At 40.5% G+C, this 72089-nt stretch overlaps 3 protein-coding genes and 1 pseudogene across 8 annotated transcripts in view; 2 read left to right on the forward strand and 2 right to left on the reverse strand.

Moving 5' to 3' along the window:
• RANGAP1 (Ran GTPase activating protein 1) overlaps window positions 1-4192 on the reverse strand; it is a 14500-nt gene extending 10308 nt beyond the window's left edge. For both annotated transcript variants that reach the window (XM_053469325.1, XM_053469324.1), the window contains exons 1-3: window positions 3722-4192; window positions 2395-2520; window positions 1402-1529 (exon numbers count right to left, since the gene is read on the reverse strand). In XM_053469325.1, coding sequence (XP_053325300.1) covers window positions 1402-1529; window positions 2395-2506 — 240 coding nt within the window. In that variant the 5' untranslated portion in view covers window positions 2507-2520; window positions 3722-4192. The remainder of the gene's footprint in view (window positions 1-1401; window positions 1530-2394; window positions 2521-3721) is intronic.
• Window positions 4193-7283: 3091 nt separating this feature from the next.
• On the forward strand, window positions 7284-35453 carry ZC3H7B (zinc finger CCCH-type containing 7B). 3 transcript variants are annotated; one of them, XM_053469157.1, is made up of 23 exons: window positions 7284-7430; window positions 13204-13264; window positions 13356-13395; window positions 13943-14140; window positions 14437-14595; window positions 14674-14754; window positions 15102-15155; window positions 15819-15861; window positions 16657-16823; window positions 17953-18238; window positions 19999-20048; window positions 20667-20811; window positions 21701-21862; window positions 24141-24340; window positions 24856-24956; window positions 25907-26088; window positions 26830-26897; window positions 27981-28087; window positions 28614-28719; window positions 31162-31270; window positions 32526-32662; window positions 33531-33694; window positions 33982-35453. In XM_053469157.1, the coding sequence occupies exons 2-22, from the start codon at window positions 13212-13214 to the stop codon at window positions 33651-33653; spliced, it is 2571 nt and encodes an 856-aa protein (XP_053325132.1). In that variant the 5' UTR covers window positions 7284-7430; window positions 13204-13211; the 3' UTR covers window positions 33654-33694; window positions 33982-35453. The 3 variants fall into 3 exon arrangements, with proteins under 3 accessions (XP_053325132.1, XP_053325131.1, XP_053325130.1); XM_053469156.1 differs by having other exon boundaries at window positions 34001-35453; XM_053469155.1 differs by having other exon boundaries at window positions 33531-33673; window positions 33980-35453.
• LOC128501033 (uncharacterized) lies at window positions 25524-25703 on the reverse strand (annotated as a pseudogene).
• A 9311-nt stretch (window positions 35454-44764) lies between the features above and the next one.
• On the forward strand, window positions 44765-56359 carry TEF (TEF transcription factor, PAR bZIP family member). Of its 3 annotated transcripts, none has more exons than XM_053468805.1 (5): window positions 44765-44922; window positions 50816-51127; window positions 51427-51677; window positions 52060-52271; window positions 53630-56359. In XM_053468805.1, exons 1-5 carry the CDS (start codon window positions 44832-44834, stop codon window positions 53649-53651), a joined length of 888 nt encoding a protein of 295 aa, XP_053324780.1. In that variant the 5' UTR covers window positions 44765-44831; the 3' UTR covers window positions 53652-56359. The 3 variants fall into 3 exon arrangements, with proteins under 3 accessions (XP_053324780.1, XP_053324781.1, XP_053324779.1); XM_053468804.1 differs by lacking the exon at window positions 44765-44922 and adding an exon at window positions 48893-49089; XM_053468806.1 differs by lacking the exon at window positions 53630-56359 and having other exon boundaries at window positions 52060-52275.
• The last annotated feature ends 15730 nt before the right edge of the window (window positions 56360-72089 follow it).

Consider the following 72089-nt stretch of genomic DNA (forward strand, 5'->3'; position numbering starts at 1 on the left):
CCGGTAGCTGCGGCTGTGACCGCTCTCCGGAGCGGTCACAGCCCATCAAAAGGTTAGTGTTTGGTGTCGCTGGATGCCTCCTGATCGAGGCATTCCAGCGACACCATTTAAGTTTAGGAGGCGATCGTCGATCGCCTCCTAAACGCTTTTAAAACGGGCGTCCGCCGCCATACAAAGTATGGCGGATGTTGACGCCCCGTGGAGGGGCCAGAGATGGCCCCTTCGTGCCGATCGCGGCGTTGCTGAATGCCTCGAGGTCGAGGCATTCAGCAACGCTTTTTGGGTGCAGAAAGCGATAGTAGATCGCTTTCTGCACCCGTTTAAAGACGTGCCGGTCCTGGCACGTCAATTGTCGTAAAGCACATGCTTTTCCGTGCCGTGCCAGGACCGGCAATTGTCATTAAGGGGTTAAGTACTGCGGCTACTTTTCCTAGAAGTGGGCGCTCCCAGCCATAACGACTCCAAAGGCACAATGCACTATTCTTGACCAGGTAAAAAAGAACCGTAGAGTAACAGCTGAAGGAAACATTGGAACTGGCTGCGATCTCTGATCACGTGTCTACCATTTGCAAAAAAATTGAACAGGCATTAGAGTCCACAGCAAAACACCAGAAAAAGCCACTGCTCCCCTCCTCCGTTCTTCCCGTTGTACGCAACTTTCAAAAGCTCTCTGAAAACCCACCTTTGTCAAGAAGCGTTCAACCTTTCCTCATCCTAATCAAGCCCTCTAAACGATCAACAACCTCAACCGTTCAGATGATCCGGACCCTTACCAGCTCATACCCATCCAAGCAGTCCTCTTTTACTTCCCCCTCAACCACCGATTATACCCTAAGCTGGCAAGAGCCTGGGCCCTCTTCTCCTATTGTACCAGTTTGCTTTCGTGTACTGATTGCAACAGCGCTACGGAATCTGTTCTTCACACCAGAGATCCTAACAATATGGCCGAGGTTAAGCAGTTCTGGAAGGAAGAATGGTCTAAATTTCCTCCTGAACACTGTGCAGATCTTATCCGCAGCTACTGGAAGCGTACGTTTGAGGTTATTGTTGCCAAAAGTGGTTCAACCAGTTATTAAATTCAAGGAATGACTTACTTTTTCCACCAGCACCGTGAATGTTTAATAGGTGTGTTCAATTAAGGCGTGAAAGATTATTGTTTGTGTGTTATTGGCTTAAGCACATTGTGTTTCTCTCCACAAATGACTTAGATGAAGATCAGATCACATTTTAAAACAATGCAGAAAAAGGGGTTCACTTACTTTTTTTGCATTGTTTATGCACACAAAATAGGTCTCATAATGCTTTACCTTCGCCTTTTCTCTAAGGTAACAAAATAGTTAACACGACACACTTAAGGGTGTGACAATTCAACTACCAAATGTCAGGGTTACCCTAAATCACCTTTAGATCTGGTTTCTTTTCAAGAGCCTTGGCTATCGCTTTTGCCGCCTCCACACCAAAAGTGTTTCCTTCCAGTCGCAAAGCCTCCAGCCCTTCGAACGCATCGATCTCTCTGATCACCTCCTCTGCTACAAGTTTAAGGCAGAAAAATAAATCAGTAAATTCCAATGAAGAAGAGAAGGGTTTATTCACTAGGTTGAGAGTTTGCCATAGAGTTGCACTTCACTAATTACTATGAAGGGCAAGTACTAGCCAAGTTCCTCCACCCCGAATGGCTGAGATGGCCCTATAAAATACCTAATTGAACATGTAAAGATAGTAATCTATAGATTACACAGGGACAGCCAAGCTCTTCCTGCAACAGAATCTCACTGGGGTTAAATAATGTATAATAAAGCCAATGTGCTGAAGCACCACTCTCCTTTTAGTGAACGGACACGAAAGCGTCGTGGCTTCTCTGTGATTTACAAACACTTACGTACAAACGGGACGGAACTTATCTAACCAAAGCTAAAAATATTACTGGAATATATTTTTAAAGAAACCCAAATGCATTCCCTAGCATTCAAGGAATGTAACAAGACCAGCCAGGTTAATATTTTTTCCTGATCCCTGCATGGAGAATGCAATTGGAGCGCCCCATAAAGCCCATGCACTAGAGCCAGCAGGCCTGTCTTCTACGAGGAAGGCAGAAGAAAGTAAAGTAAATGAGCAAAGTTATCATGTGAAACATCTTTAGTTTACCTATAAGATGGACATTACATGCTTCAGTGATGTTGGTTGGGAGAGGGGTCTAGGGGTCTAGTTCTTAACTCAAAAAGCACAGATGTATTTTCCTGCAGCATTTTTTTGGCCACTGCACTAAAAAATGTTATTGGACAGACATAATAAACTGCTGCGTGGTTTTGCAAACACCAAATACCATTCAACCACAAACATTCTCATCAATTGTACAGCTAATTCTTTTCGCAACAAAGCAAATAAAGTTCTTACCATCTTCAGCTGTGTTTAGTTTCAGAGTCTTTCCTTTAAAGCTCAGCTCTCCTCCTCCCACCTGTGTCTTTGCCAGGGAATCGGCAAGCTGAGAGATGTCTTCAGATGCCATCGCTGCTGGTTACTCTGCTAAAATGATGGCAGATGTACAGATCAGTACCTGCACAACAGGTTATATCATCCTGGCACATAAAGGTATTACAAACAATTTCAACAGCGATGTTGAACTTTCTGCCCCTTTGTTCCAGACCTAAATTACTACATTACTATGTACATAAGGCAATACAATATGACAATATGAAATGCAAAGTCACTTAAAGGGACAATACAATGTCTGACACCCCCACAGAAGAATGCATATTATAGTTTTCAGTACTTAAATATCCGTTCTTCCACAATGTTTAAAAAAAAAAAAAAAAACTAGCTGCCTTCCTCCTCCATAGTCAGATGATTCCTGACACTGCTTGGCCGCTCGTCACTCAGCGTCAGGAAAGCGCTCAGCTGAAGCAAATAGAGGACTTTCCAGAGATGCGCACGGGGTTTAGACAGACCAGCGCTCAGTGCGTGCATTAAAGCGCACATGATGCCTGGACTGTCCCCTTGTGACTAATGCTAAAGGTCAATATGACAGGACTTCTAGAGCGTGCCCTGCGGTTTTTGTTTACTATTACATACGTTTTATTGTGGCTATACATAGGAGGCATTTAGAGGCAGCAGACATATTACACTAAAACCCGCTCCGTTGTTAATGCGAACACCGGAACGTAATGGAGCACTTACCTAATGGCTACAAATATAAATGCACAAGCACTGATTGGAAGTCCACTTTATATTATACTGAGATCAGAATTACAATGATAACATAAGCAGTGATTACATAAACGTGTGTATAAAATGGGGGGGGCGCATATAACATACCTATCCCAGAATAATCCTGGTTAGTCATTTATGATATAAAATAGAAGAATAACCTTAGTCAAAAGGACGGGACGTTAACATAAAACCCCTCGATGTGCACCAAATCCATACGTAAATCTAACCTACTCCCCTTTAACAATATTCTCTATGGGCTTAAGTGTGAGCGTGACTTTATTAATGTTAGCACGCACCACTGTACACACACTCAATGAGGAAATGGCTGGGAACGCCTGAAAAACGGAGTTTACACTGAACAAAAATGAATAGTCGTGCTTTCACACAAGGCCTCAAACAAAAACTGCTTCGATAATAAGGAAGTGACAGCGCGAATTCATCCTCCCGCCAAAACTACTGTTTTAGGTAAATTAGACTAATACACCCTATCTACAATATCGTTTAGAAGCAGTACCTGTGATTATGGAGGCTGTATTAATTATGATACACCTTCGGTAATCCCCAGGCCTGTCACCGAACACGCTGCTGATGGCGAACCGATCTTTTTTTTTTTTTTTTTGAACCGGCAGATTACATCGAACAAGCGCGCCATGCACTGCCTTCTGGGACTTGTAGTTCAACGAGCAAGATAGCGAAAGCATCTTTGTGCCATAGCCTCCGAATAATGGACTACAACCCCCTTAATGCTTAGCGGGAAAAGAGGCAAGCTCGGCTCAGTAGTAGCGAACATTTTATTTAAATGGCGTTTCGCCATTTTGACTTCGTAGCGAAAGAGAGGGAAGTTATGATACAGATTATATGATTATTAAATACCTTCCTGGAATAAGGATAAATATCGAACGATATCATTACAGCACGTCACCTGTTACTGATTTACACAACTTCATTACACAATGTGTAGTATATTTGGCCATACAATGTAAATGGAAGCCGGAAGTATTAAAAACTAATTCAACTTTTAAAAATGAATTATTATTGCAGCATTTTATCACAATGCAGAGTATGTGTATATATATAGCATCACATAGGTAGTCAAGCAGCTTTCAACAAATTTACAGTTCCTCTTGAATGTGATACGTTTCTTAATATGCCATAGTACATAGTTAAGAGATGCAGTTTCATTTCCATAAAGAGACAAATTATAAAAAGGCGACAAAAAAAGGAAGGAAAATATGTAGCAAAACTATTGGACCAAATAAGGGGGAGGAACTAAAGAAAGATGATGAGACAAGAGCATCCTGGGCTACTTAAGGCAACAGTTGAAGAAGAAATCTCGCATTCCTTAAATGTATCCTCCACATACAGCTCTTCCATAACGGGACAGGGCTCAGATACTGATAGCGGGATAAGGTCTGACATTTTTACTCTGTATTGACCAGTCTAAGCATAAAAGAGAGTATGTGGAATGAAACCGAATCTGCAGAACTGTCTCCAAGGAGAAGAATAAGACTAACCAGGGCGGTTATCCAGTGTATTAAACCCACTTCACCATTCTAGTATCTGAAAATTCCTGTTTTATTTGTTTTATCCTCCCCACTTCCCTATGACTGATAAAGGGTCCATCTAGACCAGCGGTTCTCAACCTGGGGGTCGAACGCCTAAGACCATCGGAAAACACATGTTTCACAATATATAATTACATAATTTTATGGTTGGGGGTCACCACAACATGAGGATCTGTATTAAAGGGTCGCAGCATTAGGAAGGTTGATAACCACTGATCTAGACCTCAGGAAAGACATCAGCAATAATCGTAGAGAAGCAATTGTTGCAGCCCATCAATCTCTAAAGGGTCATAAGATCATTTTGCAACATTTTAAAGTCCATCATTCTACAGTGAGAAAGATTATTCAAAAGTGGAAACTATTCAAAACAATTGCAATCATCGAAGGGGCAAATGAATTCCCAAGTTTATCAAGGTAGTCATGTACCTCCTTGCAGTTAATATCAGGGTGGCTGTCTGCCACCTGAAGCTCAGTAGAAGTTGTGTAATGCAGCAGGACAATGAACTTAAACATCAAAGTAAATCTACAGAATGGTTCAAAAAAAGAAAATCTGAGTGGCCCAGTCAGTGCCCAGACCTTAACCCACAAGAGATGGTGTGGAATGACTTCAAGAAAGCCGTTTACGCCAGACATTCCAATATGGCCGAGGTAAAGCAGTTCTGTAAGGAAGAATGATCTAAAATTCCTCCCGAATATTATGTAAATCTAATCCACAGCACCCGGAAGCGCTTGTTTGAGGTTATTGCTGTCAAAGGAGGTTTAATCGGTTATTAAATCCGAGGGTTTACTTTTTCCACAAGCACTGTGGATGTTAAATGGGTGCGTTCAATAAAGACATAAAAGATTATCGTTGTTTGTGTGTTAAGCACATCGTGTTTCTCTATACTTGTGACTTAGATGTAGATCAAACCACATTTTATTAACAATTAATGCAGAAAAACATGTAACTACAAAAGGTTCACTTTTCTTTATTCAAACAAAGTCAAGTCGACGTTTCATCAGGACTGAAACGTCGACTTGACTTTGTTTGAATAAAGAAAAGTTGTTAACTTGAAGACCTGGAGTGCTGACCATCCTTTAAGAGTGCTTGTATGGAAACTGCTGGTTACTAGCACCAGGCTTGGAATATTTGGAATGGTGTGCAATGGACTTTGTGAGTAAATATATATATATATATATATATATATCATGCCCCCCAACTGTCCTGATTTGGACGGTCCCGATTTTTGGACTCTGTCCCGCTTTGCAGGGACAGAGCAAGGGTGAGACGAGAACGGTACCCACCTCGGGTGCAGCTGCAAGGGGACGCACAGCCGCCCGATCAGCAGCTGCAGCCTGCAGGACTAGTTGGGAGATCACAATCTCCCTCTAGTCAGCTCAACATTAGGGAGCGCGAGCTCTGTGACTTCAGACCTCGCTTTACTGCTCCCCAATCACTAAGCGCCGGCAAATAATAACGATCACCGGCATATAACGTCGTACCCCCGTGCTCTGCATCCATACCCGGCGTGTAGTGATGAGGGAGCAGTAAAGCAAGGTCTGATGTCACAGACCTTGCGCTCCCACCACAGGATGTAGGATTTAGGATGGAGGAAGAAGGGTGTAGGAAGAGGTAAGATATGGGGAGAAAGGGGTGTAAGGGCAGTGTATGCATGTGTGTTTTTAAGCTTGTGTGTGTGTATGTGCAGGTATGTTTAAGAGCAGTATAGGTATTTGGTGTGTAAGAGCAATGTATGTGTATATGTGTGTGTAAAGGCAGGTGTGTCTAAGGGCACAAATGTTCACCACAACGCACAAATGTTCACCAACTGCCAAAGAGGAGGATGCAGGTCGCCTGCAGCGCTGCGGGGATCTGGATCTTAGTGTTATTATCCAACCTCTATTTGAGGTCGGATTATAAGATGAGGGGTATTTTTCAGAGCAAAACCCTCATCTTATATTCGATAAAATCGATTCAAATAATATATAATGAAATTCGTTGGCAACATTTTCATTATTGATTATTATCGATTAGTTGTTGCAGCCCTAGTTTATGGGCAGGTGTGTGTAAAGGCAGTGTGTAAGGGTCCTGTCGGAGACTAACATCTCTGCTGCTGTTGACTACTCTACCAGTGATGCTCAGCCAGCATTATGGTGGACACCTGGCTGGCTGAGAATCATGGGAATTGTAGTTCACAGCATCTGCAGCTTTACTATTGACTGCACTTCCCATGATGCTCAGCCAGCATCATGGAAGCAGTATGTCTGGCTGAGCCTCATGTGAACTGTAGTTAAGAGCAGATGATGTGACAGGTGTTAGTTGTGAATTACAACTCCCACGATGCCTAGTCATGGTGGACACCTGGCTGGCTGAGCATCATGGGAATTGTAATTTACATCTAACCTCTGCAGCTTTATCTACTGTTAACTGTACTTCCCAGTAGTGTTTTAGGACCCATACAGTTTAGTCGGCAATGGAGGAGGAGCCTTTTCGCTGCCTTTCCTGGTCTAAGACCTGGAAACGAAAGTAGAAAAAAAAAATACAGACACATGGGAGGAAGCTGCATCCGAGTGGAGGCTAATGCATAGCCACAAAGGGCTTCTTATCCCAAGCATATCCCAGCTCCCGCCACTCTCTCCTATGTGTCCTGCTCCCTCCAAGACTGTGAGTGCAGAGGGGTACGTACCGTAGGCCAGAGGTTAGTACAGGGAGAGAAGTATAGGGCAAAGCCTTTGTAGGGAAGGGGATGTCCCGGTAACGTGAAGTCTCATGCATTGGCTGCTTTCAGTCAGAGAAACGATAACGTTAACACCCTCCTGTCTCTTAAACTATTTCTATATAATATATTTAACCCCAGCACAATTACTTGGCAATGTAAGCAGCAGAGTTGCTTTGTCATTCAGCCTCTTGGGCAGCTTTGAGATTTACTGTCTTTTCTAGTCACAAAAAAGTTAACTGTGAGGCCGGTGCGAGTTTTGTGGAGAGTACCGGTTGCCGGTTTGGTGTGTGTGGCTGCCGGTGGCAGTGTGGTGTACGTGGTGCTGTCCAGTAGCGGTTCATACGTGCCTTGTTCCAGCTCTTGCTGGGCCGCTGTGCGTGTTGCCGGATGCCCGGGGATGTACAGGCCGTACAGCGGGACCGCTGTCGCCTCACAGCTGGGGAAGCTCGCTCTGCCGGTAATCTGGCGTGGGCTGGTTATATCAGTCAGGTATTTTGAATAAATGACTGTAAGTAATATTATGAATGTTTCTTCTTATGCGAAGCTTACATTAGGTCTGTCAGTTGGCACCTGTTGATATCCTGGGCTTACTCGTTAACAATCCTTGAATGAGGGTCCTATATTTTGGGCATTGAGCTGGTAGTGGCTAGTGACAGCCTTGAGCATGGGCTGAGGTGTGGCACACGATTAGGTATCAGAAAGTTCTTTTACTTTCTGTGCTGTTCTGTGTCTTTTCATTTAATCCTCTAGCCTTCTGAGCAGTGTATTTTTGTGTATTGTTCTGGCCCTGGGCTATTACAATGTATGGTGTTTTACGGGACAGCCTTTTGGAAGTTACTAACCCCATAACTTTAGAAAACGGCATGTCCCACTTTGCCACCTTTGCCCCCAAGAAGCTTATGAGTACCATATTCCACCCATGCCCCATTGCCCCTCCAACATACACTCTAGCACATGTATGTAAAGCCACTTACACAAATTTACACATGCTAACACACACGCACTCATACTCAATAACACATATGTACACACACCACTCACACAAACACCTCTATCCTCGCTCTACAGCCCCAAAAGTGACTATAGTGTGCATAAAAACAGCAAAACGTGTTTGTAAATAAAACACAATATTGTTCTAAATGCCTTAACTATCTTAGAGAACACAAAGTCACATAAAAAGTCTTGATAAAGCCCTACCCATAGCCATACTCCCTGTAACATCTGTGTCACTCGGGGGGATATGATTTCATTTATAGTAGTTTAAGTTTGAGAAAAGACTTGTGCCCGTCAAGCTCAACCCTTATCCTATTCCTTGTTTACCGCTGTTGATCCAAAAGAAGGCAAAAAAAACCCTTATGTCAGCAATTATGAGTTGTGCATTTATTGGGGGGAAAAATCCTTCATGACTCCAAATGGCAATCAGATTCCTCCTTGGATAAACAAGAACTAAATAAATATTAATTCCTATACTATCATACATAGCCCTCTATGTTCTGCTTCATTAAAAAAAGTACCCAGGCCCATTTTAAAGGCATCTAATGTTTTTGCTAGCACCACCTCTTCAGGCAGTGAATTCCATACTTTTATTGTCCTTACTGTAAAAAGTCTCCTCCGCTGTCGTAGATTAAATCTTCTTTCTTCAAGTCTTAGCAGGTGACCTCTTTGTAATGTTCTGTTAATGAACAGGCCTTTAGAGAGCCCTTTGTATGGGCCCTGTACAGATTTTTATACATATTTATATAACATTATCATATCGCCATAAGACGCCGTTTTATCTAATGTGTACAAATGTAACTTTTCTAGCCTTTCTTCATAACTAAAACTTTCCATTCCTCTTATTAGTTTTGTGGCCCTTCTCTGAACTTTCTGTAGTTCCATAATGTCTTTTTTTAAGAAAAGGCGCCCAGAATTGAAATGCATATTCAAGGTGGGGTCTTACCATGGACCTGTAAAGAGGCAGAATATCTTCCTCCCATGAGTCAATACTCCTTTTAATACATGCCAATATTGTTTTTGCCTTTGCAGCTGCTCGCTGGCTCTGTGCACTACTGCACAGTGTATTGTCTACAATTACTCCCAAATCTTTTTCGTTTGTAGATTTCTCCAAGGAAACACCATTTAACACCATTGCATTCATATTATTATGCCCAAAATGCATAATTTTTCATTTGTCTACATTGAATCTCACTTGCCATTTATCAGTAAAATGATAGAAACATTTAAATACTTAAAGGGAGTCAACATGATAAAGGAGGGGAGTGCATTTAACAGAAGAAATACTATCACAACAAGAGGACATAGTATTAAACTAGAGGGGCAAGGGTTTAAAAGTAACATCAGGAAATATTAATTTACTGAAAGGATAGTGAGTGTATGGAATAGCCTTCCAGCAGAAGTGGAACTTTGATTATATGTATTTATATAGCGCCAACAATCTATGCAGCCCTTCTTAGAATACAAATATTCTTCAAGGGGTATGACAAGACTAGAATGTGACAGCCTAAGACAATCCAATACATTAGGTGGAGAGAGCCCTGCTCGGAAACTTACAATCTTGAAGGAATTGGGTGAGGACAAACGTAAGGCACAGAGAAAGGGTGAGAGGTAGTGTGGTGGTTGGATCAGTGACAAGCAAGTTTTAGCAGCTAAGATGGTGCGGCTTCTCTGAAGAAGTGAGTTTTGAGATGTTTCTTGAATGTTGGGAGGGAGGGTGAATGCTGAAGGTTTGGTGGAAGATTCCAGAGGGATGGGGCAGCCTGAGTGTAGTCTTGTAGACGGGGAAAGGAAGAGGTTATAAGTGAGGAGGAAAGCCTTAGCCCATGGAAAGAACGAGCATTTTAAATTTAATTCTTAGTGTAATAGGGAGCCACTGGAGAATTTCACAAGAGTGAGGAAGCAGAGGAAGAGCAGCATGCAAGAAAGATAAGCGTAGCAGCAGCATTTAGGAGAGAGTCGAGACAGTGTTGCAATAGTCAGGACAGGAATAAGTGAATGACCAGAGGGTTTTTTTTTGTTCTTTGGTGAGAATGGATGGATGCAATAAATGTTTTTTTAGCTTCAAGCGGCAGGATGTAGCAAGGGACTGAATGTAAGGTATGAAGGAGAAGTTTGAGTCAAGGATGACCCCAAGGCAACCAGCCTGGTTAGTGGGACAGATAGTTGTTGTGTTAATGGTGATAGAGAATTCAGTTACTGAGCTGGAGATGGAAGCAGGGAAGATAATGTGTTGAGTTTTAGAAAGATTGTTGTGACATCCATGAAGAAATAGCAGACATGCAGTTGGTAATATGGGAGATGAGAGGCTGAATCAGGAGAAGAAGGGTAGAATTGGGTAATATCTGCATATAGATGATACTGGAGTTGATTAGTTTGCCAAGAGATGAAGTATAAAGAGAGAACAGTAGAGGGCCAAGGACTGATCCTTTGGGGACGCCAACCAAAAGTGTAAGAGGTGATGATGTCTTGCTGGTCAAACTGACAAAGAAGGAACGGTTAGACAGATATGAGGATATCCAGGAGAGAGCTGTATCTCGAATGCCTATAGAAGAAAGTGAGTCAAGAAGAAGATGGTGATCAACAGTATCAAAAGTAGCAGAGAGATCCAGGAGTATTAAAAGGGAGAAGTGACCTTTTGCTTTGGCAGAGAGCAAATCATTGGAGCTGTTTCAGTAGAGTGAAGGGGATTGAAACCAGACTGTAGAGGGTCAAGGAGAGAATTAGAGGAGAGGAAGTTAGTAAGGCGATTGTACACAATCCGTTCAAGCAACTTATAGGTAAAAGGAAGCAGAGAGATAGGGAGGTAGTTAGTCAGGGAGAAGGAATCCTAGGGAAGGATTTGTTAGAATGGATGTGATTAGCACGTGCTTGAAGTTTGTTGGTACAGTTCCATATTATAGAAAAAGATTAAATAGGTGGGTGTTGGACAAAGAGATGAGGGTAGAGACTTTGTGATATGTGATGGAATGGGGTTAAGGAGACAGGTTGTTGGGTGAGAGGACGATAGAAGAGTGGGAAGCTCTTCTTCAGTTGTGGAGGGAAAAGGCAGTTAGTTTGGGATGAGCAGGAGGAAAGATGGTGTATAAGGTGGCTGCACAGAAGAGAGGTTTTGTCTAAAAGTTTTGATCACATCTATGAAGTGGGTAGCAAGATCTTTGGCAGTGAGAGGTTTGTTGCATGGGTATGGAGGGACAGAGAAGGGAGTTGAAGGCACAAAAATGGGTTGTGAGTTAGAAGAAAGGAGCGAAATGAGAGTAGAGAAGTAGAGTTGTATAGCGAGTGACAGGGCAGAGCTGTAGGTGTGGCGTCTCAGTTGTCGGGGGTAAAATCGTTTTTTATTATCAATTATTGATAAGCTGATCTCTCTCATCCCCTTATTAACCCCCCCTCCCACCCTCCAGTCTGCAAATTAAATAAACTCCCGGCCACCCTTTGGTCTGATCCGTTCCCCGGTTTTCATCATTAACCTCACCTGTTCCCTCATTAACCCTGTCCCATATGGGCTGAACAGTTCTTAGCATCTCTCAGATTCTGTTTCCATGTTACTGCACCAGGTTGTTATATGGTTTAACCTACATTCATGAACTTTGTTTTGGCTACAGTGATGTTTTGTCAGTTTATGTACAAATGTTGGTTATTGACTCTGGAGAGCGGTTAGGCTAGGTTTCTACTTGGGTTTTTGTCCGGCGTTTTTTTCTTGATGAAAAACGCCAGGAAAACTGCCAAGAAAACTGCCACTGCATTTACCTGCGTTTTGGCGGTTTTTCTGCAGTTTTTTCTGGCGTTTTAGCCTTTCTGTGGAAATTGCTTTTTTTGACCTTAGGCAGTTTTTCCAGCCTTTACAAGTTAGAAGTTTCACCCAGCTAAAAGGGATTAGGATAAATGGCAAGTATCTGCCCTCTCCTGATGTCATTTACTTGGTAGACCCTTTTGTCTCTTTTCTGTGGTTTGTAAGGCATGCTTTATTCCGAATGTCTGCTCCTCTGGGAAGATTGGCCCCAAATGATGGTGCAAATTTTTTGCTGTTGCTTTTGGCACGCAGGATCCGGTCGCGTATGTTTGTTTGTAATGGCATGTTTGTTCCAAATGGTGTAAAATTCAATATGAACCAGTCCAGGACTTTGTTTTGTGTGAAACTGTTTGTTTTCAGCCTATTTCTCGTAGGACACACAGATACTGGGTCCATCCTCTGCATTGTAACTGTGGAAAAACCGCCATAAAAAACGCCAAGGCAATAAACCCACATGGCTTTTTCATGGCGTTTTTTCTCTCCCATAGACTTCTATTGGAGAAAAACGCCAAGATTTCCTTGCAAAAAACGCCAGAGTGTCAACATGCTGCGATTTTGAAAAACTGCCACAGAGCCCAAAAAAGCAGAAAAACGCCAAAGAGGACTGAAAAAACGCCAGACAGAAAAACGCCAAGTGGAAATGGCATTTTGCGATTTCCTATTGAAGAACAGCTAACATCTGGCTGCAGCGTTTTTTCACTAAAAAAACGCCAGGTGGCTGAATTGGCGTTTTTATGGGCGTTTTTAGCAAAAAAAAACCAAGTGGAAACCTAGCCTTACTTTGGACAATCATGGCTCATTTAAACTACCTGCAAGTTTAGGTATGGATTTAGAGGGCCATAAATGATCCAGAACATAAATGTATGATTATAGGTGTAACTTTATGCTAGAAGTAATCATACTTGGGGTATTAAATTATTACTTTTGTCTTTTTTTACACGTACAGGTGCTCTTATGGCTAGACAGAAACGGAAAGAAGACATTGAAAAGGGCTTGCAGTTCATTCAGTGAGTTTTATGTGGTCATATGGTTTCATAAAACCTTGCTTATGCCTTGATTTTTATGGATTTTTTACTCACTTTTTCTTATTTTTAACAGATCCACAATACCTTTTCATGGAAGTCAAGATGATTACGAGGTACATTTTGCAGTCTTCGTAATATATGAGAGCTTTGTTAGCAAATGTTTTTGGCCTGACTGGTGTTGGATAGATGCTACTTTGTAGGTCACTGGAAAGTTAGGGTGTCATGTCTGAGGTTTTATTGCATGTTCCCAAATTCATCATCTATTTTCCTGTGTCCAAAAGCATTATGTACATATACATATATTAAATGGTTTTTATTCCCTGCACGTGTGTGTCCAGAACAGACTGACACCGTTACGAAGAATGACTCGAATGTTTGTGTTTTTTTGTACATGACTACATCTTTCCATCACTTGAACAGTGAAATAAGTATTTAATGAAAATAATTTGTTAGAAGCATTACTTTACTCTTTTGTTGCATGATTTGTAGAATAATTCAGTAAGTTACAGTTTAATATTCTACTACTTACCCAAGCTGGGTGCAAACAGCAGGTATGCAAATAAAGATGTACGATGTGAGTGGAGTCAAATGGAGAATGGCTGCAGTCCAGAGAATTGGCATTATATTTGGTGTCCTCAATTTTTTGTTCTGGTTTTCCAGGCCTTCTTACAGCAGCTGGTCCGAAACCTATTTGCAGAAGGCAATGAACTGTATCGAGAAGGTAATATTAAGCTGGCATTGGCACAGTACACAGAAGGACTGACTGTTGCCGAATATACAGCCTCCGAGGAGCTAAACATTCCCCAGGAACTACAGTGCAAGCTGTATGTGAACCGATCCTGCTGCTATTACTCAATGGTAAGTTTGCAATCATGATTAAATACACACAAAGTTGTGTTTTACCTACATTATAGTACACTTGGTGCTACTTGTGCAGGGAAGTGTATAAACACACTTCCATGGAACCTGAGGCACCTTTTTGAATCCAATGCATATTTGTTTTATTGTTTTTAAAAGAACATTAGTATCATGCTGTTTTACATTATTTTGTCCTATAAAGAGGACAAAGGGTTCCAGCAAGTGATGGTGGGAGGTGATGCAAGCAATACTTAAGTATATGTCACTAACTTTGCCTGGCTAATATCTTTGTTTAGGGTCTGTTTGAGAAGTCACTGGAAGATAGTGAGACTGCACTGAGCTTAGACAAAGAGAGCAAGAGAGCGTTGTACCGCAAAGCCAAAGCACTCAGCGAGATCGGGAGGCAGCAGGAGGCGTATAGTTGTATCAGCCATAGTCTGCTAGCACTTGTGCAGGTATGCTGCATTTTTTTATGGTTTTTATGTCTGCTTGCTAGTCTGAGACGTAAGTAACTACTGTCATTTGATCGTCAGGACGAACGTGTGACACAGCTGGCACAAGATCTTGTGCAGAAATTAGGATTAAAACAACGAAAGGCATACAAGAGGCCGCAGGTATGAACGTTTTTAGCATTTGTGACTGATGCAAAGAGCATCCTTTTTATGTGTCTGCATGGGAAATCACAGAATTTAGACTTTTCCCTTTTTTATTTCTTTCTCTAGTACTCTCTAGTTGCTAAGAGTGATATTTAATATTTGTATTAAATGTCAAAAAGTTTGACCAAACTGCAGTACACAGCTAATTTCCAGTGGTGTGTATTGTGTTCTGGAGGCATATTTATTGGGACGTGTTTTGTCTGCTCCAGTATATGACACTAGAATTTGAGATTATATCTTTTGAAATTATTTTTTTTATGTAATTTATGCATTCTTTATTAAATGAATCGTACTCTCTCTCACAGCAAGAACTCGAAACATTTGGCTTAATCAGCAATGGTTTACCAGTTGGGGGTCAGGTAATATCTCATCTCATTTCTCTTCTCTTGGGGTGTGGTGTGCGTATATATATTTTATTCCTAACATCAATGAAATATACGTCCTTTCAAGATGATGCCGGTTTGGTGCCAGTGAAAGATAATGGACTGTAAGCAATTAATTATTTGTAGCTCGCAAGCTAACTGTTGTGGACCCCTTGTGTTTTTGAGCATGTACAATTTATTTCCTTACCATAGCTGAGGTCAACTTTTATACACTTCAAAATTATTACATATTTCTAAATAAACATTTTTATTGGACGTGCAGTCAAAATGTATCAACCTTTCTCTATCACCGGGATATTGATATCTCCGAGAGTAAATAAAATGGATTACCAAAATGCTTGCATTTATAATAATAGGCAGGGGATGTTTTCCAGCAGTAAGTCTATAGTAGTCCTATAGACAGAAACCAGAATGAGAGATTGCATGTCTTTATGTTGTGAATGGGGATGAAGTGGAGTTTATGGTACATTAAAAGCAGGGGATTAAGACAGGTAGGAAAGTGTGGTTGCTTGCAGCCTTCTTCAAGCAACACCTTTTGGCACATTAAGATTTTGGCATAATGCAGTTGTTTTGATGGTAATGGCAAACTGGCATAATGTTTGTTTTCAATTAAGTGAGTAACTTTTTTTTTTTATGTAGTCTTCCCCGAATAACCTGGAATCTGTAGATGATATTTATACAGGTAAGCTTCTAAAGTTGTATAAAAAAATTCATTTTTTGTTAATGTGTGCTCATAAAAATGTTCTTGTAATGCCACTTTTTAGGGCTTACCTGATTTACCATCACATAGTGAACGCAGTTTGTTCTACATAAGTGTAATTACAAAATGTGAGACTCATAGCCTTTTTAACATGTAATTTCCACAATAATTTATATTATGCAAAATATTGTGAACTTTTGTTTTATGCCTTTTCTTTTATTTACAATATCGTATACTGCAGTTCTTAAAACTTTTGTAAAGAAGAGTTGCAGGGATTGCCACGTTTTATTGTCCAGGATTACATTTAGGTTTATAATGGCTTCCCCCGTGTCATTTCATTTTTCACGAGTCTGAGGGTAAAAAAGAAAAAAGCTAAAAAGTGAATCATCAACACAAGAACTTTATTAACTTTCCACATGTAACAAAACACAAACATTTCATACAAATAATCACAAGAAGACTGACTTTTCCAGTCCATCTTAGTATTCTTTTTTACACCCCCATCTCCATTTTCGAGAGATATGTCACTTGACATACCTCATTTTTGTATTCTGATGCAACTAATTTTGTACTTGTTTCTGTGATTTTCATGTTCCCAAATTTGTTCTAGAACCGAGAAGTGGAGTGAACGCTTCAATTTCATGTGCATTTGATTGTATTCCATAACTGTATTGACGTAACTTTTAAATGGAGGAATTGAGTATATGTGCCGATACACAGGCGTCACCTATAAGGAATTCACATTTGATCTTTGCCATGTGTTGTTTTTCTCTGCAGATTTGTCGTTGGATTTAAAGCAATCTCCATCCTTTCTGGGGAATGACTGTAACAGTAAAGGGTTCGATTTTGCTGCATCTTCGCCTGCCGCAGATTTTCCAGCCTCTACTCTCAATGACTGTGAGGTTATCGGAGATGATGTGGACTCTCTATTGGACTCTGAACTGGTGAGGAAATCACAGTGGATACTTGTGGAACGTTGGCAGTGGAGGTCAATTGCAAGGGATTTGGTTTTTAAATGTGTACTCCAGCCATCATATATAATTATTTGTCTGTGGTAGCTGCATGGACCCTTTATATCTTCATAATGTTTTTTTGCGAATGCATTGGAGGAGCTTTCCCCATTTCTCCAGTCAGCTCCAACCCTGTCTCAGTGAGCTCTGTGGACCGGATTTGGGGCATCCAACAAATGTCGGACCGCACAGGAGGAGGTCATCTGCTTTTTTTTAATTTTTCCATCATGGATGAAAGCATATTAAAGTACTAACAGTGTTAATAGAGCAGGGGTTACCAGACTATCCCTTTTAAATGTTCTATAGCAGCAATCATGTCTTTGTAAATAAGCTTTGATGATACAAAAACACATTTTGTTAGATTAAATACGCTGTTTACAGGTTTAGCTTTTATGATGCAGTAACTTTTTAAACCAAGTTTAATTTGGGTAACCTACACCAATCTTATTATGTGGATACCCAAAGCTTTAAAAGCTTAATATTGAATGAATAATTGCACTCTTGTGTGATGCCCATCACCAGGAGGCAACCTCCTTGCGCTGCAAAACCTTAGTAAATGGATAGTAGATTAGATCCATATACACAACGGGGACTACTTTAAAAAAAGCACTTCTGGTGGTGATTGCAACCCTTTTTCTACTGCTCTAGAATTACTATATCTTCCTATTTTGAGGGATAGCTATAGGCACACTTATATATTATTTAGCTTAAACTATGTTTTGTCCCACAGTATAAGAATCGCAGTAAATGTTACTCATGTATAGGGGTGAGAAACACTGGTGCTGTGGAATATGAAGGGGCCATATAAATCAGTACATGATAATAAAAACTCATTTTACTGAAATTCTGTTAATCCACAAGATAACATACTTTTTTCTCCAATACCATATAGATTAACTGTAGATCCATGGAACCTTTAAAACCGGAAAATATACTCGACGATTCTGCGTGTGCCAGTTTAATCCACCTACTTTTGGGGACATAAAATCATAGTGCTTTGTTCTCCTTTGTCACTGAAGCACATATGTAGTCAAAGGGATAATCTCTTTAACTTCTCTTACAGTTCCAACAGCAGACTTCGGCCCTCTCCAGCCAGATACCTCAGTTAATACCAGTGTTTCCGGCTGGGACTCCCTTACTCCCCAGCCTAGGTGTTACTGTACAACCTGCTCCTTCGCCATTGCCCCCGGCTTCTTTTGATTTGTTGGACTCCAGAAAGTTGACAGCACTCCCTCTGAAGTCTGCCTACCAAACAAATCTCCTAATGATTGCAGAGCCGCGTCTAGACACATTAGACAGCTTTGAAAGGAGCAGAGAAACCCTTGATTGTCTGGATACTTTCCAAAATGGTAAGTGTTGATTACACCACATGAATCTTCATAGGGTGTACAGAGAGTGCACTGGCTACACTGAAAGACATGCATGCGACCTATAATCCTAGATCTATAATGTACCCCCTACCTTGAAGTATTTCACTCTTTTAGGAAAAAGATATTAGTAAAATGCAAAAGAATTATCCTCCACAAAAGGGGCACATGTACTGAGTAATCAGACATCAAATCAATCCGAACACCATTATGCCATTACCCTTGAAAATGCAAGCCGACAGAAATAGGTTGGGGTGTGCCACCTCACATCTTTAGTAGTCAAAGTTTGTAATCAAGAATCGAGATCACATCTTTAACCTCTTGATGACAATTAACGTGCCAGACACATAATCGGGTTAAACCGGTTTAGAATGCAATTGATGATTGCTTTCTTCTTTCAGCCAGTGTTGCTGTAATGCATTGATGTCGAGCCATTTAGCAACACCCAAAAAAATGTTAGATACCTGTATCAGCGCTCTCTGGAGCAATCGCATTCGCCCTTTGGAATATGGCGATCAACAATCTCGATCTGAGCTCAGCCGGTGTTGTTTAAATGCCTCAATGTCAAGGCAATAAGCAACGCAAAAAAAACCCTCCTGGACGGTATGTGATCTCTTTGTAAAAAGGTCTGTCTGGTCCCTCTTGAGACCGATATGCTCCCCCTGCAGGTTGATTACCGGAATGCTGCAATCAACCATACCGGTCAAAGGAGCCTAGCTTTCCATGTGAATAGTAAAATGTTAAAAATAGTAAAAAAAAAAAAAAAAAAAAAAAAAAAAAATATATATATATATATATATATATATATATATATATATATATATATATTTTTTTTTTTAGATTTTTATTTATTTGAAAATACTACAGTGATGACATCATAAGAGGAACCATCCAGTTGCAAGAAATTGTATTTAAAAAAAAAGTCCAAAAAAGTTTATTTTTATGAACAAGTCCTATAATTGGCGCTGTATGTTCCTAAAGATCCTGTATAGAAGGTGTTAAAATACCAGCATATTAAATACCCTGGGGTGTCTAGTGTTCAAAAATATATGGTTTGTGCGTAGTAAATTGAATTCGCCGTCTTCGTAGATGTCCCAAATAGGATATAGGTGCAGTATGACCGGATTTAGCTACTGGTATTTATTGAGTATTTCTTGCAAACCTACTCCGCTCTTTATAGCCCTTTTTATGTTCTAATAAGACGATACTTTGTTAAAAGTTGTTCCTTTTTGGCAGCATTGTTTTGCAGTCACTGGGGGCTATGAAGAAAAAAAAATCACATTAACTACATAATATCCATTAAGGTCAACTGTTTTTACTGATGAAGATGTTCATAAACGTAACGGTTAATATTGAGGAGGCTCTTGCAGCGACTTTACTGGTATTCTAGTCCATCACAATGAAAATCCATTCTTAGCCATCATATTTGAAAACAAGGCATCAGTTGGGTACTTATTGTTATATATAACTTGAAAATACACTTAAAAAGGACTCTTTGCAATTCATAGGATTTCCTATAATGTATATTTACATAAGCTAAGCTCTCGCCATTGAAAAAGCAGATAAGATCTATCACAAATAGATAATACGAGTGCCATTTCTTAGCTGTCCAAAGGTTTGCATTGTTAATGAATGTGGGGCTACTCAACTATCTTCACCTGCATATACATACTATACGCAATTTAGTAGCTACTTGTGGTTATTTTTTAGTAACTTGTTTATTATTATTATTGTTTGTACAGACCCCAAAGTTTTGGAATCATCATTATCGAAAGGATGCAAGAATAACAAGGCGAGTAATTTTAACACCTCAACAATCGGATATGCATGTGTGACATACGACCTATGCAGTCTGGAGATTCAGATGGTTAAACAAAAATGTAAATACAAGTGGTTCGCAAGCAGGCACTGTAACTTGAAGCAGATTGTCATGTTTCTAGTACCTTCCTGTCTTCCCAGCTCTGAATGTATCTGTGCTGAATAGAGGCGCTATCCCCCATATGCATTTCCCTTTCCCCACCCCAAGCACATTATATTATTCCTGCCAGTCATCTCCAGCACTGGCTCTGCAGTTGCTTCAGATGGGAAAGGGGGTCTAATGAGACCCCCCCAACCCCTGTGTGCATGCTTGGAAAGCTCTCAGTAGATTTCACTGGGAGGGCTTTCTAGCCTAGAACCTCATCCCAAGGAGGGAACTGGGAGCTGCAGCTTCCTCTCAATGTATTTTTTGTTTAACTAAATCTATATGAAAGCATTTCATTTGCTGTTCAAGGGTGTCCCTGGCCCACTGTAGTATCCCCCGTGGCACATGCTTTCTAAATACAAGCAACATGCAAAATAAGAGCGTTGGAAGAAATCAATGCGCATAGATTAACATTTTTGTTTACATCTCTTATTTTCCATCCTACAGCACGGCGTGACCACGTTTAATAACTTGTCTCATATGGTAGACCCTGTGGTGCACACGGGCAGTGTCTCCCCTACTGTGCCAAACAACCCGTTGGCTCAAACCTATGACTTCAAACAGGCATGTCAGCAGTGCTACGTGAAGACAGGTACTGACTGTTCAATCTTGTCTCGTTAATTTGACTGCAGACATTAAAATGGCATGATCTAGAGCTAGCTCCGCCATATGGAGCAGCAGAGTCTCTGCTGGTTTGGAGGTGGAAGTGCCACTCAAATAGGTTCTCTCTTGTGTTAGAGAGCAAGTGCACTCAGATCATGCATGCATTGATAGAGTAGTATAAGTGCTACAGCCTGCACAGAGCAATTTCTGACCGCAGGCAATGTTTTGAATGGCTTGGAGTTATCAGTACAGAAGTAGGCAAAGTGAAAGAGAGAACTAAAACTATGGGGGGCACTTAACTTACCCGGGGCGCTAGAAACCCCACCTTGGGCATCTGGTATGGGGATTGCAAGAGGAGTTGCAATTTTAAGCTTATCACCTTTACTGTGTATTATGAATGCCAACAATGTCTTCTTATAAGAAGGGATAAGCTGGACCTCTCTAATTCACAGATCAACAAAACTCCTTGATGCATAATACAGGGCCAACTGAACCCTTCTTTCAATATAATCTGTGGGGTTGGCACTTCATAAGGCATAACCTTGGCTCAGGCTTCAGTAAAAAAACTTAGAATTGCCAAAACACCATCTGCTCTCACACACCTGACACTAACGTTCTGGGTCTTTTCATTGCAATTATATAGATGTGGATAACCTTGAAACACCTTAGTAGTTGTTCAGCGCACACTGTGATGCGTCTTAGGAGTGACTGCACACTAAACAATATAAATAAGAAAAACCCCACACAAATGAAATTATCAAAACATACTCGTACATGCAGTATAGTTATAAGGAACCTTAAATAACTTAAATGGCGCGTTTTATAGGTCGCCGTATTATAGTGTATTTTTTTTTTTTTTTTTATGTCCTCTCCCTCAGGCCCCAAGGCTTTAGATTATATGCACAAGGAAAAATATGAACACAAATGTAAAAAGGACCTGCTGCTGGCCCGCATGAAGAGCTCCGAAAATAAGACCTGGCTCCGGATTCGCCCAAGGCCAATGAAAGTTAACTTTTTAGGTCCTTACATTTTGTGCAAAGGTTAGTTAAAAAGTTTGTGATGTGTTCTCTTATTGCAATGAAATGCAATTAATCTTTTCTGATTCGACCTTTGTATATTTTAAACATTTTTCTTGATAAGGTCTTTTGTATTGTATTAAAAACCATGAATGTAAACCATGTATAAAAGCTAAACAAGTTAAATGGAATTACTTCTATATGGAAACTGCTCAACATAAATTAAAGTAAAAGCGACTCAAAAATATTTCATTTTCTTTATTTTTTTAGATTATTTTTTTTTTTAAAAAACACTTCGTGACAAAGGTTGATTTTGTTTTTTGTACCCTTCGTAACAATGGCCGTTTTAACATTTCTGCGCTGCTCGTGTTTTTCAGGACAAGAAGGGCTTTCTTTAGATTGTTTTGATTGTATCATATTATTTACTATTAAGAAAAAAAGTATAAGATATGGTGAAAAATTTTGAAAAAAATAGCTTTCTAACTTTTAGTTGAAAAATCTTTTACTCATCTATAAAAGGTAATGAAAAAACCTGCTAAATAGATTCTACTATTTGTCCTGAGTTTAGAAATACCCAATGTTTTTGTTTTTTTGCTTTTTTTCTACACATGTACAGGTAGCTTTTTGCCATTTCAAAGCCTTTTTTCCAAATCTGGTAATTCTTCCCCCCTTGTGCCATTTCAGGTATCTATGAAGCCGGCCAATGCAATTTACCCCATCAAACCATGTATTTTTGAAAACTAGACACCCCAGGGTATTTCAAATGCTAGTATTTTAACTCTTTCCATGCACTAATTCTACCGCCAGTCTTTGTCAAACTTTATGGTAGTAATATTTTTGCATTTTTTTCACACACATTTTACTTCAGGTATGAATAAACAGGTTCTGGTATATGTCACTATCGCAAAACACCCCAATATGTGTTCAGCAACATCTCCTGAGTACAGCGATACCTCACATGAGTGATTTTGCCTGGCTGTTTGGTGGCAAAAGGCCACATTTGGGGCATGCGCATTTTTCAATGTTGAACTTTGGCATTTGGGGATCCACTGCCCATGCCCTATTTGGTACATCTTGGTATCAGGGTATTTTAAATGCTGGTATTTTAACTCTTTGCATGCACACATTTTACCAACAGCATTTTTTCACAGTTTGCAGTAGTATTTTTTTGTGTATATTTTTCCCCACACACATATTTTAGGTAGAAATTTACATTTCCTGGTATATGTCGCTGTCACACGACACCCCAATATGTGTTCAGCAACATCTCCTGAGTACAGTGATACCCCACATGCATGGGTTTGTCGTTTTTTGGGGGGAACTAAAAGGCCACACTTGGGACGTGTGCATTTTTCTAATCGGAAATTAGATGTGTGGCCATCCCTCCCCCCGTGTTAATTGGGACATTTTTGAACCCGGCCAATTCAATTTACCCCATCAAATTTTATTTTATAAAATATTTTATATTTTTTTATAATATAATTTTTTTTTTTTGCCTTTTTTAACTTAAAGGTCCCCCTGGTGGAATTATTTTTACATTTTACAGTTTTTTTAACTTTTTTTTTAATTTTATTTATTTTTTACTAATCACACTGTGAATAGAAAGCTGGGCTACATTGACTTGCACGGTGGGATGCAGTACCTGTATTCAACCTGCAAGTGGAGCCAGAGTTCTCTAGAGGGTCAGGAGAGCATCTAGCGAACTTTTTCAACTTTATCTTTTTTTACCGGGCGGCTGCCATCTTGCGGTTGGCAAAGTCACTCGCAGTGGCAGTTGTTACGGCTCTCCGGAGCGGTTACAGCCCGTCCTGGGGTAAGTGTTTGGTGTTGCTGAATGCCTCCTGATCGAGGCATTTCAGCAACACCATTGAAGTTTAGGAGGTTTGACTCCTAAACGCTTTTAAAACGGGCGGATGTTGACACCCCGGGGAGGGGCCAGACACGGCCCCTAGTGCTGATCGCGGTGTTGCTGAATGCCTCGAGGTCAAGGCATTAAAGGAACACCGTTTGGGTGCAGGAAGCGAACCTAGATCGCCTTCTGCACCCTTTTAAAGTCATAACGGTCCTGGCACGTCAATTGTTGTTAATCCTTCGTTTTCGGGTGACAAGCCCAGACCGTCAATTGTCATTAAGGGGTTAATTTCTTTATACACAGTTTGTGACGTCATTCCTTCCAATTGGGGAAATACTTATCACTTTCTAGATAATTCCTATATGTTTAAGCTTTTTTACTTTAATATAACGCTATATTATGTTAATTCCAAAAGTAATTTAATTGCTTGAATATTTTGTTCATGTGCAGATATTCAGAGCCGGCAGGACTGTAAATACGGGGACAGTTGCACCTTTGCCTATTACCAGGAAGAGATAGACGTGTGGAACGAGGAGAAAAAAGGAACTCTGCAGCGCAGTCAGCTTTTCCAGGGACTTGGAGGAGCAAAGTTAGGCAGTGTGGCCCGTTTGCTGCAGGAGCAGAAAGGCGCTTTCATCTTTTTGTGCCTGGTAATAAGGAATACAGATTGCCAAATGCTTTCTGCACACAGTGGCAAGTTTGTATATCAATATTAAATCTGCTTAAAAAAGGTTTAGTCGGCAGGAACACTTTATTGGTTGCTATTGTGCCCCCCAAAATCAGATATAATTCATAGTCGCCACAGCTGTAGAGAACCTGCCCAGAAAGAGTTTCAGGATTTCTCTAATCAAAAGCTGAACCTGTTGCATCGGATTGGTTCAGAAACATGAAAACAAATAGAAATCCCATTCTAAATATCTTCTAAAATTAACAGCGATTTGAAGAACGAATGGCACAAGCTATGGTTAATTTTAATACATACATTTAATGAAATATAAAATTACGACCCATCGCATTATTCATTTAATGTTACAACAGCTGGTTCTTCTGTATCATCTTGTGATAAAGTGACCTGTCAGCATCTTGTGTTGGCTACTGCTTTCTCTCACAGACTCCCCTGTTTATATAGCATTATGAACTCTGAATCTCAGCTATTTTATTTCAGGCTTGTTTTGACAGCAAACCACAAATCATCAGTAAGAGAAGTATTGAGAAACCAGATTTCTGCACAAACCCGGACACCCAGCACCGCTTCTCAGACCACAAGTAAGTATAGCACGCCTACCCCGCTGGCATCTAACATTAGTTAGTAAGAATTTTTTTTTTTTTTTTTTGGAAGCCCGAGGTGCGTGCTCCTTTGGTGCCGCATTCTGTGCACAAGGCAGCAGAAGCCAGACTACGATACCGAGTTCCCTCACGGAGAACTCGGACAAATTCCAACCCCCCCCCATGGGAGGGTCGGATCTTGAGTCTCACCCCGAAGAGTGAGACTCCTTGCTGGCCTTCTTGAAGAGAGGAAAGGGCCGGAAGGCTCCAATCCTCCTCCAGCAAAGTCCAGACTTCACTGCCTCCTAAAAAGAAAAACAGTGTCCAAAACGTGGTTACAAATACGTGTGCCGTAGAATAGTGGGGGCCAAGCCGTGAATTTCAAAACCGTGAATCAAAAGGGAGTAAATTAATAGGCACTCGTGCAAAAACGAAGGGATATATAAATTAAAGAAAAATAATTTAAGGGCAAGCCATTTCTGGCCTGCCGGATTCAAAAATAATTCTCATCCCCAAGACCTGATGGTACATGGGGGCGAGTAGTGCTGGAAGGCCGCCAGTGGAAACGTGCGCTCACCGTATGCAGTGGCGTGCAATACCACACACGGTGACTCCGGTATTTCTGCCAGGGCAATTTCACCTCGGGTTCCATTGCTTTCCCGAACCCTAAGGCCAGAGGATCAGTGTCATCCCTCCCCACCACAAGAGAGACTACACTTGATCTTAGCCAAAAGGCCGAGAAGCGATTAGTTAGTAAGAATGGTCCAGAAAAGCCTATTAATGCAGGTGTTTAGACTACAGGACCAAACCACGGCTTTTACTAGTACGAGAAAACCTGCACTGTTTTGGTTAATGCTAAACCACTTCATAGGCTGGAGAATATGTTTTGATGCAGCTAGTTACTATTTCAGTATCGGTGCTGTGCTCATAAATGCTCTTTCTATGGACAGGTGTCTGGTTCATGTGCTGAACCTGAGTACTGTAAGGTACTCCAAGATTCGGCAGCTGCAGCCGCGCTTCCAGATGGAGATGTGTAGACATGATCAGCAGAGCGGCTGTACCCAAGAAGACGCCTGCAATTTTGCACACAGCCATATTGAACTATGTGTCTGGAAGTTGCAGCGGCAATATGGTACCTTACTAACAGTTCCTCTTTCTTTTTTATTCTGAGTTTATTAATGTACAGGAGTCACAGCGTGCGGTACCCCTTCACAGCATAGAAACAGAATAACCAACGTCCCCAATTCATACAATATCTATATGTGCCAGCAAACATTGGACACAAGTCCGTTCTCATTGCTTCCCAACCAAACTTACTTGAGGACTAGGAATGGGGTACATGCCGTTTGTGCCTTTGTGATTACCTTTGATAACCAATAAGCTAGAAACACTCCAATGTTTTCCTTCATATTAAGTATAATAATCGGTGGCTTGTGAGTATGACCTGCCTCAGTTCCTTTTCATCCCATGAGATGCTAAGTCCAAGAGTGTAAAGGGTTTAGTACTGGGAGTTTTTAAAATATTTTTTCTTATGCATACAATAATTTCAGATTGTACAAGCAGCAAATGGCATTGTGTACTCCTCACGTTTGCATGTATGTCAGCACAAACCATTACTTCTTGTCTGTAGTACATTTTTACATCCATGACGCCTAAATGCATTTTAGTTTGGAAACCATTACCATGGAACAGAAAATGAATAGGGGCTGCATAAAATGTAGATATAATAAGTTAGTACCTTTTTGGAAGACATAGGGTTTTGGAAACGTATAATAATGCTTTCACCACTGACATCGAAAGCATAGTGAATTTGTGCCATTCAAGGTGTTTTTATGTGCAAGTCATTAACCTTTCTCATGTCTCTTCATAACAGGAATGTCACATGATGCCATTGTGCAAGAATCTGAGCAAATCTACAAAGTGTCTGAACCCAAAGCCAAGGTTTGTACTTGACAAATGCCTGCCTTTCATTTAACATAAATGGCTACTTCCAAGACTAGGCAATGAATAACGTGGCGCTTCAATAATTTAGGACACTGCAGTCCAAGATATGCTATAGTTTTCAGATTGGACTCTCTTTAGACGGCGTGCGTGGCTCCATCGACTGCTATACATTATTGGAGGACAGTGTTTTTCATTACATGGTATGCCTCTGTATGTTGGGTAAACATAGAAACTTAGAATTTGACAGGTAAAACAAGGCTTGAGTTTGTCTCCATTGCCTAGAAGATGCGGCCTTCCCAAGGCTTAGGTTTGGGAGGGAAGGAAGGGGTGGCACATCCCCTTGTAGGAGTACGGCCTCTGAAGACAAAGTTTGGGGACCGATCACTTTTTTAAAACTTTTTATTTATTTTTGTTCCAGTGGATGACGGGGGGGACAATTCCTGGGGCTCCCATTTTAGAAAAAAAAACTTAACAGCAGCCTCCAGGCTTGCAGATAAAGGACATTTATTGGAACAAGATGAGATATAGCCAGGAATGCTAATCAACAGTGTATAGAACACTGTAATTTTAGCTAAAAGAGAGAAAATCTTTGCTTTGGTGTATAGTGGTAATAACACCTTTTATTGGCGCAGAAGATAGTAACTAAATGAGTAAGAGCACATCACATTGAAATTAATCACATGCAGTACATAATGCACAAATTATGTTTACACGTGTACAAAAGTAGATCTTGTTTGTTTTCTGCAACTTGCCCATTCCAATTCTTCAGATTTGCAGGTTGTTCAGGGTACACTTATCTCTATTTTTACATTGCTCATGTTTTAAAGATCTTGTTGTACAGGTGTAAATGTTTTTATATTAATCATTAGTCTTATGTACTATATATGTTTGGCTTTCTGTCTACCCGGTTCAGCTTGTGTAATTCTGTATGCATCTGTGTGCAAGTATTCCATGTATATGCTGCGTGTTATTCACGTGAAAGAACAACAGTGGAGGATAATAGCCTTTCCGTATATGTGTAGGAGCGATTTCAGCTGCCTTGTATCTCTTCCGGTAACATTTCACATTTCCCGTCACTAGCCCCTAGATATGAAGATGAAGTTTGTCTGTGGGCAGTGCTTGCGGAATGGCCGAGAAGTTGAAGCTGATCGAGATGGCAAATACTGCACAGCAAAAGCCAGGCACAGGTATGGTAAAATAATGTATCCCCATATCTTCCAAGAATAAGTGTCCTGGTTAAAAGTTCTGTGATCTCTGCAAATCCTGGATTATGAAAAACATTTTTTATCAAATGGAAGGGATGTGTTTTTATTGTGGTCCCACCTGTTCCGTGGCCAAGGATGCAATGTGTAACACACTAGAGGCTTGTTATATGCACGAACATGTATAGATAATACTACAAGAAACAGTGTGGTAGAAGAAAAAAATATTTTAAAAAAATGTAATCATCTGGTCTGCATCACTCTAATCCTACACAGCGCTTGGTACCGGTAGCAGATCCTTTCAATTTGTGCCTTAGAAGTAAAAATCTTTTTTTACTCATGCAGAACAAACAGAATAAAAAACAAACAGATAATATTACACACAATATTACATATTCGGGAATTTGTTCATTAAGTGCACCAATGCAAAATGTTACTTGTATTCTTTGTTCATTATGAAACTCATTTTATGTTGTTAAACACTAAACTACTTCCTGTTTTTTCTTGGAAGCTGGTCAAAAGACAAAAGAGTCCTGCTTGTTATGTCAAAGTCCAAGAAAAAGTGGATGCCTGTCCGACCCCTGCCATCTGTTCGCTTGTTTCCGCAGCAGTATGACGTAAGAGTCTTGGATTTACGCGCACGCGTGTGTGTGTGTGTGTGTGTGTGTGTGTGTGTGTGTGTGTGTGTGTGTGTGTGTGTGTGTATGTATGTGTGTAAAGTTATTCATTGATGCCTTATATTTGGGCCAGTGTAAAAAATTCCACAAACTCTCAGTACTATAGCAGTCTTTTCCTCATACGGAAATTCCATCTGACTAACAGACAGGGTGAGCCTAGGGTTAGTGTTGCCTCAATGCAGCTTTTCTTCCATCCCCATAAAGAGAACACATGAGCATACTAACGTGCAAACTCCCTCTGACACTCACTCACTCCGCCATACACTTATATATGCGTACAGACACTATCTCCCTTCTCTCCCTTGTACCACTAACCTTGACGCTTAAGCACCCTACGCTGACACACACACACTGTTACCAGATACTAACACATACTTAAGCTAAGCATACATTAACATACACACACTCTAACGCCATATCCTGACATGCACTCATGCTAACACTATGCAGTAACACACACACTAACAGCACAAACTCTAAATGCTAATGTTAAACACGTACACGTGCACACTCCTCTGCCGTACACTAACACAGGGCTCGACAAATCCCAGGCGCCAGGTCGCCATGGCGACAGAGAATTTTCTCCTGGCGCCTAGGTTTTGTCAGCCTCTTACATCCAGAAAAAATTGTGGATGTAAGAGGCTGAGTTACCACACGGGGGCGCTGCTGTCTGCCCAGAAGTCTGGGCAGACAGCACAGCCACTCCGAGCCCGCCCCCGAGCCTGAGATCACTCCCACGGAGTGATCCTGTAGGCTGAAAACGCGGTTGCTGGAAAAGCAGCAATCGTGTTTTCAGCTGCCACAGGCAGCCTCAGGGAAGGGGTTTGTGTGTTGATTGGGTCCCCACACAAGTCTGGGGACCTCACCCAACACCCCCCAGCTGCCTGATCGCTCCATGGGAGCGACAGCGCAGCGTTAACCCCTTCAGTGCCGCGATCGCGGCATTTAGGGGTTAATTCCCGTTTTGGGGGCTTTGCTGCTGGTGGTCTGCCTGGAAGCCCAGGCAGACCAGCAACAGCAAAAACGAGCCCCCACAAGCCCTTTGATGACTCCTGTAGGTATGGAAGCCTACAGCAGTCATCAAAGAGACTCCCTCTGCAATGGCTGGTCCATAGACCAGCAATTGAGTCCCAGCTGCCAGAGGCAGCTTCAGGGACAGGGGAGAGGGTTCTTCGGTCTCCACATGAGTGTGGAGACCAGCCCCAACACCCCCCTGCTGCCTGATCGCTCCCTGAGAGCGACAGTGCAGCGTTAACCCCTTCAATGCCACGATTGCGGCGTTTTAGGGGTTAACTCCCGTTTTGTAAGGGGCTCTGCTGCCGGTGGTCTGCCTGGAAGCCCAGGCAGACCAGCAACAGCAAAAAAACGAGCCCCCACAAGCCCTTTGATGATTCCTGTAGGCATAGAAGCCTACAGCAGTCATCATAGACTCACCCCTGCAATAGCTGGTCTATAGACCAGCAATTGCTTCCCAGCTGCCAGAGGCAGCTTCAGTGACAGGGGAGAGGGTTCTTTGGTCTGCCATGAGTGTGGAGACCAGCCCCAACAGCCCCCTGCTGCCTGATCACTCCATGAGAGCGACAGTGCAGCGTTAACCCCTTCAATGCCACAATTGTGTATGACACATTCGTGGCATTGCAGGGGTTAACATTTGTCCCCACAAGCTTGTGGGGACTAAATATCTGTCAATGCTGTGCTCCAATGGAACATCAGTATCGAAAGAGTTAAAAAAATGAAAAAAATGTATTTAAAAAAAAAAACAAACAGCACTGACCTGAAAGTCCAAATTTGTCAAGCCCTGCACTAACACATTTACTCTAAACGACACACATATACATACACACATATACATACACACGCCTGCTTACCTCATGAGGAGCCCTGTGTTCACTGCAGCTTACACGGTGCAAGCTGCCACTATTACCGCAAGGTCAACAAGTGTTGGGTACCCTCTGAAGCAAGCCATCAGATTTTTAGTTTAGATACTTACCAAAAAGGCTATTGTGTCACTACATTTAGTCTCCAACCACTTACACGTAACTGCTATTAACAAGACACTTGTGTTGTATAGTGCACAGGCATATGGTGCACAAACATGCCAGATTAAAACTTGTGAAACTTCTTAAAAAATTGGAAAAGAGGAAACAAAAATGTATTCAGGATGAACCGTTATCCAGGTACATAAAAAATATTGCTCTGTAACAGTGAATAGACTGCAGACTTACCGTAATCTTTTTATTCTGTGCTGTTTTGCCAAATCATGTCGTCATAGTTGATATTTGAGGTGAAGTGGGTTAGGCAAGTAGGTCCTGTATGTAGTGTGCAGCCCTTGGCTTTTATAGCGTGATAACTGCTTTGCTGCCCCTCTTTCCCCAAACACAGATTTGTGTTCATGTTCAGAATGGAAGAAAATGCCATTATATTGGGAACTGCACCTTTGCACACAGCACAGAAGAGAAGGATATGTGGACGTTTATGAAGGAGAATAAGGGTGAGTGGTTTTAATTGATGGTATGTGGATGCTCCATTAAGTGCACATTGAGCACAGTTCTGAAGAATATTAGTATTTATTTTTAGAGGCAGGGTATGCACCTTTGCTGCTAATTTCATTTCTGGGGTGTTTCTTGATATACCGTATTGGCCCGAATATAGGCCGCACTTTTTTCCCCCACTTTAAGTCTTTAAAGTGGGGTGCGGCCTATATTCGGGGTCTAGCGCCCGACGCCCGGGACATGCAGTCCCGGGCGCCGGGCAGGCAGCGGGGTTAGGATTCAGATCCCCCGCAGCGGTGCAGGGGACCTGCATCCTACTGTCTGATACGCTCAGACAGCCTCCCCTGCCAGCACTTTCCACGGGGGGAGTACCGGCACGGGAGGTTGTCTAAGCGCATCGCACGGACGTTCACCGGCAGCGGCGATGCGCCGTTGCCGGTGAACGTCCGCACGATGCATTTTAACCCCCCGACTTACCAGGGCAGACTCCCGGGTGTCTTGCAGGGCCGGCGGAAGACATCTATGCAATACGCGTATACAACTTCCGGTGCCGGCACTTCCGCTGAGTGCCGGCACCGGGAGTTATATACACGATGTGCATAGATGTCCCCCTCCGGCCCCGTAAGACACCCGGGAGTCTGCTCTGGTAAGTCGGGGGGGGGGAGGACAGAGTGGCAGCATATCTCGGGGGGGGACAGAGTGGCAGCATATCTCGGGGGGGGGACAGAGTGGCAGCATATCTCGGGGGGGGGCAGAGTGGCAGCATATCTCGGGGGGGGAGGACAGAGTGGCAGCATATCTCGGGGGGGGGGGGGGGACAGAGTAGCAGCATGTTTTTTGGTGCTTTTTTAAAGAAAAAAAACTTTTTCTTTAAAAAAGCACCAAACTTTTAGGGTGCGGCCTATATACGGGGGCGGCCTATATCCGAGCCAATACGGTAATACCTATAATAGTACTTATAGATTCTTACACGGAATTTTACATTTTCCGGTAAGGAAATGTTTATTTGTTACATTCTATCAAGGTCTTTACTAGTGGTAAGAATTTTATTGTTTGGAATGTTTTTTTATCGCCAGCACAGTACGTTATAGGTAGATAGACATATAACAGTGTGTGTTTGTGTATATGCATGTATATATAATATATATATGTGTATATATAGATAGAAATGTATCCTTTATTTCACGTGCTGTTACATTGACTTTTGTCATCTTGTAAAGTATCTTTCCTAACACTTTGCTGTCCCTTCTCCAGTCTTGGATCTTCAGCTGCTTTTTGAGTTAAGTGCAAAGAATAATGGCTCAGCAGACAAAGCTGTGGCAGGAGCACCCATTCCTCAGAAGGAAGCAGAGAAGCAGATCCTGATGCCCACAGATTATGCAGATGATATGGTACTTTTCTTCATCTACAACCATTAATCCCTTAAGGACAGTGGGCGGTCCCAAAACCCATTGAAAACAATGCATTTTGAGCCCGTACATGTACGGGCTTTGTCATTAAGGGGTTAAACCGTGTATAGACATTCAAGGCGAAGGGGAGCTGCCATTAATACTATATACAGACAAATATGCGTACACGTGTCTCTCTTATTACTTGCGAATTACAGTGTCCCAGAGACAACAGCCTTTTGCTTGATGTGGAAGGCTCAACACTACAGAGGGATGAGAGGCTTATATTTCCTTGGTACAATACCCAGGAAAGATGGGGTGGAAAAAATAGAAAACATTTATGTGGCAGATTAAGGGTGGGAAAAGAATAAAATAGAAAGAAGCTATAAAACGTATAAAACCGAAGCATTTCAATAAAACACTGGCTTGCAATAAGCCCTTCCTTTACCTGGGACTGGTAGATTTTACAGGGACTCCGGCTCAATACAAATATAGAACATGTATTACTAAATTTTATGTTTGGGATAATTACATTTCAAGGATACAAATCAAACATTAGAGAGATGGGATGACAGATTGTGGTGTAGGCATGAGGGGAACATTGTTTCACATTGTGTGTTACACTTTATCTCTACATATCTGGGTACCAAACCTTACTATAATGATTGCATATGATGGGCAATTGTGCTTAGTCCATCTCCATTACCTGAACACAGGTTGAAGTGGACACCTATTACATAGTTCTCTTTTCTGCAATGTTCTATTCCTGTGTGGTTTCCTATAGAGACCCTGTCCGTACAATTAAAACCCATCGTGATATACCTTTTAAAAGATTAACAGCAACATTTGTCTTCATGTTTTCCCTGAAAAGACTAGTTTCCATTGCTATCTGTGTGGAAAGACCAGCAATAGTGAAAAGCAGTGGCAGAAGCATATCCAGTCGGATAAACATAAAGAGAAACTAGCTACTGTGGAAAAAGATGAAAGCACTTAGAATTTCTGATTTCTCCCTGGAGAATTCCAACTTTGTGAAAGGTGAGATTATAGATTTATCGTATTGAATGTTTGTTAAGGAAATCAATTCATGCTAGGCAAAATATGAAAACAATAGACCCAAAACTCTGTCCTAGTCCCCATTTAGAATCAGGGACAATTTCCCTTTACTTAGATTGTATTTTGGATAGAGAATGGTAGTCCTCACATCAAAAAATGTCGTACACCTCAAGTTTGAGATGACTTCATTTATTCTTTGTCTGTGGCTTGCAGTTTTGTAGATCTTACATCCCAAATTACCTTTTTTTCTACTTTCATTCCTGGTACAGAGACCCAAAGATATTACAGTAAGGCCAGCTTCCCATTTGCTAACTGAAAGAACGCCTGGAGCAGAGGGTTTCCAAAGCATGTAAAGACATGCTCCTGGAACAAAGTAGCTGTGACTTTGGCAAATGCACCTTCCGACTTACAGATGTTGAAGAATGGAGAACAGAGGCAGCGGGAATCGGCACCAGTAAAAAAATAAAATGACAAAAACCATTGTAATCCTTCTCTAGGGGCCCCTGCTGAACATCAGCCTTACAAATGCCCCTGCTTCACAACAAAGATCTATAGTTTTAAGTCTCTGATCTTGCTTTTTTTCTTTCTTTCTTTCCAATCCACAGTATTGAGACCATTGTTTTGTACCAGTGCAGTTTGTCATTATTAGGGTTGGTTCCTGAATTAACGTGCATACATGTGTGTTAGAACTTTGGTCTAAACATCAGAGCAATTTAGGAGTTGCCACTTGGTAGTAGTGGGAGAATTGTGTAACTTAAAGAGTCCGTAAAAAAAGAAAATATTAATAATAAATGGTAGTGGTTTCGATGTATTGGTAAAAGTTGAGATATAACAGGTTTTCTTTTATTGCTTCACGAAGCCCTACATTTTAGAGGAGAACATGTAACTGAGGTAATCTACGCTATTATTTGCTTCCTTTCATTAGTGTGTTATTTCCAAATGAGATCTAGAATTACAATCATGGTTATTGGCTAGAAAGTTCACAGATAAACAAAATATATGCATTTTATAGAAGCAGTCCTACAACATCTAAATACCTATTTTGTTTATGCTAAATGTGATATTTTGTTTAAGATGAAATTATTTTGAAGTATTGCCATTTCTATATATATCATTTAACACATTTGAAGAAGAAAAAATACACACACACACTGCTATTATTCATAAATTCCCATAGAATGATGTGAAACTGTCTAATGCGGCTGTTAAATAGCCACATGGTTTACAAATTCCAGTCTGTTAACATCCTCGTTTAATAACCTGTGTCTTGAGTCTTCTATTGAACTTGCATAGTGTTTGTAGCCTAGGAAAAATGGCGTCCAACGTCCCTATCTTTAAAGCAACACAAGTAGTATTCTGGTATTGTTCTTATGAGTCTATGCATGTGCTGTGGAATCAGGGGCTTTACTCATCCAAGAACTGAACTGTTCTCTGAAAACCCATCACACGAGCGGATCTAGTTCTTGTTAAGTAAAAACTCAATTTAAGCCTGCTGTAATCTCATGTCTGAATTTATTGTGTTAATTTTTAAGAAGAGATTCCATAATCGATTTTTCACAATTCTTTCTTGGATTTTTTCCCCTCTATTGTGTATTGTACTAAAATTTAAAGCAGTATTTGAAAATATTACACTTCACAATAAGTCAACATGTTACATATATAATGAAACTATTTGAAGCATACAAAATACACCAGAATGAATTTTCATTAAATATTTTCTTCATTTGATCAGCAGGAATAAGCATGTTTATGTTTTATTTTTTGTTTTCCTGACAATATGTTAAGAGTCTGTATTCAGCACATGGAAATACCTGCATTGTGAGGACAAAAACACATTTGAGTGTTAAAGGGGGAGCTATTACCATCAAAGTGTTCATCATAATTAAATTTCCCTATATCTTGTGCCTTTTGGCAGTCTGTATGATTGTGTTGGAGATTACTTATATAGCCAAGAGTTTTGATAACATTCTAACCAACCAATATGACTTTTTTTTTTTTTTTTTTGCTATGTGTATTTTCAAAGATAAGTTCTGTTTATCATTTAATGCATCAACTGGAATTATATTTTTTCAGATTGGAAAGGGCTTTCTTTAGACACCATATTTACATGAGTTATAAATTTGGTATGTGAAAAAAAAATCATAAATGGACATTAACATGTTTTCACTTTTTTTTTTTTTATAATAAATTGAACGTGTCTAATGTAGCCAAGAAAATACATTTACTCCACTCTATCTCACAATCACACCAGCAGGTTTACGACAGAGGTCACGGGATATGAACCCCATGACAGACCCAGCTAAGCCAAGCTCATGGGGGGAAAAAAAAACGCCCTCCAACTTCACAGTGAAGTCCAGGCAGGCAATATCCTTCTCCAGGAAAAAAGGAATCCTTTTCTCTAGGCCTTTCCTTTCTCTTCTTGGGTAGGGGATGTACCTGCTGTTGGTTGCATCCAAGTTCTGGATAGTTTGTCTTCCATGTTGGCCTGTTCTCTAAATACCAATAAATGGTTCCTATATGCATTTCTAAATGTCTAGGTAGATAGCTATCAAATATGTCCTACGATTTTGGCTGCAATATGTTACAGGTTGACCAGGCTGGTGCTATACAGTTAAAAATGATCTCATTATTTAACCAGGAACACCAGAAGATTGAAAGTTGGCTTGGATTATAGTACAATTTCCCAAAGAATGCCTGAAGACTCCAACAGAGCCAATAATTCTTAATGTCAGTTGCTGTGAAATTAATGTAAAGGTTGTTAAAAATCCGGATTTAAATGGTGTACAAGATTAGAAACAATATGGGTTCGTTGCCTGGAGATCTTGTCAAACTAATGTAGTTGATTTTGTTCTAACTAAAATAATAATAATAAAAAGAAAGGGAAATATACACAGCGCCAGGTGTAGAAAAGATACCAATATACTGCGAGTGGTAAAGTGCGCTACTAGATTGCACTTAATCCAGAAAGCTATGTTATACTCAACTTTCATCTACAGAGCAGGGGAGTATCCAATACAGTTCAATAAAATATATGTAAAATAAAAATACAGAGAATCTCATGGTACAATAAAACTATCAACAACGTATGTGTATAAGGAAAATCAGCCTGTGGCTGATCCAAATAATTTGCAGCACCATAAAACATTATGCGTTGTCCCCTTTACTGCCTCATTTGCCATTTTAAGGCATCTCCTCTGTAAAGCCTAAATATCCTACTTTGAGCCATATCATCATAGCTGTGGGGTTGCCTTGAGCCTTCTGAACCCCCTTTGGCCCTTTTCTGTTGAAATGTCATGGCTTGCAGTTGAGAGAACCAAGTTCTTTCAAACATGACGTTGCTACCAAATCAAATCAGCGTTCCCAAGTTCCCCTTGGTACCTGTATGACTAACAATATTCCAGGGGATCTCTTACTCAGGGGTTGACAAACACACTTTTCCCAACCGACTCTCGACAAACTATTTCCTGTGGGGCAATGCTGTTTTATTGTTTAAATTGTATTTACTGTTTCACACACATATATATATATATATATATATATATATATATATAATCATAGGTGTGAATTGTATTACCTTTGCATAAAGGAAATAAAAGAGGAACAGTAGATATTGCTAATCTAGATTTCTGTAAGGTGTTGACCCTGCCCCATGGTAGAAACATAAATAAATTAGTGTTTGGGTTTTTATGGTAAAATAGTTGAATGGAGTGATAAGAGATGGAAGGCTGTAAGGTTTTGTTACTAGTGGGGTGCCTCGTTATTGGGACCCATGTTTTAAAATTATTTTATTACCAATATTACAAAAGGCCTGTCTTGTGTCGATGATGCACCAAGGTAAACATTCCTGATGGAAAATTGCTAATGCTTTAAGTAAATTAGAGGAAAGGTTGAGTGTGGCAGCTGTAGTTTAATGTTGACAAATGTAAAACAATGCACTTGGGATGTAAAAATAAAAAGGCATAATATAGCATCTGGGCACAGTTCTGTAACCTGCAACACAGTCACACAGAACTTAACCCCTTAAGGACAATGGGCGGTCCCAAAACCCATTGAAAACAATGCATTTTGAGCCCGTACATGTACAGGCTTTGTCATTAAGGGGTTAAGGCAAGCAGGCAATCAAACAATGTATCAGAAAAAGCAATCAGTGTGCAGGGTTCTATAGCTAGAGGCATTAGTAGCTGAGAGAGGGAAGTGGTTATACCGCTTTACAGATCCCTGGCCAAAACTCACAGTATTGTGAACTGTTCTAGGTACTCCTTTCCAGAAGGATATTAAAAAAAAAAAAAAAGTTATTTTCTTCAGTTAACTTCACTAATTTGGGCTATTTTATGTACATTACATGAAATCCAAATAAAATAATCAATAAAAAACGATTGATCAAACCGATTGACTTGTTCTGCATTGCTGTGTGGACATCACAGCTGGATGCTGGTCCGCTCTTCTTGTACTGCTTGGGGGACACTGCTCCAGATGACATTAGAGGTGAACGTTATGCGTATATCTGTGTACATGTAAGGGAGAGAAGGGGAGGGATAGGTGCTTTAAATGGTTCAGAAGTAGACCAGAACCTACCATGGGTCCATTAGACCTAGGTGGTACTTAGTAGGAGGTGGCATTGGCAAGCTTGCAGGCTGCTTATCAAATTAGATTAATTTATTAACAAATGCAAGCCCTGCATTGTGGGTGTAGATTAAATTAGAACTGCATGAAAACATAGAGATCAACTAAATAACACATGCAAGCCCTGCAGTGCAGGTTTAGTTGATATGGAAACAGAGATAAACTGAATATCACATGCACACTCTGCATTTTAAGTGTAGATCAACTGAGAAACATATAGAATAACAGAAATGCCTATACATTTTACAATTTTAATTAAAAATTTGTATGTATTTCTAGTAGACTTGTGAATCCAGATTCATACAAACTTGTTTGTTAACGAATATTGCCTGTTTGATGTGTTCATACGAAACTCTGATAACGAGGGTGATCCCTGACTAAACTGCCTAAACGAACTGCAAAACTGCAAATAGTTAGGATTCGTCCATTCATTGCCACGTGTAGCTGCCGCCATTACAACTCGTTTTGGCACTTTTACAAGGAGTTTTGGTGCTCTTTGATGAGGTAAAGGGACTGTGTATAGGAGGGTACATATTAATGACTGATAGGTAGAAGTAGCCAAAAATACGAGGGGTGGTAATGGCTGTGATTGATGAGTCCAACAATCTGTGGGAGATTTTCCCTACGTTCTGTCACTCTGACCAACCAGCATTTACAAGGGGAAGTGACTAGCATAAGGTATACACTGATCAGCCTTAATATTATGACCACTGACAGGTGAAGTGAATAACACTGATAATCTTGGTATTATGGCATCTGTCAGGGGTTGGGAAATATTAGGCAGCAAGTGAACATTTTGTCCTCAAAGTTGATGTGTTAGGAGCAGGAAAAACGGGCAAGCGTAAGGATCTGAGTGAATTCGACAAAGGCCAAATTGTGATGGCTAGACGACCGGGTCTGAGCATCTCCAAAACTGCAGCTTTTGTGGGGTGTTCCCGATCTGCAGTGGCTAGTACCTATCAAAAGTGGTCCAAAGAAGGAACATTGGGGTTGAGGCTGGTCCGTGTGATCAAATCTAACAGACGAGCTACTGTAACTCAAAGTTAATGCTGGTCTGATAGAAAGGTGCAGAACACCCAGTGCATCAGTTTGTTGCAAATTGGGCTGAGTAGCCGCAGACCAGTCAGGGTGCCCATGCTTTCCACTGCCGAGAGCGCCTGCAAAGGGCACGTGAGCATAAAAACTGGACCACGGAGCAATGGAAGAAGGTGGCCAGGATGAATCCATTGAGGCCCAGCCTCGCATCTTAATGGACTTAAAGGATCTGCTGCTAACGTCTTACTGCCAGATACCACAGCACACCTTCAGAGGTCTAATGGAGTCCATGCCTCGATGTGATGCAGTGAAAGTTACCTTAGCTGAGGCTGAGCTTTATAGTCATTACTCATATACAATACTTCAAGTTAAGTAATAAAGTAATAGTAGTTTATTTTAGTGCAGAAAATGTACTGGTGTGGGGTGGATTTCGTCAGTTCTTGTGTCTAATATGACACAAGAACTGTCCTGTGCCCTGTTCTTCCTCTGATGCTGCAGCTGAATTTTCCTCCTGCTGGATGTGTGTATCAATTGGTGCAGTGATGCTGTTGCTAGAGGTGGTGGTACTGCACAGCACAACTCGGCGTGGAGCTCTTCCTTGATCTAGCGACGGTGCTGCTGTATGTGAAAGCTAAGTCCAGACGGCGTCAGGAGCCTTTCCCTTCCCTGGGTCAGGAGCCCTCATGCAGTCAAAAAATACCCCTGCATTTTGTACAAGCTGAATGAACAGGGAAGAAATGTTTTGCCTGAAAACAAATGTCCGAAACAATTTTGTCTAATGTGTAGAGTGGCTGTGTGTGAATGTGTGTAAGTGTATAGTGTTTAGAGAAGGTGTATGTAAGAGGTATGTAGGTGTAAGGTCTTAGATTGAGTAAGGTGGTTAGATAGTGTGTGTGTATGTATGATTGCCCCTGTTCGTCATCACACACACTCACATAGTAACTCATATAAGTCATGTGCCCCAACCACTATATTCATACGTCTCACCATCATCTTACTCCTTCCTACCATCATTTCCAGCCCCCATCATCACTCTTTTGCACCAAAACCACCCACCTCCATCTCTATACCCTGCGTTATTTCACATTCATAACCTTCCCCAGGATGCCCCGATTCATACTTTCATGTGTCTTAATTCCCTTACCTCCCTGTCCCTGGCCTGAGTGTAGTCTTGCTCTGTGTGTCTGCCCACCAACCCTGCGCCAGCATATCCCTGGCGGCACTGACTGACAGACACAAAGTGGACAGTGGCCATGGCCACCGCCACACATATAGTCAGGTGACAAGTTAACCTGCAGGTAACTATGGCACATTATGCATACATGTTCAGTATATTGCTATGTAGAAGAAAAAAATACTGCCACTGTGGGAACTGAAAAGTGTTGCATAGAACCTAGCAGTGTACAAGCAAATTCAACTTGTTTTTTTTTGAAATTTAAAGTTTTTTAATGGATTCTTCACTTTTAAGTTCGTCGAGGCAAAGTTGCAGAACAGCATACACATGAAAAATCAATAGCAACACTGATAGTACAGTAAATAAAACAATGTAATACATAGGCAATAGTCCAAATAGAGAGGCACAAGTGGTAAGTTTGCATAAATGCACAATAGCAACAAAAGAACAGTCGCAGCAGTGGCACGAGACTCGACGAAGGAGCCTTACGGCTAGGGGAGCCCAACCGGGAAAACAGACATCAGAACAAAAAGAAAATAAATAAAAAAAAAAAAAAGGGAGGGAGGAAAAATGAAAACAAAATAGTGCTCTATTAGAATGTTACTACGCCACGACCAAAATAAGACCAGTCGACGGGAGAACCATATGGTAAACTGATACACAAGAAAGGAAGGACCAGGCACGATCACACAGAAAAACCGCAACAATCATCCCTGCCACAGTGGGGAAAGCTGGACCTGCGTCCAAGGAGCCCACACCTTATCAAACAAAGGCAGTCGTTGATCATTCTGGAATGACAATTTTTCTAGGAGGTGCGTGTGTTCCAGATGATGGAGTATATCAACGAGTTTCGAGAGTGTGGCCGACTTCCAATTACAGGCTATCATCCATTTTAAAGTTAAAAAGAAATGAATCACCAGTTTCTTAACACAAACAGAAATGTCATCTGGAAACATGTGGAATAACACTAATTGTGGTGTAAAGGGGAGGTGTATTTGTAGTGTGGATTCCAAAAGATGTATCAATCGCCTCCAAAGTTGAGAAACAGGGGGACACAGCCACCACACATGAAGCATGGTGCCCCTGTCCGGGCAACCACACCAACAGAAAGGCGAGCAGGACGGAAACATATGTGACAACCGAGCCGGGGTGAGGTACCACCTGCAAACTATCTTCTTTTGTAGCTCAATATGGTTACTACAATGTGACACCCCACGCAGCAAATTCAACTTGTGAATGCAGGTATTTGGGGATCAAAAGCATTTTGCATAGAATGTGACAAACCTACCCCCAGCCTACCAAGCGTGTTCTACGGGTATGTCTGGTACAGCTACTGTATATTCAAACCCTGTGTCTATTTGCCAGAGAAAATCATCTCTGCATGAAACAAAAATGTTGTATGTTTTGGAACTTAACAAACTTACCCACTAAGCCTGCTTTCAGGCATATTCAGCACCCACAAGGTTTAATTTATAATGCAGTCCATGATGAAATGTACAGAACATAACATTTGGTTTGGCTGGAGCTTCTTATGCTCAAATACAAAACTATATCAGAATCACAAATAATGTCCAACGCAACGTGTATGAAAAGCCAGTCTCAAATGTATTGAAAACTGAAAATACCTTTGGGGTATCTAGGCCAGTCCGGTAGGGGAAGCCCCCCTCAGGTGCCTGCTGCTGTGGAGGGGGTGCTGTCATGACCAAAAGGTAAGGTATCCATCACCCTGATGATTCCAGAGGTGGACTATATTTTTTCTATGATGTTCCAATGAAAGTTATCACATTCTACTAATCACCATATGTATATACACTCTCTGGGCACTTTATTAGGTACAACTCAATGCATTTAGGAATGTAGATGTTGTCAAGACAACTTGTTGAAGTTCAAACCAAGCATCAGAATGGGGATAAATGGGGATTTAAGTGACTTTGGACATGGCATGGTTGTTGATGCTAGGTGGGCTGGTCTGAGTGAGCGATCCGTTTGGAGAATTAGGAGCGGCATTAGCCAGCCTACACTTGATATCACTCCGCCTCATGTCTATTCTCCTGTGCACCTCTCATTCCTAAGGGATTTGCTGATATGACTTAATCTGTCTCACTCTGCCTTACAAGTTGCTTATGGTGATCAAAAACGTGACAAAAGCCCTTAACTAAGCAGAGTAGCACAAACAAATTAATGTGCGGTTATACCAGTATGGTCATGCCTAAAATTGACCCAAAGCCCTTGTTGATGAGGGTCATGCAATTCATACCATGGTGCCCATGCTGAAACAGTAGGTATAGAAAATGAGGGACCCTTAAGAAATCCATAGTAGTGACATATTTTGTGTCCTTATGTGCATGTCTTTACGTAGTATTCACACATTTCTTTGGAATCTTTTCACTTTTGTTAATTCAGAGTAAGATTGGTTTTAGACATGCCCATATTGACGTCACTTATTTTGTTCGTTCTGCCTTAGTTTGTCTACCCATTGCTTTATGGGAAATAACTTTGTGTGTAATAATGCAGTTTCTTGCACGTCCGTTATATGTATATATACAGTATATGTGTGATTCTGTTTTCTCAGGGCTTGCTTTTACATATATTTCCGTTTATAGTTTATATGTTTACTAAGCAAAAGTAGGCCTAGCATTTGTTGGGGTGTTAGATCATGTTAATTGTTAATGCTCAAAAATAAGTGCAGTGCCCAGTGTTTTTCCCACAGAGGGGGTTTGAATTATAACTCTGTGAGTCCAGAGGTAGCCCCCATTGCGGTTGTATTTCTGGTCTGGTTGGTAAAACCACCAGCTTGGCTCTAGAATTCCCTGTCTTCCTATTTAAATATGGCCTTGATGGCAACCCAGGTAAGTCACTTTAGGCCTTTAGTCATGGGGACGGTTGCTCACCGTCTGTTGTTACACATACAACCTATGGATGTATAATATGGAGTGATATTCTTCAATAGCTCTTTAAAAGTTATCCCTGAAAGGAAGTGGATTGTCAACCAGACCTGACAATGTTTCCCGTATGGTTGCTTTTGTTTAAAAATTGATTACATTGGAAAAAAAATGTCAAAAGAAATAGAAAAGAAGCACACAGATGAGATTTTTTTTTTTTTAAAATAACAATGAAAAAAGAAGATTCTCTTTCTAGAAGGAAATTGTAGGTATCATGTTTCCATGAAAGAGGGTTGAGTTATGGGGAGGAACGTGAATAGTAGCGCAGGTTAGTGCGATGTGGTAACCTACACGTGAATAATACATGTGAGATTTGAAGAGGCAGGACTTGGGGCAAAGGTTTTGTTCTCTGTGTACTCTCAAACACTAGGCTGTCAATCAAACAACTAGTGGAACCGCTCTTGTGATTTAATAACGAACCATATGGATAGAAAATTAAAGGGGGTGCAGATTAGTGTTGGATTTTTCTAATAGGCTAATTTGTTTCTCCACGTGGTCTCAAGATGTTTGATGGAGAATGTAGGGTGAATATGTAACTAATCCTGTTAGAGGACCTCTGTTATTCTTAAGCCTGCACCGGAACTAATGCTGGACACGTTATTGCTATAGATGATTAGTAGCCATATTTAATTACTTGGCCTGACAACCTGTCAATAACTGTTATAATTATCTGTTGCAGTGAGGTACAGGGATTTATTGTTGCCGAGGGCATTACCAGGGGTAGATCACCTGCTGCCATTGGAACCCTCAGAACAGCTGATTGCGGAACAGCTGATTGTGGATATGATTTCACTGTTGAATTATATTATAAGGACCGGACACTATGGTCAGGAAAGGGGCATTTGCCCATAATTACAAAGCATCACTTGTTATAAATGAATATAGCCATTAAAAATATACGTCAAACAATAATTTGCAGGCAGAATTAAAAAACCAAACAAGAAATACTCTATATTTTCATCTATTAATAAGAATAAATCACTGGGTGGGAATAATATACTGACACCCGAGGTGTTACGGCGTGTGCGTGGCAGAGGCGTGGCTGGCATGACTTTCACTGCACCCTCTGCTTCCAGCCACGAGTGGAATATTGTAGCGTAATGCGTGGAACTAGGACTGTGCAGTCAGTGCCGGGACACTCGCGTGCACGTCTCTTACACAATAACTGTTAGATAACAGCTCTTCTTCCCTGCCTCCTCATTGGCTCGCCGCACCATGCCCGCCCCTTCACCCTCTCAGGGGGGCGGGCCCTCTGGTGACCCAATGGCGATGAGCCCGGCCTCTCGCCTTCTACATTCTATTGCTGCTTCACATCGAGTGTGCTGATCCTGATTGCTCTCCCGAAATGTCTGAGACCGAGACCGTCAAAGGGTTCCTGGATATCCCAGAAATGCTGAAATCGCTGCTGGATTACCCCCTCCCCCAGCAAGGGACAGGTAATCACTGCTAGAGCGACCCTCGCTTCATTTTACCCCACACAGTTAATGACAGCCATCTATCTAGATGATCTCCGTGTACATGGAGGTGTGGAGTGTTAGAAGTCACAACAAATACTTGTTAAAAACTTTGCACAGATGTAATGTCTTTGCTCCGGAGTTAAAACACAAGGATCCATGGGGTGGTCACTCTATGTTTTGTTGTGGTGGGGTGTAGTTTTCCAAAAGTCTGCAGGCTATGGCAGAAGGTATGTGGGCTGAGGTTTTAAAACTTTCATTAAGCTTTGCCTTTAAGGTCCTTGATGGAGGGCTGTTACCCTAGAAAATATATCCCAAGGTGTATGAATCACATACTGCCCTGCATTATTACTGTGTATAAATTATATAGCCGTGTTAATATAGCATAAAAAATGAGCGCTGCAGTATAAAGCAATACCTTTTTATTGGGGTAACATTCCATCTTCCAAGTGATAAGGTGCTGATCGCAGCAGTTTAAGGTGGTGATAAACTAGCCAATGTGAGAGGAGTGGTAGGGTTATAATGGAATTGTTAAAAAAAAAGTGAGGTCTGTTAAATGGAGAGAATGCATATATTTTGAATAAAATCAATAACGTGGTCCCCCTGGGTGATGTGGTCGCCGACCAGGGTGCAGTTATTTTCATTGCGTTTCTCCGGTGAATTGCACTGGATCGTATACACGATGTATGCGGGTGTACAAGAGTATGGCTCATTGATCTACACATAGCTGGAAAGTAACCTCTTTCTATAAATATATGTAAAGGAGCTGCCTCGGTTGGAGCTCCATTGACTTGTGTGGAGTTTGTACCCAGTGACCTCTTTTCACTCTCAAGGGAATCCTTTTGTGAATAAACCTGTACCTGCTCCGCCGGTGCTACTTTACATGTGCGTTCCCCAGAACACTGGCTGTATCGCTGTGACATCATACAAACAAATGTAAATCTGCAGTGCTTTGTATTTGTTGTGCTAATATGTTTGAAAATAAAATGGCTCTGCTAGTACTTTTGGGGGATGGATACTACAGCAGCCTTTACACATATTTCAGCGGTATATACTATACTGCACTTCTTTTTGCATGCAAAAACATAAAGCATACTTATACACAAGGTGTTTTATATTGTGATTGTGCGCCTTAAGTCACAAATCTACTTTTTTTCTTGGCCTGACTTTTTCTGGAAAATGTTTGGGTGAAACCTGCTTTTTCCTGTTTTTCTACCTGCTTCATAGAAACATGGAATTTGACCGCAGACAAGAAGCGCTCTCTGCCTCTTTTTCCTGATATAGAGAGTCAAACCTTGATCCTTTTCTGTTTCTCAGCGGTTTGAGCCGCTAGTTGGCTGCTTGCAGCAGGAAAGCTTTCCTGTTGAAAATATATGTTTGCCGCTAGTTCTGCATTGTGTCTTAGTCTGATACGCCCCTAATTAAAAAAAAAAAAAAAAAAAAAAAATACTGACCGTGACTTTATATTTATTACAGGTCAAATTATTATTTTATTTTTTTAAGTAGCAGATGGGATTTTATTGTTGAATTAATACCATCTTGCCTTGCAGACAGTTTTGAAATACTGAAGATAAATATAAAGTGTGGGTGTAGCCACATGCTTATTTAGGTCACTGGTACATTATGATCGCACACAGGGCAGGGTGGTGTTTACTCCACATCCATCTCATTGACCTACTTATGGAGCCTTATCCAGGTGTGGAATTAGAGAATGGGGAGGGTGTGGTGTACAGGGAGGGGATCTAGCTTGAAACCATGCCAGGCGATGAGGCAATAATGGTTTAACCGTATATACTCCCGAGTAATCCCATTGTACAGCGCTACGGAATGTGCTGCCAGCACTGAGCTGGCGTAAAAAAAAGGCGAATAGTAACGTTCATGCCCAACGTTCTCAGTTTGAAAGGACACATCTCAGATTCTCAGCTGTAATAAATGGCTGCAGTGTCCCTTTAAACACTGATATACAATGATGCATAAAAGGGGAGAGAATAGTTTGTTTATCATGTAGGACAAACGGAGATTTCTTAATGCATTTTTTACGAACAGATGAGATAAAATCAAATGCTGTAAATCCATAATGTACGGATTTAAGAAAAAAGAAAAAGAAAGCGAGCTTTAACAGAGGAGCCTTTCACAGACCATTATCACGTGCTTTGGTCACATTTATACACGGCTTAGTCTGGAGCAAAAGTCAGGAGACTGTTCTTCTCCGTAGACGACAGGAAACGTTACTTCTTTCAACAAAAGATTTCGGTAACAAGACACCAGGAATACCGCAGTATAGCGCTGATGCAATATTACTGCAGTACTCAGTGTTTGTTACAGAGGAAGTCTAATGCACCATACAGCCCCACCAAGGAGCATTTGTATAAAGGTACTTTGTAAGAGCTTTAATATGCATTCATCACGGTTAAAAGAATAAATAAAAGGCCTGGTGAAAACACTGCCACTCCAGAACTTGAGCATATTGCTGCCCGCCAGTCGCTGGCAGGAAAGCTGGATGTGATGTCATATGTCAGTGCTCCATGCCCACTCATCACAGCCCGCAATAGTGTATATGGGCTGGTTGGGGAGATCAGAAATCTCCCATGTAAGTGGACTGTTGATCAGAAGCACTTGGCCGTGCCCTGGGACCTGCCACTCTAGGTCTAGGTCAGAAACCATCGCTGCCCCCGGAGCTTTTGCTTGAACTATATATGATTTGTTTAATGTAAAGGTGACACTTGGTTGTCTTCTTTATTAAATTAAATTTAGCTGGAATTTCCCTTTAACTTTTTAAATGGGACATAGGATCATGTTTATATACAATCTGGCTGCACTGCATCTGAAACATCAGAACAGATGTTTGCCAAGGAAGTGAGAAATAACCCAGGGTTACAGCTACCATCTTGGGGTGTTCAAGGGACAATGTGGCTTTACTTGGGTGGAGGTGGTCAAGAAAAACATTGGACCCTTAATGAGTTCCTTTTGAAACTTGGTTATAAGGGGTTTAAACACGAGCCACCCGAAGCCCCGTGAATAATCACCTGGGATGTGTCTTAATAGATTCACAGACAGTTGGGACTCTGTCTACAGCTTTCTCCTTAATCTTAAGGTATTATGAATTAGTGCCAGGGCGGTGCTTCCTCAAGCAGCATTTGGCAGATGATCTTCATGTTGGCATCTGCATTATTAGGTGTGGTTCCTCTTGTGTGTGCACAGTAACGGCACAGTGTATTCTCTACGTCCTCATTTTACCCTTGTGTCGCTTTAAAGGATGTGTAATAATTACACGAGAGTTCTGAGGGCCTCCAAGGATTGGGGAGGAAGCTGAGGTGTGTGATCATGTGCTTTTTGAATATCAAATTATAATAATGGCGGCTTTGTGTCTACCCAGTTTACATCAGAGGTCTTGGCACTCTATGGCCTGCTCTCTTTTCTCGGGACATTCTTCCCGGTGTAAAGTCCCCCTTTGGTTGGAAAGTCACGTGAGTTTTAGCCGCACTACACGTGCTGCTGCCCTGTGACAGCTGTGTTTGGCAAACAAGGGGTGGGCATTGCAGCTCGGCCTGCCAATCGCAGTCTGCCTGTCGAAATACGCCCATGTCGCTCACGTTTGTGCTCTAATGTTATTCGCTATGGAGTGACGGGCGGGCTTAGAAACGTGTGTGCGCTTCGGGGCAGAACGTGAGCACAGTCTCGTGATTCTGGCGGGGTTGTGGCGCATAAATGGCTTCCTCTGCCAATAAGCATCCTCCTTTGTGGATCATGTAAATGAGCGCTAGTGGGTTTTAGCCAATAAGCAGTTAGACCTGGCCCTTGCACGGCCATACTGGGGCTCCCATGTGACGCCGTCAAGTCTCTCATGCTCGCCCTTGGTTTGCGTCAGACCTACAGGTTTGCGTTGATTGGCTGCGTGCGGAAGAATCCCTGGAGCTCATTTGCATTTTATCTTCCAGCAAGCCAATAGGTGTTCGATTTTTCAGAGTCATCGCTGCAGCTTTGGAGACCCTCGATCTCCGCTGTCTTTCTGGCAGGTTTTCGCGATGTCGTCCACTGATTCCCCGGTAAAGGGCTCTTCCCCCGCCGTCCCGGGCGCTCCTCACGGCCTTTCGTTCCCATTGGTGATGAGGAAGTTAATAGAGAACTTTGTGGATGCAGGAGACGCGGGTGAGAGAACGTAAACACGGCAACCCGTCCAGCACGCCTCTTTAACCCGTTGACTGCCAAGGTCACGACAAATGAATTGTAGGCCGTGTCGTATAAATAAAAAAACGTTTTAGTACATACGAGTTCTAATTATTTTCGGACAAACCATGGCCGACTGTCCCATACTCGATTGCATGTCAGGCTCGTTTAGCTGTTCCATTACATATTACATCGCGCAGGGCGGCAATTACCTCAGAGAGCTTTTAGGTTCACAGGCCTGGGTGTCTCCAAGGAGAATGATCCCGTTTACATCTTAACGCTGGCTTCAGGGTGCTTTTACCCACAGAGAGGCGGCCCCAGCAGGGGTGCAGAACCCTGACTGACAGGGGACATAAAGCCAGCCGCTACATCTCTAGATATTGTCAACAGAAACAGCACTTCTTTTATCCGTTTCGGGTGGAAGGGAGTCAGGACATGGCAGTAACTTATTTCTTCTTTAGATAGGAAGGTCCTTTGGGCAGGGCTTTGCCCCTTCTGTCGAATTGTTATGTTATATACGACTTATGTCTGGTTTACCCATTGTACAGCGCTGCAGAATATGATGGCACTATATACAACAATAAATAGTAATCATGGGCATGAACAATGCACAATTTCATTAGATTGGAGTATGAAGCAGCCCCGTAGTATCTGGACGCCATAAAGAGCTTTACCTGTGAAAGACAAGCGTGCCGCGTTGTACCCGCTGAATGAATGCGGCTGCAGAATGTGTCCTCCATTCATAAACCACGCGTAACAATTAGACCGTAAGACATTGGAAATGCTGCTTATGGTCCCAGGTTCACTGGGGAAGACGCTTCATACTGGGGGTAGACTTTTAAGGGTATTACTTTTCATTTAGAACATGCATGGCTGTATCCTTGGTAACTGCGCATGTGCAAGACGTGCGCCAACGCAACTCTTCACGTGCCCCCAAATAGAGAAAAATATCTTTTATAAAGGGGATCTTTTAACCTTTACTTTCCTGGCACCTGCTGACTTGCATCTATGCAAAGGGACGGTATGGGCGGCTTAAACACTTATATGGTTGAATGTACCAGTAAAAATTCAACAATCCTATCTCTGCAAGATGCAACCATGTTGTTTTTGACAGGTTGAGTTTCATGACCTCTTTTGAATAAATCCCAGATGAAGCTGATTTGCGGGGAAAATTCCCGGTCATTGACCTCAATTCATCATAAGCGTCTCGAGTTTCATTCATTTACTGGCAGAATAGAATTTTATGGTAGTTGCGGTATAATTACTTTTTGATTATTTTTAATTAGTCTGTTGTACTATGAATTTACGAGAAGGGTAGAGTCTAGCATCAGCAGCCGTTACTATGCATTTTTTTCAGCGTTATGGACTTTTGAATTATTATCACAAGCACGGTTGGATGAATCCTCAAGTCCTGTTTCGTGCTAAAATGTTAGGCCTTATGTTAAACAGTCCTCTGATCGTGTTTTATATCAAGCCCTGTATATGGTTCTTGGTTGTACAACCTCAATTACATAATTCAACAGAGTATTTTATGGGCAGTCCTGTTTTAACTAATCCAGACATTTAACCAAGTAAAGTATTATCCTAGATGTGCCCTTTGTTTTTTATGACATTTAGTTCCCCAGGCATGTAAAGCTGTTTATTGAGGCATGTGCATGCCACGTCTCTGGTGGTTGAATAACTCATACTCTGATGTTCCCCTTTGTAGAGAAAGACAAATCTAAATTGGATAAGGATGATGACCTTGATGCAAATGCTCTATTGGCCTCTGCTTCACTCATGCCCACCATCTGGGACAAAACAATCCCATATGATGGAGAATCTTTTCATCTGGAGTACATGGACCTGGATGAGTTTCTACTGGAGAACGGCATCCCAGGCAGCCCCACACAGCTGGCCCGAGGTGTTCAGAATCCACTCATGTCTGTAGCTGAACTGGAAAGTGAAGAAGAGCCAGCATCCTCCTCTTCTGCCTCACCTGTGTCGCCCTCTGTTTTGCTCCAGACCTCTAAAGTACAAGGTAACTTTTTCAACACCATATAAGAGTTGTATGCATTTTAACAGGTATCACTTATTTTTTCTATAAATATCAAGTATATCATAATGGGAAACCTTTACAGCAACATATATTGCCTGCAATTTAACATACAAGAGACCTTGTTTTTTGCTTTTGTTTTTATTGTTTATTGGGCTGGCTTCAGGCAACCGGAAAGGACACTTTGTTTTACAGGGCGCACTGTATCAAGGTTCATTGTATTCCTTGTCCGCTATGTGGTGGAACTTAGTGTTTAATGTCTACTTGACTCTGTGATATTGCAGAACCTGCCTCAAAGGATGGTGATGATAGTGACAACGACGATGACGATGATGATGAACCTCAAAGTCCTGTTGATCCGGATAAAGTAGAGGTGGACGTAAACTTCGAGCCTGATCCAACAGACTTGGTGCTTTCCAGTGTGCCAGGAGGGGAACTATTTGATCCTAGAAAAAGACGTTTTGCTGAGGAGGAACTCAAACCCCAACCTATGATTAAAAAAGCTAAGAAAGTCTATGTGCCAGAAGATATGAAGGTACATTCATTATCTGGCTGCCTTAAGTTACACTTCTTGCAATGTTTTTTATTTTTTTTGTATACATATATAGAATGATTGGCACTGTGTTAACGTTCAGTTGTGTAGATCACAAGTTTGGACTGTAGGGCTGTTGAAATTAAAAATGAATCAGACTATTATATTCCTTATTGTATAAAACCCTAGTTTTATGTTTGGCTGTATTTGACCTTACATTCATTTAAGTGCTGTTTACGTCCATCCTGCTATAGAGAAATGCCCTATTTTACCCTCTGTTACCAAATAATTCTGTGCTGATTGTAGTTACGCAATTCCCTTTTCTCTGCTTCATTGCCACACTTACTTGTGGAACAGCTTTTTAACCTGCTGTCATACCTTACAGGATGAAAAATACTGGAACCGGCGGAAGAAGAACAACGTGGCTGCCAAACGTTCCCGCGATGCCCGGCGACTAAAAGAGAATCAGATAACTGTCCGGGCGGCCTTCCTCGAAAAAGAGAATACAGCGCTGCGCCTGGAGGTAGCAGAGCTGCGCAAGGATCTGGGCAAATGCAAGAACATAATCTCCAAATATGAGAGCACATATGGACACCTGTAAGCATCCTCCTAAAAGTTAACCCCTTTCCTTCCTTGTCCAGCTGTCGCCAAGATTACACGACGTGCTGTTCGAGAAACAGTCCTTTATCATTTACCTGCTAAGTGATCAATAAGCTGGGAAGGAAGTGGTAATGGAACTCAAGCTGAGACTTTTGAGGTCTTTTTCTATATTCCGTTATAGACCCAGAAATACTCCTTTGTTTAATGTATTAAATACATGTTGGGAGATAGAACTTAGAGCCCCGTTTTATGGGTTGCCATCTTGATACGTCTTAAACATATCTTAAAGCTTTACTGTAAAAAGTTTTTAATAGGAGCAAAATGAAAATCTGTTTCAGGCCCTGACCTTTGAGTTGTCATTTTTTTAATATCACAAATTTTGAAGGTGAAATGTATTTTGATTTTAATATCAAGGTAATTATTTGGCTCATGCATAGTGTTCTTAAATGTGTCTCTATAACCTTACACTGCAATTCATAATGCTATCCCTTTTTGCAATCTGTTTAAAGTACACAGATTTGTTATTAACATGGCTCTCTCCTTTTATGAAATCCTTCAATTTCACAGCTCAGAATGCTCATAAAAACCCTCTGTTTACACATTTAAAATAAGCAATAGATATGTACTGTGACATCTGATGTCTAATCACATTTTGTGGGTGTATATAATAATATAACTTTAGCCTAAGTTTAGCACCCGAGGTTTTATAATATTAGGACATTTGGGGAATTTGCGTCATTACTCCCTCCCTTCTGAGTTCTAAAATAAACCCTTATGTTTACACAAAATCTGCTAAACCGTTACACAGAAAGCACAAGGTATAGGTATTATTGAGAAATCACTTCAGTTAAATCCCAAGGATTGTGGCCTGGAGGTCCTTGGCTTGACAACCAACTAGTAGGGTTCTGTGACCGTGTCCCATTCCCTAAACCGTCTCTGCCTTCTCCCTGTTGGAGTAAATCTGAAGGAGAGCCGCGGACTGTAGTTCACTGATCCGCCGGTGTTCCCTGTTACGGTGATTGGCGAGCCATGTCCACGTATTCAACAACCTAACACCTTGGTTCCTATTATTAATGACACGTTTAGTAGAGCCCGGTGGATGTTGCCCTCTCCTGATTACATAGCTACAGAGACATGCTTTGAAAAATAAATGTCATGGTACTTTAAAGATTGCTTTTTCAGCTGCTGTAAATGGCAGTTGGTCTTCCATTGTTACGGGGATTAAATATTGTGTTAGAAAACTTCCTGTGAAACTGGAACATGCATGAATCATTGAGAATCTTACCTGGTTTATATCATTATTGTAACCTCTGTGTATAAATCTCATACTGACATCTGTTTGCTTTTGTTTAAAGTGACTTCATCGAATCAGAGTGACATCTTTCAATTTTTATTTATTTTTGTTTTTAAACCAACTTTTTCAATTGAAATAGCAACTTCTCAGATAACAGCAGTAAAAATAAAACCTAGACAGAAGAGTTCTTGCCCGGAATGAAAGTCCTAATCACCAAGAATCAATGTCACTGAAAACGAAGATGAATAAACCTGTTTTGAGGAAGCTGATGACTGGAAAAAGGAATACTGCTCTCATTTTACATGCATTTTTCATGGGTGGGGGGTGGCCCCCCCTTCATTTCATATAACTCTAATTCAGGATGGATGATGGACTGGAACATGAAAAAACTACTACTTTGGTGATTGTGTATAAGGCAGTTAACAATAAAGTTGCATTTGGGCAAAAAAATTATCAAGTGGACTAGAAACTGCTGTAATGTGTTCTACACTCTTTGAAATAGCAGTAACGCGTCTGTCTACTTAATAATTTTGCCAAAGCAGCAAGTCTTGTGGATATGGCTATGAAAATCTATATCCAAATCTCTCAGGGATATTTTTCTGACCTTCTGTTTTAATAAAAAGTGTCGTAAGCGGATCATTTCCATTTTTAGCATTTGTTGCTGCTTGTGTACATTAACTTCTATGTTGAGGCATCAATTTGGAAGTAAAATGTAGCTTAATTATTCAGTACAGTTAAATACTGGGTGGAAAATAACCATTTGTTAGCAGTTTAGTGAGTATCTCCTTCCCAGACTCCTTTACAGCCCTTTTAGTCTGTTGGGCTAGGCCCTGCTTTCACAGCCTCTATTACTTCCCTGCTGCAAATCCAATCGATGCACCCCCTGTTCTTTACGGTCAATCCGTAGGTTTGCCATCATGCACAATAATTGCATAAATTACGTACTTTCATAGCATATAATGGAATTTGTCACTTTGTTTATCAACAAGGTCATGGACCCCTAGCAGATGGTTATTTTCCACCTAGTACAATTTATCTGAAGTTTATGTTTGGTGCAAATAAGTTGAACGCCCTTCATGTAGAAGATGGTGGTTTTTGGAAGTATAACCTTCTGTAGCTTATTGGTTCGAGTGACTGCAAAGCTTGCTGGGCCATGTAACGGTGTGTTGTGATTGGCTCAGATAACAGTGCTGTTGCAGAGGGGGGGATATGTCAAATAAATGGCATTCATTTAATTGGTCGGTAGAGCCAGGTGTGTATTGGCATGAACACAGACATTCTGATGCATCATCCATGTCTTATTTCCTGCTGAGATCCAATTACTTTTTTTTTTTTCTTTTTATCATGCGGCTTTGACGCAGTAGTTCTCGTGTGCCTAAAATAAATATTTCCAGAATCCGAGCTGAAAAGGGGTTTGCCAATGGGTGCATTTCCATGATGACATGGATGTTAAACGTAATAAACCCTTGCAAAGGTGTTGGGGTTGCAGTAACGTACCTACCTATCGGTAAACTTTGCAGTTTTAACTGCATCTTTACCAAATCAAACCATTTTGGTAATATTTCTGGGGGTTTTGTGTAGGTGGAGGATAAAAAAAGTTTAAAACTAATATATACATCAAGACAAAACCAATTATTTCCTATGTTTTAGTAGATGCAATCAAACGTGGAAAAATATATAGGCACCCCTTGTTTGTCGATTGTTTTTGTTTGGAGAACATTTTTTGCTACTAAACAAACTTTGTTTCTTGAAACTATCTAGACATGCTATACGTGTATTTTGTGTTGTGTAGAGTAATGATATGGACTGTTATTAAATCCAAATTTTATTAACTCTTAACTTTTTTTTTTAAATGTCTGTTAATGCCACACAACCTACATATTAAAGTTCAGTTTATTGAATATACCTATACAGTATAATGGTGATTATGTATGCGTTTTAAAAACCTGAATTGTGTGGCAACAGTGAACTTATCTTTCTGATTTATTTGGTTTCTTTTTGAAAGGGGGCTGAAGAGAAACCAAGAGGGATGAGGAAGCTTAAGTATGAGTAGCCCTTTTTTATACCAGATATTTCTAAAATAATCACAAAAATTAAAACAAATTATTGGTAGCTACATGAGTGATGTTTCCTTTCATGTCACTGTGTGGGTATTGCATACCAAAATAAGGCTTCGCTCACTGGTATATTTCTTCTCTTTATAAACGCCCCCCCAATTTTAATCAGAAGGTTTTGTTTGGCTCCAATACACCGGAGGTTTAAGCTGCCTTCTGTTGACTGCGTTGACATACGGATGCTTTATTGTTTTAAGTGAATGGATAATAAACGAGAAGAATGGTTATTCCTAGTATATATTAAAATACTTTATGGACGCATTACTTAAACCCTGTCTTATTACATTTAACGTTGTGTATTAAAGAACCAAAAACTTAGAATTGCTCAATTGTAGTTCTAGACATGGCAAGGTTTAGAGATTTAAGTTGACAGAGTGCTTGGGTTTGCTTGGTATAATATTTCAAGAAAGCTATTAGAAAGTGTCTTTGTATGTTAGCGCATCAGGTATATAAAGAAAATGTCTTGAATGAAATATGCCATATACATGTTAATTTCAGGTTTTAGCATTTTGGAAGATATCTACACGTTGTGTAACAATAGCAGTTTAATAATGTACAGAGAAAGATATAAGAAATGGCTAGTATGTATCGTGTAGCCCTTTTTAAACTGCATTTTATACAATTTATATGAACATGTTTGTGTTGGTCTAATAAAGGGTAACTGCCCTCAAAGAAAATGGAAATGTGTGTGTTTTAATTCACCGATTTGTGTGTTTTTATGCCTGTCACATCACGGAAAAACATACTGTTAAGGACCAATAGCATGTCGAGGTTAAAACACGCTTTCCAAGCGATCAATTATTACATTAAGGCATTCAACAACTCAAAACAAAAATGTAGAGGTGGTCGCTCTCATAGAGCGGTAAGGTAGGTTGTTTCCTTCGATAAGCTGATGATACTAAAATACTTTGACATTAAGGCAGATCAAACCCACTCAAATACATATCCTTAGTCTGACCTCTGTTCAGTTAGTGTATAGTTAAGAAGTCCTGCAATTATTCCTATGCCCCTAGCAATGATTAAAGCAAATGGAAGGTAACATGGCATATATTTAAGGGTACCCTTCCTTCTGAATTTGCGTTATTGAATCCTTTTTAAGTTAGGTCTCCTTTTCTGTGCCTTTACTGCTGCCAAAGAACGGCTGATGAGAGAAGCAGGGCGTAACAAAATCCAACATTTTTCGAGGGACAGTCCCTAAAGTAAAGTTTTACCCTGTGTTCAGGATTACTGCACTGGGGACACAGCAGATTGCTTAACTCCATATTGGTGATTGTTAAATGTACACTTGCCCAGTGCAGCAAACTGATACAGCGTTGCGTGTCTTTGCTGCGCAGAATAAGCTCCACGTTTGCTCTGCAAATTGTTTTGTGCGATGCTATTCTAGTTATGATTATACTTATTTTGCTCTTTCAAATTCAATCACCTGGGGGATTTCTTTAATATTTAAGAAAAATTAGGGGTAACCAGCGACTGACCATGAGTAAACTGACGGCTTTGTGTTAGCCTTTAAGTGGCCTATTTGCACTCACCAGTCCATTCTTGGGGTGCCAATTTATTCCAATGATTAAGATTGCTTATTCAGATTTCATGTATTATGTATCTACTTCTACCTTATTTTTCAGTTAGTCATTTTATAAATGTTAATTATTTTCCAAATTTCCAGCATATATTGTTCACGTTACTGAGACATGGGTTTTGAGATATCACACAAATAGGACATTTCCCATTTTGTTTTCCAGTTTTTTTTATTATTAAAAAGTACAGCTATTGGTTATTACCAATTGAAAGCTGCAGTATTTTTTTTACTTACACATTACATTACAATGCGGTGTATTGTAGTATTTATATATTTAAAATGAGTTTACTGTAATATATAGGATAAACAGGCATTACACATTATGCTCTTCAAGTATGCTTCATTTATATGCTTTATCAGTCTTACGGTCCTCTTCTGCCACCTTCTGGCCACTTCTAGTAATTAAATCTAAAAAGTGATTTGGAAAAAGCTTAGTACAATCCAATGTGAAAAAATAGATAAAATTCAATACTTTCCTTTCTGTCTCTCGCAGCTGCCACCTTAAAAACACCTCTCCAGGTGTTAATTCAAAATCGATTCCGTTGAGGGGCGCTCATGTAAGATAAGGGAAAAAACAATAATGGTGTAGGGTGTATACAAAAAAAACCAGCACATTTTATATAGTGTCAGTTGCACTCACAATAGTGCCTGAAATACTCTTGCATATCAGAGTGTTGTGTAGCTGAAAACAGAAGAGACACAAACAATAGGGTAATATTGTTGGTTACAAGCTTATGAGATGGAATGAAAAAGAATGCAATCACAAGATTCCATGCACATCCGCTTATGTGCAAAGGGCGCTCAGGGGGAGGATATAGAACCCGTTCTGTATCCTGAAGTGGTCTTCAAAGTATGCATCTTTCCAAAAGATATATTGCAGCTCCCTCCAACAGAACTCAATGGATACCTAGTCAATAACAAGAGTTCTGCACTAGCCCTTATATAAAATATATCATTTTATTGTACAAAAATTAATACATAAAAAACATACAAAATATTAAATTATATAGACAACAGAGGTTTGTTAGGAAGATAATCAGAGCATATAGAGGAAATATGGTTATGTTACATAAAGTGTCTCGAGTGCATGTAAACCATCATAAAGATATAAAGGTGCTAAGTTATTCAAATATCATTGTGTCTTACTCTATATAGAGTGCACCTATCCATTTTATGGCTATGAAAAAGTATATACATGGTAAATATCGCTCACTATGGAGTTGACCAGTATATAAGGCACTATAGACATCCACAATAAATACCTAGGCAATTTCAATCATAAGAATAATATCCTAAGAGCAGTATGCTCCTTACCCATATTGTCCTCCGCTTCCCCAACGCCGTTTCGGTTCTCCTTTTTCAAGGGGATTGAAAGCAATCCCCTTGAAAAAGGAGAACCGAAACGGCGTTGGGGAAGCGGAGGACAATATGGGTAAGGAGCATACTGCTCTTAGGATATTATTCTTATGATTGAAATTGCCTAGGTATTTATTGTGGATGTCTATAGTGCCTTATATACTGGTCAACTCCATAGTGAGCGATATTTACCATGTATATACTTTTTCATAGCCATAAAATGGATAGGTGCACTCTATATAGAGTAAGACACAATGATATTTGAATAACTTAGCACCTTTATATCTTTATGATGGTTTACATGCACTCGAGACACTTTATGTAACATAACCATATTTCCTCTATATGCTCTGATTATCTTCCTAACAAACCTCTGTTGTCTATATAATTTAATATTTTGTATGTTTTTTATGTATTAATTTTTGTACAATAAAATGATATATTTTATATAAGGGCTAGTGCAGAACTCTTGTTATTGACTAGGTATACAAATTTACAGGAGTTTCCCTGTTTTGAGGCTTAGATCCTTATACATGCCACAATATTTATAACATTATGTTATTTGTGAAGAGTGTGGTTGGATTCTTTCGTGTTAGAACTCAATGGATGCAGACTTTTGTGATACTTAACATGTGTATTCTTTTCTATTTATGCTTTACAAACTCTGTTCTTTACTGAGTGGAACAGGAGAATTGGTCACTTTAGCTACCTTTATACATACTGAATAATTAGTTGTTGTGACTAATGCCACAAATATTTGTGTGTATATATTAGTATTGTTTTTAATCTAGAGGTAATCTAGATTAAGGTTGTGTTTAATCTAGACAGTCTGTTGCATAAAAACAATGACAAAGAAACAAATTGTATTTTAATGAGCATTTATTTCCTTTAAATAATACGATTTTTAAATTAGAATATGTAAACTAAAATAGGCCTCATAGCTGACCACCTCTGAACTCATGAAGAGTCACCCTTAAGCACTCAGGAGAGGAAAAACCCCCTGTGGAGGAAACCTCTGGGGGGCCCATGGCTTGAAGGGTTGTCCCTCCCTCTGGACATTAAGAGGTTCATTCTGTGTTTATACCTGCAGAGTGGGAAAATCAAAGGCAAACTGATTAGCAACTGAACTCTTTTAATTTCACCTTAAAACATTCTCTAATCACATCCCCATATTTTGTCTCACCCTCCATAAAAACCTCACATTAATTTAGGACAAGACTTTCCCTGAGGTTCCATAAGGTTAACTCAGAATTATATATGACAGGATGATGTAATAATGCTGTGCTGAATATAATATCTGAATATGTATATATACCCAGGTTTGCTCATGTTGCTCTCACCCACACTTTGAGGAGAACCGTTCTAAATAGTACGTTTCACCAAATCACATTACCTGTCCTTGCGGCCTCATGATTGAAAAATCAGCTGCGTCTCATTTTACACCATTCTTTCCATCAAATGAGGGGACTGAGCAATGCTGGACTAGTGATGATTGATTAGGTGATCCTGGCACTTAAAGGTCAGAACCCGGCAAATGATATAAGTGTAGCCACCAGCTGGACGTGCATGGCCACATGTTACATTTTTGAGCTCACCTTGCGTATCCAGCCAGCAGCCGCATACTGCATGGGTCCATTGGCCCAGACCAGATGACCTAAATGAGTTTGGTGCTAGGAGAAACATTACATCTTTATACATTTCAGGAATTACTCCAAATCTTTCAATTTCCAAAAGCTATATGTATATTAGTGTATATTCAGCTAATAATAAGCTATAATTTTATTAAATACAGCATCTTTATCAACCTAGACCTTTAGGTTTGTGAATTTCGGTAGGTGAATTTCAGCTACAATAGAACAATTGACTAGAACATATACTTACATGCTACTGTATTTGCTGAATCCTGAATATAAGATGACCTCCCAAAAGTTGAATATTAATTTAGGAAAAAAATAAAAATCCTGACTATAACACTACCCTATAGGGAAAAAGTTTTAGGAGCAAATATTAATTCACATGCAAACTTTTTTTTTCATATTTAAAAAAATTATGAGAAAAAAAAATGTCTTGTTTTTATTTGCCACATACCCCCAGATTTTATTTATATTCCATATATGCCACTCTGCCTCCCTGATATGCTTTATACCCCCTATATGCCACTTTGCCCTCCCCAGGCATACCAATGCATGCCCCGACTTGTCTCTCATGCTTTGGACTCCCTGCTGTCTAGTGGGGGCAGTCGGTGAACATCTGCACGATGCGCGTAGACCACCTCCACTGCTGCTGGCCGGTACTTCCACTGGAAGAAGTGCCGGGTAGTAGCACAGGCTGTCTGCGCACATCGAGCAGACTTTCACCGGCTGCCAGAGAGGAGGATCTGCAGTGCAGCGAGGGAACTGGATCTTAGTCTTATAGTAAGACCTCTATTTGAAGTCAGATTATGAGACAACTTTGAATATAAGAAGAGGGGTATTTTTCAGAGCATTTGCATTTAAAGTGCAAAATAACGCCTTCTCAATAAGTAATATTCCAGCTAAGTGGTGCATGGATATTACAGTAGCTAGCATAAAACAGCAATAAGGTATGTTTTTAAATCAAGCTGTTGTACATATCACAGGCCATGGACGAGAACTGAAAGCAGTGTGTCCCAACTCTTTTTCCGCTCTGCAGCTAACCTAACTCATGCTATTGATTATCAGCAGATCTTCTATACAATGACTGCTTAGCGATTTTCTGTGTACCAGCAACTCTACTGAAATGTTTCGTTATTATATGAGCAATGTTGGATCTGGTAATGGACAGAACAAGTACCACAAAACAAGACATCAGAATGTATGACATAACTAACGCACTTTGCATTTTATAAATCTCCAGTGAGTATTGCACCCTGTATACAGTACAAACGCCTATATACACATTCAACATCTTCGAGAATAGTCAACATTGTGACCTCCACAACATCATTTCAACCAGCAACAAACACGCTAGGCCACAAGCTAGTATGTTCTCTATCTATATCACTAATAACAATCATTTGAAGACATTCGGAGACTTCCTCGGACAGTAGATGACCATTTGTTACAAAAAAGCATAAAAGAAGGTAGATAATCCCAAAAATATATCCTCAGGAGTGAAAGCAGACTGAGTTGACACTCTATTACCAAGTTTGCCATGTAACAAGAAACAAGACCCAGAGATACAGCCATAAATGAGGCCTTTGCTTCTTTTTACAAAAAGCTACACACAAATCAACAAACAGGCATTGAGGTTTTACATTCCACAAACCCTTTCAAAAATCTACAGTAGAGGTCAGAAAAGCCATGTCTGCAGTGACAACATCACAACACCCAGCAACCCCAGACTCCAAACTGGAGATAAACATATATGCACAAAAAGCTTTTGATACAGTAGCTTGTCCACATTCAATCTGCACACTTAGGGCCAACATATTAAAACCAACTTTTCTAAACTTTACATGAAATAAATATAAATAAAACTGGTAATGAATGTGACACAAAAGTGCTTGCTCTCCAGGGTCCAATTTTAAAATTCTTCAAAAAAGGGTCAGTGTCATAATGCACGTGTCCCTTAGTGTGAGAGTGGGCAGCAAGGGGTCAATGGGGCCGAAGCAGCCACTTGGCTTTACCTGCTTCACAGACAGAAGGTGGCAGCTGTCTCCAGTAATACTGAGAACCCAGGAAAATAAACAAATGAATATCAATTTTATGGATAAGATTAAAGCCTTTATCTCCCAGACATGTAACAGGACATCGTTACTCAGACATACCAACTGGCTGACAGCAACACAAAGATACTGTCCCACATCAAGACCAGGAGTTTGTCCCAAAGATAAACCTAATATCACCGCTGCATACATGATATATTGTACTTTAGACACAATACGAGCAACCCCATATTATATAACGCTGATAATACTCAGAAAACAACTAGATTGAATGTAAAGCTCAACTGGCAAAACACAATTCATCTTCATAAACCTTCCAGCAGGGTAAAGCACAGGACCTTTTTCTCATTAGGACAATGAGTGGATTGCATCCTTTACCAGTCTCCCAAGATTTTCTCTGTGGAAGATACTAACTTTCTAACAATGCAAAGACCAATTCCCAATGCAGAGAATGCCAGTCTATCTGCAACTGCAAAGCTATACTACCTCTCTATTGAAATACTTTATCGAATACATTTTTCCAGTCTCTACCCATAATTTTTTTTTACTAAAAGACGCGGGACACTCCCATTCTATGAGCACATATATAACTTTACTAGATATAACCATCCATTGAGCAGATCTTTCAAGGGACAATATATTAAAGGCAGCAAAAGAGGCCAACAACTTACAGAGAGATAGCACATAAGACAGTACACAGAGTCTTAGCTTGAGCCACGTTCCACATTACAAAGAACAGTATTTGTGAAAATGTTTTAAGTGTGAATGAGCGCATCTACCAATACTATTGGTCATGTCTAGTAACCATCAGGTTCAAGAGACAGATTCGCTTCTTCACAATAGGAAAAGAAGTATGCACTCTTGCTTTAACAACTGAAACAACTATCTATACCTTGTAAATTAAAGGTACATGTTTTCTTTGCAGTAGCCAAGAAATGATCCTGTAAAATTTCATAGAAACTGCATTTTCCTCCATTACAGAATTAATAATGGTGTTATTTATTTCGAGGAACTGATTATTGGCCTCTATAGCCAAGGAAAACCATACAAAAACTTTCAGTCCTGGTTGCCACCCTTGAGTATTCCTGACGTACACAGATTCATAACACCTTTAAGTATTCCTCAGAGAACACCCCCCCTTACATTCTGCATGGGCTTTTGTTTTGCAAGTTTTCATATCTAGAGTTATTTTTTTATAATTGTTTATTGTAGACAATAATAAGCACAGGATTGTGGCAAATGAAATAGCATGGACCAACCACAGCATAGACCAACCACACTTATCTCACATAAGTATACATCCTTGTTCTGAATACAAGCTTCATCTCAGGAGATAATAAAAAAGTTTTGTTTACAAATTGGAAATTGATCAGTGAGCCCTACAGCATGCATATTCAGAGGAGAATGGCACCCAAAGATAACATGCAAGAGAACTGCAATACTTAGACTAGTGTGGCTGCTCCGTCCCTAGCAATGGCACTGTTACTTATTGTGTAAATACACCCTAAATCCCTCTAGATTGTAAACTCGTTTGAGCAGGGCCCTCCTCAACTGTTGTCTCTGTAAGTCAAATTATTGTTACATACTAATTGTTTTGTCCTGTCCACCCATTGTACAGTGCTATGGAATTTGATGGCACTATATTAAACAAATAATAATAAATGTTTTATCAGGGTTCCACAGACAATTAAAAAGAATGGATATTGTATATTGTTGAAAATCCAAATTAAAAGATTTATGCATAAAGTTAAAACTGAAAACACAAATATTTTATGATACTGTAATTACTTCTCTGTGTGGGCCCTTTTTCATCATGAGAGTACATCTCTAGCAAGCAGACTTCTTCATCAAGACAGATTAACATACAAATACATTTTAACTCTCTGTATCTAATCAGTTAATAAACATGGTGTAAGAATCATACACCTATAACTTTTTAAAATATTGTCAAAAATACTATTTTGTATATCTTTCCTTATCTAGCAATCATCAAACCTGTGAAAAAAGGTTAGTTTCTTAGGTTACTAATTTCTTGACCACCTCACAGTGACATGATTCTTTCAGAATTCACCAGCTCTTTCCGTACAAGTGCTTTGCGTTTGTGTAGCAGAAGTATGCGTATTAAAAATCACCAAATAATAAGATTACCGTATTGGCTCGGATATAGGCCGCCTCCGTATATAGGCCGCACCCTAAAAGTTTGGTGCTTTTTTAAAGAAAAAGTCCCCCCCCGAGGTATGCTGCCACTGTCCTCCCCCCTGAGATATGCTGCCACTGTCCTCCTCCTCCCCCCCCGTGATATGCTGCCACTCTGCCCCCCGACTTACCGGAGCAGACTCCCGGGTGTCTTCCGGGGCCCGCAAGACACCCGGGAGTCTGCTCCGGTAAGTCTTGGGGGCAGAGATAAAACGCATCGTGCGGACGGTCACCGGCTGCGGCGATGCGGGTAAACAACCCGGAGGCTGTTTACCCGCATCGCCGCAGCCGGTGACCGTCCGGACGATGCGCTTAGACAACCTCCCGTGCCGGCACCCCCCCGTGGAAAGTGCTGGCAGGGGAGGCTGTCTGAGCGTATCGGAGAGTAGGATACAGGTCCCCTGCACCGCTGCGGGGGATCTGTATCCTAACCCCGCTGCCTGCCCGGCGCCCGGGACTGCATGTCCCGAGCGTCGGGCGCTAGACCCCGAATATAGGCCGCACCCCCACTTTAAAGACTTAAAGTGGGGGAAAAAAGTGCGGCCTATATTCAAGCCAATACGGTATGTGAGTAGAGCTGCATGTATGTTTGACCTGTATGGGTGACTGTGTAAAGAGTATTCAAGGGAAGATAGTTAAAGTCTGAATTATGGAATCACTGCCATGGCTACAATTCAAAGGTAAGATTGGGGGGTAATCGTGTTGCCCAGTAATAAACCGCTTGCAAATCTGGATTTCCAAGCAAAGTTTTTTCACATGTTCCTGTTTTTTAAATAAAGTTGGTGTCCAAGGAACTGCATGTACCATTGCAAACCTGATTTCAAAGCGTATGTAGTGAAACACTACAGCAGAGGCTAGAAAAGCCATTTCTGCAGTGACAGCATTATAACACCCAGTAACCTCAGACCCCAAGGTGCAATTTTAATCATATGAAATCTATATGCATGACAGACCACACAGAATAACTTAATAAAAGTGGTGATGAGTATGAGGAAAGGATATCTGCTCTCCCCCACTTCACTTCAATTTCACACTGGACTCAATCTTCAGAGCCCTTCAAAATCACACACATTTTTAGGGTATACAAATACATAACAGACATGTTAAAAAACAGTAGACTTGTGCACCCGTATTCGGGAGAATATGAAAACGAATGTTGTGTTTTCTTTGACCAAATAACTGAATACCGAATAATATGGCAGCTGGTACACAAAGACAAAGAAGCACAACACGTAGGTTAGTCTTCTTCTTCGCTAATATCTCCTAGCTAATCTCCTTGGTCCCCTCCCCATACAAGACACTGCCTCTAGCCTATCTTGTCTATGTAGCATTGCAGGGGTTAACGGGAATGGGAATCCGTAGGATTGCACCAGGAGTAAAAGGTGCATAAGAGGAACTTTATTGGTCGTCTGCAAGGAGCTCCTCTGGCATCAACCAATGAAGAGCAGCTGCCCTTCATTGTACTCTGTACCTGATTATACAGCATTCATCTACCACAGAATCCTTACAAAGTAGTATGCATTAAATATAACAGACCCAACAAAAATGGTTTTCACTGATTGGAAAATCTAGCAATCTCTACAGCTCGCCTTCACGGGGAAGAAACCTTCTTCATCTCCAGATATTCCCAGTAATACTAAGAGCACAGGACAATCAATAACTGTTTCACACCCTTTAACTGGAAAGAAAAGAACCCATAGACAGCCATGGTAAAAACTACAGGAAAAACATAACAAGATTTAAGTGTAAATCGCCCAGAATTATATAAAATGGAAATATTGTTCTGACACCACATTGCTCTGACACCACAAACTTCCCGGCTATCACACTTGCAATTTACCACCTGTGGCGGGTGCTCTAGTAGCCGCCTGACACATCGTGTTGTGCTAGGCTACAGCATGAAGTTAGCTTTCAGATCCAGCGCTCGGGATCCTCCCAACAGTGTCTGAAAGCCCTCAGCTATTAAAACTCTCACCACCTGTGGACAGCTACATTTTTTATGCTTATGTAGTGTGCAGCTGGGCATATTCAGCCAGCATATTCAGCCTCTGGCTGGAAATGTCCGGCTGCACACTACATAAGTACTCCACCAGATCTGCAGCTAGTGACCGACATTTATTTAAGAACATAGTTTAAGGCATACTAGCTAAATTATGATAGATGTAGATACACTGAATACCTCACAACATCACAATATTCAGAGGCATTGTTAGGAGGTGTACAAGAAGGCTGCAGCCCCAAGTCTCTTTCTAATAACCCAGAGGTTGGGAGATCACAGAAAATACTCTGAAACATACCCATTGTCTTATAATCAAGGTCATCTCATAATCAGACCTCCAATAGAGATCTGACTATAAGACCAAGATCCAGATCCCCCGCAGCACTGCAAGGGACCTGGATCCTCCTCTCTGGCAGCTGGTGGACATCTGAGTGATGTGTGCAGACAACCTCCACTGCTGCCGGCACTTCCTCTAGGGCTTCTATGACTGACCGCTGGCGTGACATGACCTTCTGGTGCTCCATCATAGAAGCCCAAGCGGAAGCGGAGGTTGCGATGCGCGCATACAACGTGGCTGCTCATTACATTTTTATGCTCACATTGAGTGCAGCAAGGCATATGCAGCTGGCAGCGGCATACTGCATGTGGCACTGTAGGCCATCAGCCTAGACTAGATAACCGGTGTCAGATACCCAGAATGAGTCTGATGCTAGGAGGAACATTACACCTCTATACATATCAGGGAGTACTCCAAATGTTTCTATTTCCAAAAGCTATATAGATATCAGCTTACATTCAGTTAATTAGAATTTTATGAAATACAGCACCTGTATTAACTAGACATGGGCGCCCGCCAGGTGTTCGTGTTCATGTTGGGAAAAAAATACGGGGTTAACGTGGTAACAGTACGCAGCAGCTTTGGCACCAGGATTTTAAAGGTCCGTAAAAGTGACTCTACTGGTCACTGGCAGGGGCCATCTCTGGCATCAATCATGAAGGGCAGCTGCTCTTCATTGCTTGATCCCAAAGGAGCTCCCTGCCGGCGACCAATAGAGTTGCTCTTATAGACCTTTAACTCCTGACGCCGAAACTTGGCCTGGGGAGACCCAGTGGTGCACAGATATAACAGTAGCCAGCATAAACAGCAAAAACATATGCTTTTAGATACATCATAGGCCACGAACTAGAGGACTGCATTGGACCCGTCAAAAAACTTGCGGGCACGGGAAGTTTTTTTGGTGGTACAGGCAGGAGCAGGAAGTCAGGCAATGTATCAGGTAAGGGGGTGGGTGGGATTGACCACTTATGTTGCGGGAGGGGGCGGGAGTGAAATAAGCACATTGCGGGAGCAGGCGGTAATGGTCAGAAATTCAGCGGGAGCATGCGAGATTGGACACATATGAAGTGGGAGCTGATGGGAATGAAACACAAACATTGCTGTAATATAGGAGCCAAAGTCAAGTGTTTACCCTCATCAGGAACAATATAATGAAATGCCCTTTTAACATTCAAGACCCAGCCTATATTTGCCACACGACAAATATCCAGCACCAAAAAAACACCACAATATATTAACTCTGCCCTGCTTATGCTTGGTCACACTGCGGGGGTCGAAATGAAAACTTTGTAGAAGAATAAACAGGGGTGAGGGAGCAAATACCTAACAATAACAACCCAGACCATAACAAAAGGGTTAATATCATAAATCTGTCATTCCACAATTCTTCTGAGACAGTTTCAACAAATAGAAAGTAATTTGCACCCCATATTTATGTTAAGTAATGGGGATAGCCATTTGTGACTCAAAAAAATAAAAAAAAATGAATCCTTCACCTGGGATTGCTTGACCCCATTTGATACGACACATCTACAACATACATCGAAACCTGGCCTAGCTGCGCTTAGTGAACCTATAGGCATGACCCCACACAATGCCCACAGAGAATGCCCACAGTCAGAGGTAGTTACATTCATAGCATGCTTGATTTTAACACTGGAGCACTAGAAAATAGACAGATTTGTACCCCAAAATCACATTATTATAAGACATTGGACGAAGGACAATACCCTGACGCAGTACAAGTCTTGCGCTAACTATGTTGTAGTCAACAAACCAGACATCATAAGGTATGGCATAACTAACACGCATTACATTTTTAAAAATCCCCATAGAATATTTTACCCTCCTACATAAACGCCTCTATACACATGCAACATCTTCTAGAATATATTTTGACCTCCACCCTCATTGTTTCAGCTATCATAAATCACATCAGACCACAAGCTAACATGTTCCCTATATATTTGTTAATAAGAATAACTTGAAGACCGCCATGGAAACTTCCTGGGACAGTTTTTAAGCAAGAACATAGCACACGTAGATGACAATGCATTCCACAATACCTCCCAAATGGTTATGTTTGTCAGGGAAAAGAAGAAACTATTTTCTTCTGTCTTTTTTTTCTTTGCGTGTTTCTCCCTGGTATCAGCTCCATGAACCTGCCCTCCCAGAGCACTTCAGCCTTGGAGGGAAAGGGGAGAGGCTGTCCCCCATGGCCCCACCCTTCTGTGGAAGTGGTTCATGGAGCTAATACCAGGAGAATTGGATGAATAATGAAGACAGAAGAAAGTAGACAGAAGAAAAATTACAGGCAAGAGAAGAAGGAGGTGCACTATTTTTTTCTTTTATTAATAATCTTTAATTTAGTTAGGATATTTTAAAAATGAGTTAGTTAGTAATAAGATGAATAAATAATCTAATTAATACGATTACTTGGTGTGTAGGATATTGAAAATCATTAGGTCTGCTTATTTTAATAATTAATAGGTTGTTTAGGTGGTGTTACAGGTCTCAGTAGAAGTTAAGGTTAAGGATTTAACTACGCAGAACTAGTAATTTCTGTTACATACGATTTTTTTATGTTTTAAGATTAGAATATTTTTGCTATTCTGTAAAAATGATCAACAGCTTGGCCTTGGTTTTCTGACCGTTAGTACTCTTTTTGTTTATAATCTGGGGCAGACCGAGAGACTGAAGCTAGACTTCATATCGAGATTGACTGGTATGTTTATTTTTATTTTTTATGCATATAAGCTTTAATAGGTATTCTATGTTATACTCTGTTTAATTTTGGATTTCTGTAATTTTCATTATTTTTTATAAATAAGTAATTACTATTTTGAATTCTCAGTCCTTTCTTAATTGTGCTCATGATTTCATTTATTGAATGTGAGACCTATCCACATGTATAAAATTGTAATTTGGTAATTTATCACTTAGGGTGGAGAATAACCTCTTTTTAAGACATTAAATGGGAGGAAAGGTGTGAACCCATCACAATTGGCGCCCAACGTGGGGCCCGAGAATTCTAATTTTTTTTATATTACCCAGATATATTTTTTACCGCGGTCCTCTTATATGTAAGGGAAGGTACTTTCAATATCATTTGCTGATATCCAGCGATTAAATTCATTATGCAGATTGCAACTAGGCAGAGATGTGCAAAATGATGAAGTTTTAGCACTTGAAATACAGTATGGTCCCTGGGGATCAGGAGCTAGATACTGCTTAATTCATGTATTTTTGTTAGGACCAAATGGAGTTGCTTTGCAAACCCCTACATCTGAGTTTGAGGATATTGATTTTAATTCTGCCAGGCATACTATTGTTAATCTGATCTATGATGACTGTCATATCATTTTAGGAAGAGCCCCTGTAATCCCAAATAGTCTTCGCAGACATGGACCATATGTCCAGAGTGAGAGGTGGGGTACACCCCGTTCTAAATTATATTCACCAGTTAAGAGGGAGGAATTACCTCCACTGGCGGCTAATCCTCAGCTAGAGAGAAAACAGTTATTAAGAGATCTGATTCTAGTCACTGCCACTTTAGAGCAGATACTAATTAGAGGAGTTTTTGCGTGTTTCTCCCTGGTATCAGCTCCATGAACCTGCCCTCCCGGAGCACTTCAGCCTTCGAGGGAAATGGGAGAGGCTGTCCCCCATGGCCCCACCCTTTTGTGGAAGTGGTCCAGGAGGCCTGGTTCATGGAGCTAATACCAGGGGACGTCGATGAATAATGAAGACAGAAGAAATATTTGAGGCAAGAGAAGAAGCAGTTTTTTTTTATTAATATCTTTAATTTAGTTAGGATATTTTAAAAATAAGTAGAGAATGTTAGTGTTATTGGATTTTAATTAATAAGATTAATTAATATTTAAATTAATATGATTACTTGGTGTGTAGAATATTGAAAATCATTAGGTCTGCTTATTTTAATCATTAATAGGTTGTTTAGGTGGGTAGTTAGGTAATAAGTAAGTTTCTTTAGTTAGTATAAAGGGGATTTTATTCATGTAATTGATTTAGGTATTAGGTATACTTAGTAAGGAGAGATTGTTTGATTTAGGTGTAGGTTGTAGGATAAAAAATATTAAAAAAGGGTTTATTCTGTATTTCGGGCTGGTTCTATAATGCTATTATATCTCTCTATTCTAATCCCAGCGCACGGGTGGTCGGACATGGACTATGCTCTACCTGGTTCGATCTTAAAAATGGCACCAGACAGGGCTGCCCTCTTTCACCAATTCTTTATATTTTTACTTTGGAATCCTTTGCTAAAAAAATTCGTACTAATCAAGACATAACTGGTATCAAAATAGACAATGAAGAATTTAAAATATCGCTCTATGCAGACGATGTGATTATCACGATAACTAACCCATTAACTTCAATGAAATATTTTCTAAGAGAAGTTGAAAATTATAGCTTAGTGTCAAATTACAAACTAAATCTTGATAAAACTATAGCACAAGCTAAGAACATTAGTGCTCAAGATAGAGATACTCTATCTAAACAATTTTCTTTAAATCTAAAAGTAACAGACTTTGAGCATTTAGGGATTCTTATCCCTGAGAAAATAGACAATATAGTAGAAATAAATTTTCTTCATCTACTAAGAGTGTCAAACACTTTTTTGAAGGAATGGAGAAAAATTGAATTGTCTTGGTGGGGCCGTGTCAATGCTTTAAATTCTTACTTAATGCCAAGATGGAGTTACTTATTCCGTATGATACCATTAAAATTTCCACAATGTTGGCTCGCTATAATTCATACGTCCTTTCTAAATTTTGTTTGGAAGGGGAAGATCCCCAGGATTAATGCAAATCGGATGAGCGCACGCGCTAGGGACAGAGGTATGAGCTTTCCACAGGTTAAAAAATATTACGAAACCAGTACATTGTATCACATTGTTAAAACTTACCAAGAAACCTCCAGACAAGAAGTATGGTACAAGTTAGAATGTAAGTCGTGCGAGGTAACTAGTCTTAACAGATTTATTTGGTCCTTGAAAGATAAAGATATAGTAAATAAAGTTAAAAGCAAAAATATGATATTAGAGAATATCATTCCGGAATGGCTAATTACTAAAAAAAATTTGGGTATTAAAGATAAGCTCATTGATACATTAAAGTTCAATATTCTAGAAGAACTTATGGATAATATTTCACTAGATTATTGGCAACAAGCAGGAGTCAACACTATAGCAGACATAATGGCTTACGGAGAGATAATTTCTTTTCCCTCCATCTTAA

Source organism: Spea bombifrons, chromosome 6 (assembly GCF_027358695.1).
Source record: "Spea bombifrons isolate aSpeBom1 chromosome 6, aSpeBom1.2.pri, whole genome shotgun sequence".
NCBI lineage: Eukaryota > Metazoa > Chordata > Amphibia > Anura > Pelobatidae > Spea > Spea bombifrons.

Excerpts from the sequence above, each read along its gene's own strand:
- TEF (XM_053468804.1), top strand. The coding sequence starts at position 48,966 with ATGTCGTCCACTGATTCCCCGGTAAAGGGCTCTTCCCCCGCCGTCCCG. Across the intron at positions 51,128-51,426 it reads CCAGACCTCTAAAGTACAAG|AACCTGCCTCAAAGGATGGT; the intron begins GTAACTTTTTCA and ends GTGATATTGCAG. Across the intron at positions 51,678-52,059 it reads ATGTGCCAGAAGATATGAAG|GATGAAAAATACTGGAACCG; the intron begins GTACATTCATTA and ends CATACCTTACAG.
- ZC3H7B (XM_053469157.1), top strand. The coding sequence starts at position 13,212 with ATGGCTAGACAGAAACGGAAAGAAGACATTGAAAAGGGCTTGCAGTTC. Across the intron at positions 20,049-20,666 it reads AAGGATGCAAGAATAACAAG|CACGGCGTGACCACGTTTAA; the intron begins GCGAGTAATTTT and ends TCCATCCTACAG. Across the intron at positions 26,898-27,980 it reads TGTCTGAACCCAAAGCCAAG|CCCCTAGATATGAAGATGAA; the intron begins GTTTGTACTTGA and ends TCCCGTCACTAG.